General features: G+C 34.3%; 1 non-coding gene across 1 annotated transcript; it reads left to right on the top strand.

The window, feature by feature from the left end:
- The first annotated feature begins 25881 nt into the window (after positions 1 to 25881).
- Positions 25882 to 50704, top strand: LOC110008215 (hypothetical protein). The gene is made up of 9 exons (XR_016046212.1): positions 25882 to 26501; positions 29531 to 29814; positions 30647 to 30957; positions 43342 to 43408; positions 48536 to 48793; positions 49310 to 49507; positions 49660 to 49755; positions 49914 to 50009; positions 50291 to 50704. It is a non-coding gene; the product is annotated as a hypothetical protein (transcript).
- The last annotated feature ends 21385 nt before the right edge of the window (positions 50705 to 72089 follow it).

Here is a 72089-nt window from a genome sequence, read left to right as displayed (position 1 = left end):
GAAAAACCTTAAAGAAACCCTAGACCTAAATTTTACTATAAATAGGGGTGCTCTTCTCCCCATCTAAACACAACTCTCTCTCTCTCCCATAAACTCTCTATATCTCCTCCCTAGGGGCCACACCCCTCTCTCTCCTCTCTAATTTTCACTCTCTAACTATTTCTCCTAGAAACCTTAGGAGGCCACACCCCAACCCTAGAGACTCTCCCTCTCTCTCATGGCCTAACCTAAGGGTTGGGAAAATTAGGGTTTGAGCCAAATTATTTTGGAGTTAGGGTTTGTAGAGATTTACTAGTGGCTATCTAGTTTGGCCGAAATTAGCTTTCCTGGTTCGAGATTGAAGCTAGACGGCTGATCGCGCGTCATTGGATGTGATGACTCGATGTGTGGTATAATAAGCCGGTTGAGATAATCTCCGGCATCATCTCTTTTACTTACTTACACATAGTATTTGGTTGTATAAATGGCATCAAGTAGTTGGGTTTTATTTTATTGTTATGTTGTTTTATTTTGAAATATTTATTGATTGTAATAAGACCATCTGTAAGTGATCTTTTTGCCAAAATAAAAAGGGGTGATTACTATCATTAAAAAAAAAAAGTGTATTCCCTAGCAAAATATCTCATAGGTCTTTCTTTCAGATCAGCTCATGGTCAAATGCAATGGCTTGAACTAAAGCTTGGATCTCTAAAACCTAAGTAGAAATGGACACCAAGAACTCAGGGATACTGATTGCATTAAGATTGAACATCTAACTACTCTAGTGTTTCGAATCTTTGACTTGAATTGGATTTAGATTGTCGTGTGTTTGAAAGAAGATCCTTTGAATGTTTCTGTTTATTGTACCAGATCATAGGATCCTTTTATGGTCATTTTGTTGAATTGCATATGGTCATTATTAAACCATAGTTAAGGGATTGTACCCAATCATAGGATTCTTTTATGGCCATTTCTGTTGAATTGCATATGGTCATTATTAAACCATAGTACACATGTCGTAAAAATAAAAAGCACCTCCAATTTTATAGAGTTTATAGGACACACTTCCATCTTTAGGGGCAGAGAGAGAAAGAGAGGGAAAATAATCACTTTCAATATCCTAATTATGTTAGTGAAAATTGATGGAGCATGGATGAGAACAAACCCGAGATCAAAGAAGAGTGTCGTGAGGCTAGTGATCGTAGAACCCGGATTTTATATCTTTTTACTGGACAATCCTTCCTAGAATACTTTACTCCCTTTTCAACAGGAGTAGACAATGATTTATAATTTTCCATTTGAAATCTTTTGAGGACAGAGTCAAGATATATCTCTTAACTCAGGCATAACATTTTTTATTTTCTGTCTCTAGTTATTTTTATGCCTAGAACATAAGATGTTTCTCCCATATCTTTCATCTCAAACCGAGAATAAGGTCATGACTTAGTCTTATTAACTATTTCTAAGTCATTTTTAACTATTAGAATATCATCTATATATAATGATAGTATTGTAAATTTAATATAATGATAGTATTGTAAATTTATTCCTACTCTTCAAGACATACACATAATGGTCCAATCTATTTACTTTATACCCCATCTGTAGGATGGCATCATGAAATGTTAAGTACCATTGTCTTGAAGATTGTTTTAAACCATATAACGACTTATTGAATTTGTATACTTTATTTTCTTGACATTTAATTATGAAGCCCTCAGGTTGTTTCATATAGATGGTTATTTTTAGTTCACCATTCAATAATACAGTTTTTACATCCATTTGGTAAAGTTCTAGGTCATAATATGCAACGATTGCCAAAATTATTTTAATGAAAATAAACGTTGCGACTGAAGAATAAGTGTCGACATAGTGAACTCCCTTTCTTTGGGTAAAGCCATTTGCTACTAACCTAGCTTTAAATTTATCAATTGATCCATCAGATTTTAACTTCTTTTTAAGTACCCATTTAAAACCTATAGGTTTCCTATCTGATGGCAAATCACATAGATCCCAAACTTTATTTTTCTCTATAGAATCTAATTCTTCTCTCATGGTATTAAGCCATTGTTGATTTTCTTGTGACTTCATAGCATCATTGAAGTCAAAAGGTCATGGATTTCCTATAGGTCAATAAGGTTGTCAGTCTCCTCACTCATATAGACATAGAAATCATCAAGGTATGAGGGAAGAGCTTTAGACCCCTTTCGACCACTTAACATTGGATGTTTGGGTACTTTAACATCATCATGTTGATCAAGGCTATCTATACCCACTGTAGGTAGTGGTTTTAAGTCATTTATGATATTAAGTGGATTATCATTATCCACTACATATAGGTTTTTTTCAATAAAATCTTCTCGGAACTCAGCATCTCTGCCTTCAATGAATCTCTTATATTTATGATAAAACTGATATCCCTTTGATCCTTCGGGGTATCCTATAAAACTACAAATTAGAGTTTTGTTTTCTAACTTATTTCTATACCGATACGGAATTAGGACCCCCCACTTCTTTAAATTGGATAGATCAGGTTTTCTACCTGTCCACAGTTCATAAGGGGTAGAATCTATTGCCTTAGTTGGAACCCTATTAAGAATATACATGGATGCGCTTATTGCTGCTCCCCAAAGGTCTTGGGTAGATTATCATGAGTCATCATGAATCTAGTCATTTATAAGAGGGTTCTATTATGCCTTTCAGCTATTCCATTTTGTTGTGGCGTATAAGGCATAGTGCTATGTCTTTTAATACCATATTCTTGGCAATAAGTATTAAAAGCTTTGGATGTGTATTCACCCCCCCCCCCCCCCGCCCCCCCATCAGTTCTAAGAACTTTGATGTTCCTACCCAATTAGTTTTTTATGTCCTTTTTATATATATTAAATTTTTCTAAAGCTTCTGACTTCTAATGGATTAAATAAATATATCCCAATCTAGAAAAAGCATCAATAAATGTGATGAAGTATAATATCCCTCTATGAGTTTTAACATTGAAGGGCCACAAATGTCAGAGTGGATCACGTTCAATAGCTCATTAGTTCTCTCCCTTTTATTGAATGATTTCCTAGTCATTTTTTCTGACAAGCAATGCCTACTGTTTGGAAATTTCCCATTATTTAGATTTGGAATAAGGTATTTCTTTATTAACCTATTTTTTTTGTCTTTTCCTATGTAGCCAAGCCTAAGATGCCAAGTATATGCATCAACAACCATTACACAATCAATATAACCAGAATAAGATGAAATTTAATTATCAGCTTGCTCATTTACATGAAGAAGGAACAAGTTGTAGGTATCAACTAAGTGTCCCCAAGCATAAATTTGTCCATGCTTTCCGATTGGTACTTTCAATAATCGAAAGCGGACTTCAAAACCTTTCTGATGAATAAGGGGATAGATACAATATTTCGTCTTATACAAGGGACAAAATATACATTAGTTAATACAAAGTCGATTGTCCCTCCATACAATCTACAAATTCCTACACTTAATACATCAAAATAAGTGTTGTTTATCATGTAGATGTGTTTCACCCCAGCTTTTATTTCTTTGAAGTCCTCGAAGAGGCATTTTGAGACTTGAGTCTACCCACCATCCTTTAATGTCTTGGTCTGCCAACAGACACTCAGAAACCACACAAACAACTTCACGCCTCTTGCTTCCATTCCTGCTATTCTTTGGATTTTGCAGGTTTCTATTACGTAGACAACGGTTCTTGAAGTGACCTCGTTGACCACATAAGAAGCATTTTGGTGGTCCTTGTTTAATTTCTTAGTTGCAGGGTTTAGTTCCTCTGCTTTTGAACATATTGTTCCTTTTATTAAACTTCTCTTGAAATTTCTGGTTGTTAGGCTTGGGTTGACTAGATTTGGGAGGTCATTGAGCAAACATGAGCTCACTCCTTTTATCTTTGTTCATGTGTTCTTGCTCTAATGTTAGTTGCATAGGTAGGTCTCTTAATATTAGAGATTTTACATTCAACCTAATTGCAATTGTTACCATTCTCCATGAAGGTGAAAGACTATTTAAGATTGTGGAAATTTGCATGCGCTCAAAAACTTCATTCCCAACAATGGCTAAATGCTTAGACATAAGAAACACTTTGTGTACGTGTTCCACAACATTATTACCCTTATTCATTTTAAATGAGTTATATTGCTTTAATAGCAATTAGAGATGTGTTTCAGAGGTTAAGTCATATTTAGTTTCTATTCCCTTCAGCATTTTTAGATGTTTCATAATGTTCGAAAACCTTAATAAGGTCACCTTGCATAAAGGTTAACATAGATGTTTTTGCTATGAGATCATCTTCTAAAAATTTTCTAACTTTTTTCTTTCTTCTTCAGTTGGTTTGTCACCAACTATTGGTGGATCTTCTCTTAGTACATATATTATTCTATCTTGGATGGGGAGGTATTCCATCTTCCTCTTCCAAATGCTAAAATAGCTTCCATTCAATTTTTCAATTCTAGAAAGTTTAGCCATTACATTTCTACTAGCCATTTGCTAAGTTATGTGTGAGCAACCTAGTACTTTCAAAGTTCTAAAGAAGCTAAATAAGCCACCAAAATGTTTACTATGTGGTCAATGCATGTACAGAGAGAGCTGCAATTATTTCATTTCAAAAGTAATATCAGTTGTAAAAATTATGAAATAAGCAATCTCCCAATCTATAAGTAAGTACTATAATTATCAAAGATAATATAAAATTTCTCCTTTATATTATTTATTTATTTATTTGGGGTGCATGAGCAATATCAAGTATGTGTGACCAAAATCAGTAGCATTGCCAAATAAATGTATTCCTATGGCAAAAGGAGTGTGATGAGCCTTAATATTTAGAAAGGAAGAGTAATCCAACTGAAATTGGGCTTCCAAGTAAATTTAACAAAGTAATAGCAAGTTAAAGTGACTACTCTCAAAATTTTCGTAGTAAAAAAAATAATAGTAGGTTAAATAATAAACCAGTATAACATCGCTAAAGACGCTGAACATAGGAAAAATAAAAAAATTTACCCCAAAACAAAAAATTTTTGGTAACTTCCTGTTTGTGGGTTCCAGTGAAAAAGACTAGTGAGAGAGAGAGAGAGAACGACTTTGATCACCCTTTTCTCTTATTCGTAATCAGCAAACTTGTTAGATTTCTTCTGAAGTCAAGAATATATATATATATATATATATATATATATATATATATATATATATATATATATATATATTAGTTTAGAGAGAGAAAAGATCTAAAAAAAACCCTCAATAAAAGTGCCAATTAAACTGAGAGAGACAAAAGCTTTGACGTATCTGTAATGTGATAAACCTTACGGACAGGATTATACCTATTATTTGGCCTAATCTTTTGGTGCTCACGTGAAAACAGGATGAAGGATCAATATCACTTGTGATATGTACTACTTTTAAGGATATAGATAAAAGTGAGGGAATTAAAGAGACTTGCTTTGTGGCTTTAATAAGATAAACATTAACTTTAAATAGAGTGAATAATACGGTGGCTGTTGACTTCGTTGGGGAGGCCGACAGCAACGACTGTTGAGGTATGCAGAGGCGGGAGTCCTCACAGGGAAGGGTTACCTGTGTAGAGGGAGAAGGTATATGTTGTCACAGGGAGGGCGAGACGTGTGTACAGGAAGAGGGTAAAAAGCCAATGGAAATCAAAAGTTAAGAAAAGTAGTGGTCCTCTGTGATCCTTCCCAGCCAAGAAGAATGGCGAACAGGTACGGCCAATTGCATGTCGAACGCAAAAAGGGCAAAAAATAAAATAACCCCTTACTTGCTAAAAAGAAAATCTTATTTTCTTTAAATGGCCTTTGACCTATATTAGGGCTTCAAAAGATTTTTATAGGAGAGTGTAGACCACGTATACACAAAAAAAATGAAAAATAATCACTATAATGGATGGTAGCCAACAATATATGTATATTGGAGAAGAAAGTATCATGCATAGATCATGACAAACTCCATAGAGAGATGAAAAAAAAAATTTCTTAGAAGCTCCACTATTAAAAGAAAATAATTTAAAACAAAAGGAAAGATGGAACCTGGATCGCTCTGATATCAGTGATAGTGAAAATTAATGGAGCGTGGATGAGAACAAACCCGAGATCAGATCGCTGAAAATTAATGGAGCGTGGATGAGAATAAACCCGAGATCAGATAAGAGTGTCGTGAAAATTAATGGAGCGTGGATGAGAACAAACCCGAGATCAAATAAGAGTGTCGTGAGGCTGGTGATCATAGAACCGGGATTTTAGATCTCTTTACTTTTTAAGATAAAGAAGAATTCTACACATTTTTCTTGTTGTGTCTTCATCTCTCTGGCTTCCGGAGAAGAAGGGCTAACGTTATTGCTCTCTGAAAAAAAAAGTCATTCCCTGATATTAGGGATATTCATCAAAGGTTCATATGAACGTTGGACCAAATGAACGTTTGATATAATTTTTTTGGATAATTATAATAAACATTGGATTCCCACAATTGTAGGCTAAGATACGTAACTCCTCATAGCCATACATTATAGAGAGTCATAACCATACATTATAGAGAGGGAGAAAGAGAGAATCAGTCTTCATCGTTTGTAGTATAATTAGTACATGTATTTTTTTATTACTTCTACCTTGTAATAAGAAAGTATGTAAGGAAATTGGGAATCAATATCATACGCATTTCCAATAGGGTCTTTAAACCAAACCAATATAAACATAATTGTTAAATGGTGATAAAAAATCATTTAACATGTATTTTTTTTTTACTATTTGTTTGGGGGCTTTTTTGTCACTAAATTAAATGATATAAAAAATTTAAGAAGGAAATATGAGACATATTATTCACTCTTTTTTGTTTAACTCTTCTCTTTTTAGAAAAAGGGGTTAAAGCTTCTTTTGAATATGTGCGACATGGAAAGAGGTGAAGAAGAATTTATTGTTCATTTTTAGAGGAGAAATTGTATGAGCTCGTATTGCTCATGTCCTTGGATCATCTGAAGTGAAACATGGGATAAATCGTGGCTTTTAGGTGATTTCAAGAATGTATTATGATGATGGATTTCACTGTTTTTTTTCATTAAAGTAACATTGTATCCCGTTGTAAATTTTTGGGTGATTTCAAGAATGTATTATGATGATGGATTTCACTGTTTTTTTCCATTGAAGTAACATTGTATCCCATTGTAATTTTTTTTTTTTACAGTAGAATTACATGCCGCCATGGACGTAGCCCTACCGGGTGAACAATGTTAAATTCATGATGTCCATTTTATTTCCTCTTATGATGTCCATTTTATTTCCTCTTATGATATGTTTCCATCTCTAATTTATTTTTTCTAAATTATTACACAGATTCCATTGAGTTTATTATTGTATTTTTACCTATTCGGTTTTGAGTGTGATATTCCATGATCGGATAAGTTGGGGTTTCTGGTATTCAAACTTCTATAGGAACCGAATTTCAGAGAAATGTCTAAACCGATATAAAATTTCAGAGAGATCTCTAAACCGATATATGGGGGAACCAAATTTGAGAGAGAGGAACCAAATTTAAGAGAGTGATCTCTAAACCGATATAAGGGGAACCAAACCGATATAAAGGGGAACCAAATTTGAGAGAGAGAGAACGCACTTCCATATCCAATCACATAATTTTAGAAATATCTTTCTCAAATTTGAATTTAGATGAAGATATTGTAGAAAGCAGCTAATGAGACTAGATAGATTGAGAAACTTTTAAGAAGAGGATCTAGATGGGTGATATGTACATCTTTTTTTTTACAGAATATCTTATCAAGAAAATAAATCTACAACTTTAATTGCTTAATAACTATCTCTTCATTTTTCCTCAGTAACGTTGAAAAACTTGAGGGAAGAGATGGATCCACTCCTAAGATTAGGGGCAGTGTCTTGAGACTATCGATCACAAAAATCAGGCTTTTACCAGATCTATGAGAACTTTAAATTTCTGTGTACCTCTCCATGTCCATGAAACCCCCTTGTTAAAGAGGGATGGAGGAGGCTGTTCTCCGGCTCCTCCTGAAATGTCTGAGAAAACGTGGCTCTGTAATCCTAAGAAGTTGGTGGTTACTTTCTAGCCGTTAGATGACGACACTTTCTCTAAGAAGCCTCCATTTTTTAGTGATAAGCATTAAATTATAAGAGAGATAAATATTATATGTTTAAGGGCCCCATGGCCACACACACGTACCAACATCTTCCACTTGGCCATGAGGGCCGGATATATTGAAATATCATAAAGTCTTTACCACTTAATAAATTTAACATTTATGTGCATAGTTTTGTCATGAAACTGTCACGCAAGTGTGGTTATACATCTCATAACAAAAAATATCCAAAGTTATGTCATGGTTTTCACGCTAATGCGGTTTTTCCTCTCATGACTAAGACATAAAAAAAAACTCTCATTTAGGAGTTCTTGACTTAAATATGTCTAAGTCTCATTAAGCTACGTGCTTTGATAATATTTCTGCACTTAATCCCTTTGTTAAAGGGTCTGCAATCATATCTGAAGATGGCAAATAACTAATAGTTATTTCATTCTTTTCAATAATATCATAAATATAATAATAATCAATTTCAATGTGGTTACCCTTGAAACTATAAGCTCCATTTCTAATTGATGAAATAGCAACCTGATTATCATAAAAAATTTTAACAGGTCCGTCAGCTATATTCAGCTTCAAATCATTAATGAAGCGTTTAATCCAGACGGCATAAGTTGTAGCAATGCTACCAGCAATATACTCGGTTTCCATAGTATACCGAGCTACACAACCTTGCTTCTTACTAGACCAAAAAAGGCATCCACCTCCAAAGAGGAATACAATTTCTGAGGTTGATTTTCTATCATCACCTGGGTCTCCTGTAAAATCTGCATCAGAGTACCCAATAACATCAACATCTGAGTACCCAGTAACCTCTAAGTTGTCAACTTGGAAGCACAATTTGTAATTTTTAGTTTTTAAAATATATGTGAGTATCCTTTTTACCGCTTACCAGTAAGTCATCCCATGATTACTCTGAAATCTACTTACATGACAATATGCATGACTCAAATCAGGTTTTGTACACAACATGATATAATTTATGCATCCTATAGCTTGAGCATCTGAAATTCTTTCCATTTCATCTTTATCACTATCATTTAATGGATATATTTTTTTTGATAATTTCAAGCCTTTACAAACAGGTGTATCTATGGGCTTGCAATTTTCCATCTTAAATCGCTTTAAAACACTTTCTAAATAATTTTCTTGAGATAAACATAGAAGTCTTGAACTTCTATCTCTTGTTATCTTGATGCCCAATACATATGAGGCTTCTCCTATATCTTTCATCTCAAAATGAGATCTTAGCCATGATTTGGTATGGTTAATCATGCCAATATCATTACCGACTATCAAAATATCATCCACATATAGTGACAATATAATAAAATTGCTCTCACTATTCCAGACATATACACAATGGTCTAACTTATTGGCTATATAACCAATTTCAATGATTGCATTATGAAAAATAAAGTACCATTGCCTGGAAGACTGTTTAGACCATATAAAGATTTCTTAAGTTTATATTCTTTGTCTTCTTGGCTTTTAATTACATATTATTCTAGTTGTTTCATGTATACATCTTCTTTTAATTCTCCATTTAACAAAGCTGTTTTGACAGCCATCTGAAATAATTCTAGATCATAATATGCAACTAATGCTAGGATGATCCTAATAGATGAAAATTTTGCTATTGGAGAATAAGTCTCTACATAATCTATACCCTCCCTTTGGGTGAATCCTTTAAAGCTTAACTAGGTGCCCACCAATATGAGTCCATAATGTGGTGCCCAAACTCCATGAATAGTAGCATTGTGTGCAAGATATGTCCCTCCTATACCAAAAAAAAAATAATCTTATAGGTATACAATATTAGAGTGATAGTTCACTACTACAAGCTTTTTTAAGTGCTCTATCACAACAATGTAAAGGTATTCTTGAGAAGGTAATTCTAGTCAATGTTTGACAAGAAAACAAAGATAGTCACGCACATGTATTCAAACTTTTCTTCTCTCAATTATAAATGCAAACAAGCCCCTTAAAAGTCACTTGATGCAAATCAAGCAATACTTGATATGAATTCACAGCATCAGTGAATATGTTTACTTCACACTACTATCACCATATTCCATTTCAAAAGATTTGGTTATGTCAGGTAACATGATTGTTGGGCTTAAGTCACAATATATAAAATGTGAGTAGCAATGGCACTTACTAGAGCTCTAAGGCTCATTTACATGAACAGATTTACAAATGTTGCCATGCGGCTCTCATAAAACACAAATGTGTCTCACAACATCATCAAATAGGTACTCTAGGAGAGAAGAAATTGTATATCTCTAAGCAGCAATTTGATCTCAAATCAAAAACTAGAAAAAGAAAGCTGAGCTCAATAGCGTGGGCTAGTAACTCAAGCGAGGACACACAATAAATCATAATCGAAGCATATAAAAAACATATATATATATATATATATATATATATATATAGCAGCAAAAAATTAATTATTGGCTGCAACTATATGTCTCTTTGTCTCTCTCTCTTTCTAAAATTCCAGCAACAATTCTGTGTCTCTCTCTAAAAATGTCAAGAGTTTTGACTCTTTAAAATTCCAGCAATTGCTCTTTCTTTATGTAATTCTTGCATTAGACTAATTTTCATAAATATATGTTTTAGCTCTAGAGAGAGAGAGTCGAGACTGATATTTAATATTTTTCAACAAAAAATAATATGGCATTGCATAGTCATAAAAAAAATAAAAAAATAAAAAAATTTCACAAAATCAAGATCATGAAATTTTCTAACTTAAAGAGACCAAAGCATAGGATAATTATGCAATGCAGTGACAATTATTATACATGCAATTGATATGTAGGCCTTCACTCCAATAGAATCGGCACGTGCATAATAAGATTTTTTCAGCAACAAAAAGATGGAAGAAAGAAGATGCCAGCCACTTGATTTTCAAGCGTTCATGGTCAGTAAAAGTATATAACAATACGCAAATTTAGATGCTCAGCTACCAAATTACTGTTATTATTATTATTAATTTTATTAGAAAATAGAGAGAAGAATTATCTGCCTTATTTTTTGTTACTTGATCGTATAGTAACTTGATCTTATACGAAAGACAAAATAACTACATAACTTGTTCCTAAAGAGAGAGCCTAATATTGAAGCAAAGAAAGAGAAAATAACTACACAACTTGTTCCTAAAGAGAGAGCCTAATATTGAGGCGGAGAGAGAACTTAATATTGAGGCGTTGAGGCGGAGAGAGCCTAATATTGAGCCGGAGAGAGAACTTAATATTGAGGCGTATGCTAAGTCTAGATAACTCTCCTGCAACAAACTTAAACTTATTTTCTCTCTCTTCCTAACTTTTTTGCAAGGACTTTAAACTTATTTTCTCTCTCTTCCTATCTTTTGATGATTCTTCTAGCGTATCTATCTCTTTAACTTTTCTCTACAATAGATTAAACAGAGGACTTATCCGGGTACGTTATGATCACATAAGCCAAATGCAATCTAGTGAGAAAAAATAGGGCAAAAGAATTTATAGAGAGAAAATATTTCAAAACCAATAATACCAATAAAAACAAACACTGAATTGCAAATGAGGAGCAGTAGATTAAAAGAGAGAAATTCATAAAAAAAAAAAAATTCAAACTATTAAATTTAAAGTTATAAAAAATTTACAACAAGATATATGTGAATGACAAAGCACAATATCAAAGTTACTGTAAATTAAACTCAGGAAAAAATAAGATATAAAATACCAAAAAAAATTGGAACCTGTAGATTATGAGCCCACCACGCTTCCACCTGCTCTAATACCAATGTTGATTCTAGTGGCAGTGTCTTGAGACTATGGATCGCAAAGATAGGCTTTTACCAAAATTGTGTACCTCTCCATGTCCATCAAACCCTTCTTAAAGAGGGATAGAGGAGGTCGTTCTCCAACGTTCGGTTTCCTCCTGAAATCTCCGAGAAAATGTGGCCCTGTAATCGTGGGAAGTGGGTGGTTACTTCCTAGCCGTTAGATAACGAGCCTCCCTTTTTTAGTGATAAGCATTACACATGTACCAACAAGTAAACGCACGATATATTTGATACTTTCTAAATATATTAACGGTAAATAGAGATGAAGTGGTTTGGCAGAGAAAGCGGTAAATTTTTTCTCTTTGAAATAAATATATGATATGAAAATATAAATATTTTAAATAAATATATGATATGAAAATATAAATAGAAATGAAAACTCCAATTGCCTAATAACTATTTCTTCATTTTCTCTAAGTAAAAGATTCACGAGATATTTGATACCTTCTAAATATATTAGCTGTAAATAGAGATGAAGACGTTAGGTAGAGAAACCGGTAAGTTTTTTCCGTTTCCAATAAATATATGATATGAAAATATAAATAGAAATAAAAACATTAGAGAAAAACCAGCTCCATCACCCAACCTGCCTTGCTTAAAAAAAAATTTATTATCTAAATTTTTTATTATTTGTTAGATATGCATATAATTTTTTTTCTGTCCCTCTCTCTCCATAATTAAAACCGTATTAGATATGTATGCAAGTTTTTATGGCCTCTCTCCCTATTTATATACATGCAAATTTTTACGGCCTCTCTCTCCATATTATGCAAATTTTGTGCCGATGATACCTCACTAGATATGCGTGCTAACATCTTTTTTTTTTTGGATTCTCTCTCTTCATATTTAAGTCGTACTTTTTCTCTCTTTTTAGTAAACTCTCCTTTTTTTTTTCTATCTCAATGTGGTCTTTCTTTCCACTTGAAACATAAAATCATATTAGATATGCACTCAATTTTTTTAAAAAAATGATCATGCATTCGGTATACGTGTAAGTCTCTCTTTTTACATTTAAACCAGTTTTTTAAAAATCGACAACCCGATCCGAAATGGTGTATCACCCAGCCCACCCCAAATTATGAAAAAAAACAGGATTCGGACTATTCTCTACCTAGAATCGATTTGATGACGCACCAAGTGATTTCACTTGCAGTAACATTTTTTTATTAAATTTTCAACTACATGGGCCCTGACTGGCCCATGAATTAAAGCCCCAAACTGCTCCCATCAGTTAAAATCGTATTAGATATGCACTCAAAGTTCTTTAAAAAATAATCCTTCGTTAGATACGTATGTAAGCCTCTCTGTTTACATTTAAACCGACCAGTGTTTTAAAAATCGTCATTATCTCTTTTTACATTTAAACCAACCAGTGTTTTAAAAATCGTCATTGACTCACATTAGCGTTATTTGCCCCAAATTGCTCACATCAGCATGCACAAAACACTTTTACATCAATTTCTTACGTCAGCGTGCACAAACCCACTTACATTAGAGAAAAATAATACTAACTCATAATACATTAGAATATATTTCAAGTTGCTTTATCAATTATCCCACATTGCAAGTATGAATTTTTTTAATCTATTAATAACCAAATCTTGTATTTTATTTATTAAATTATTTAAATTATAAATTTTGTAATATATTATTTTTTTCTTACAATTATAAATAAGATTTTTTAAATTAAATGATATTATAAGCCATTTTATATTTTTATTTGTATAGTAAAATAATTAAAAAAATATAAAATTATAAACCAACAACTTCAATTTCAATATATATCATTATAGTTAGTTAAGTAGTAATAATTTTGGATGAGTAAAACGAGTTAATAAATGTTTGATGCTTTGGTGTGATACTAATTCATGTAGGAAATTAATTTTTATAATCTTATAGTATGAAAATGTTTTCTAATATTTTTAAATTGTTTTGATATAATATTATAATATTATATTGCAATTAATAATTATACAAACATCTAGATAGGAAAACAACATCTCAGTATGCACCTATTTTTTTAAAATAATGAAAATACATAATGCATCACTCCTAATTTCTTTTAGAAACTAAAATAACACTAGTTTTAGAGATTTATAGTGATTTTTAAAAAAAAGATTAAAAAAAATAAAAATAAAAATATTATTAAAAATAATAATTTGTTGATAAGGCCCATCACCTCTATCCTTCTCTCAACGTGGTCTCTATCTTCCTCTCTCTCTCTCAAGGTGCTCTCTCTCTCCACATTGGCTACACTCATCAAATACAACTAAAGGAATGTCTCTCTCTCCACCACATTGGCTAAGCTCATCACTGCAACAAAGGAAATCGTAACCATTTATATTTATTTTAGTGGAACAGTTTTGTGTTGATCTCTTTTTTATTTTTATTTAAGTTTTTGTTGGTTTAGTCTTTTTCTTTTTCTTTTTTCCTATTTTTTTCCTTTTAAATGTTTTTTTTTAACTATAACCTCAAACGTTGTGAAGTTAATAGCTTTTATTATTATTATAACCTCAAACATTATGAAGTCAAGTTTTGTTATGATTTTTTATCTTCAAGGTCTGATGTCATTTCAACAAGTAACTTCATACCTTGAAAATCCTTATAAGTGTTGAATGGCTCTGAGGTTAGTCCTGATGCATATATCTTATCCAAAAAAAGAGAGTTGCCTAAGGCTAAATATTGAGAGCATTAAAATGAAGTAATTTTTTAGTGGTGTTAGAGTTTTTATCTCTTTTTTTCCTATTTTTTCTTTTAAATATATATAAAGTTTTTGAAGTGAAAAAAATTGGAATCTTTTATGTTAATGGCATATATGATTTGAGCACTATTATTGTATGAATGATATATATTGTAGTATTTTTAAATGTTTATAGTCATCTTCATATAGTACGACTATCATACTAGTGCACCGCGCATGTTGTCCAACTAATAATAGTATGTTCTATACTACAAAGAGATTTATGTGTTTTTATATTTCATTCGCACATCATCCATAATTTTATTTAGAAGTTTTGAGGCATCTTAAAAACGAGTATTAAAATTTTTACATTTTAAATTAACGAATTTTAATTTAATATAATTTTAACTCTTGAAAATTTGGATATCATTATTTTAAAATGTTAAAACGTAATCTTATTAATTATTTTGTAACAATAACCATTCACAACTCAGTTTTACTATTATTATAAATTTTAGAAAGTTAGAAAATATATTTTTTTCTTCACCACAAAGTAGAAATTCAACTTTGTATCTTTTAATAATTTTTTAATGTATTATATTTTATACTAGATGTTCGAAATTTATCAAGATTCTTGATTAATATTTTTATTTTCACAAGGGACTTTTAAATATCAAAAACATTCTATGTATTTACATCTTACATGTAATGCGCATAATCCGAATATGAACTCAAAAAAAAAACTATCGAAAACGGTTATTCAGATATTGAAGTCTATCTAATAGATCATCTCGACCTTGATAAGCGTGGATGTTGAAAAAAAGAAAAAGATTTTAAACCTCCAAACATGCAAATCAAGAGAGATAGGGGTCACGCAATCCCACAAGTTTTCCATAAGATTGCACCCTATCAAACTATTTTCCTAAAATTAAACTTAAACGCACCCTTTAAGTTTTGACATAAGTTGATATGAGATTGCAACCTTAAAACGTAGAACTACGGATGCACCTCAAAAACCATCGGAAAAAGTTGTTTTAATGTTGAAAAACTCTCTAATTGATTATCTCAATATCGAGATATATAACTATGGGAAAAAAAGATTTTGAATTTCCGAAATAGTGTATTTTACAACATATTATCTAAATCGTCCATTTTCAAGATTTTTATATGTTTATAGATCTACTTAATTTTAATCATTTTTGGAGTCTAAAATTCTAAAATAAAATATAAAAATATATTTTAAAATAATTTTAAAATTATTTTATAAAAAAATTATATGTTAGGATAAAATTTAAAGATATGTTTTAATTAAATTGTTTAAAGTTACAATTTTATGAAAACCACTCTTTTCAGTTTTTGTCACATCATATGCAGGGCGTGTTTGATAAGACGAAGCAAAAACATGGACTCTTAAATTAGTGTAGGAAGTTACGCGCAACGTGTCACAGTGATAGAGATGTCAAATTTGTAGAAATGGAAGAAGGTGGGAAGTTTGAGATATGGTGTGACCTTGAGATACTACACTACATATGTACTCTCTCATGGGGAATACTTATTGAACACTTATTTCATGCGTGGCTGGAGCGCATTTGTTTGTACATCTAAAGGTATAAAGAATCTATCTTAAAGATGGATGTAAATAGGTGATTTATTTAAAAACAATTGTAATTAACGGTCTAATTATTTTTTTAATATAATTATTATTTTTAATTTTTAAATTTTATTTATTTATCATGTTCACGATCTCCATGTTAAAGATTATATAGTATCTAAAAATTAGGATCAAATATATATTTAAAATATATATTTATTGCTAAGCCGGCATTGCTACATGTGCAGGGCAGCAAGCTAACTGCGTCCCTACTTATTATATGAATAATTTTTTGTATATAAAATTTGCGTTCCATTTTTAAAACGTGTACATAAACCTCTGACCTGACATGTGAAGTTTTAAAAGTATGTCACATATTCACGAACCCAAGTGTTTTTAGGTATAATAGATTTGGGAGACACTCTCTCCTCTCTTTCTCTTCTCTATAAAATTAATGGGCAATGATTTCATGCAAAAGTTGTATAAGAATATGATGCAACAATCTTAAAAAACCATATTACGACAATTTGTTTGATCCAAAATTTGAAATATACACTCTTTTTATTCTAATGATCAATCACAAAAAAGAAAAATTTAAAACCACCACCTAAAAAGTATTTTTTAGCCCAATTAACATAGGCCGTTCATTTTAGTGAGATGCTTACATTTAGGCTTTAAAATGATTTTTTCATTTCCAATTTTTTTGGATGACTTTATTATCATTAAATAAACAATGTTAAAAAAGGAAAAAGTGAGTTTATAAAGGCTGAGATCATGAAATTCATAAAATGAATGGTCTAGATTCGTTTTTTGAGGGAGACTCATTTTGACCATATCTAAGGTTCCAATTGAACTTTTTCTTTTTAAGGGGGGGGGGGAGGGTCATATAAATATGACAAACATCGTTTTCTAGAAGTGATGTTGCACTATATTATGATACAACCGTTGCATTAGATGATTGCTCTATAATTTTACAGACACATTGTTTTTAGGGGTCTATTATGCTTACTTTGAAAAGCATGTACCTCACAATCTTTCTATATATAGGGTCCTTTCTTATTCTTCTGACATGTGTCCACCTTTTAACTTTTAGTTAATAATGTAGTATAGATATAAAATAGTTGGACTACATGGAATGACATATGAAAATACATAAAAAAAATTGATAATTTAAAAGTCTTTAATAAAATATAAAATTTAATCATGAATAATGATAAATTTATATAATCTAGATTTATAATAATAGTAAAAATTCATTATGGTTACTTATAGATATATAACAATTCATAAAATTATATTTAAGGGCCAGTTTGGATGTCAAAGAAAAAAATATTCACAGCAAATAAAATACAATTTTTTTCACCTCAATTGAAAAACATTCTCATCTTATTTTATTATGTTGGTAAACCGTTTGGATGTCTAATTTTATTGATTTGTCAAAAAAAAAGACCCTCTACCCCATCTTGGTTCCCATTCTGAACATCTTCCATGCCGATCTTTTGAAATCCTAATCTGAGAATGCTTTCTTCGAGGAATTCCCTTCTCAAGCTATTAAAAGCATGGCAACACTCGTTCCGATAGCCGGAAGAGACCATCCTATTTGCAATTTCATGGAGCTTTGAGACCACTGGACCCAAAATCAATGATAAAATTATAACCAGTCAAGCTCATATTGAGCTCATTCTCAATCTCTCTCTAACCCGTGGAAACCATCTCTCTCTAACCCATTCAGACACAATCTCTCTCTAACAGGCACACCATGATATAACCTATTGAAGTCACGTCTCTCTCTCAACTTGCAGAGGTGACAATGGTGGTCATGACTGTTTCCATATGACGATGCCCAAAAGATGCAGAGCTATGGGTCATCATAGACTCAGCAGTTGTTTCTCACTCCGCTTCTAAATTGAGCTAGAGCAAAACCCTGGCTCTGATGGGCAATCCCACCAATTACCATAATCTTACTCCCAAAACCCGTACTATACCTTCAATACCATATCAATACCAAACGCCTGAGGCCAAAGGCTCAAGGAAATCTAAATTCAACTACACAGTGGAAGAAGATCGGAGAGAATGTGAGGTGCTGCAGAAGCAGTCGATTCAGTCGATTCCTCATCAGCCTCACAAGATGATGAGATCTGATGCCTATGGAGGGTTTCAGATCCCTGGGTCATTCAATGAAGGAATCCAAGCGATTTCACGGCGGCAAAGGCTCTGTGATCTGCGTTTCTAGAGACCTTAGGGTTACAGGGGGGAGGAGAGAGAAAGGGCGGGAAAAAGGCTCGCGTTTTGAACTAGTGAGAGAAGGCCGCACTTTAATCCAAAAAAATTCGAGTAAAAAAAAATTCAAGTCTAACTTCGAATTTTTTTTTTTATATTGAATTTTGTTTTGATATTGGAGAATTTTTTATTTCAATCTAAAAATATTACAATTTGAGGTGGTTGTCCAAACGGGTCAAATCTCTTTATAAGATTTTTGGATTTTTGGATTGCAATCTAAAAATATTGCAATTTTGGGTACATTCAAACTGGCCCTTAAGTTTTTTAAATGATGATATGTAAATATTAAAAAAAAAAAGGTCAAAATATTTTTAAACTAAAGTTTATTAATTTAAAACGCATAATTTTAATAAAAAATTTTAAGATGCATCAAAACTCCTAAATAAAATTATAGGTTACATGTGGTGCACCTAAGAATGAAATGGAAAAATACGTAAAATAGATCTCTTCATAATATAGAGGATAATATCATTTTGCTGGACAACAGGTGCAAGGCATTGGTATGATGATCATACTATATCAAGATGACTACAAGCATTTAAAATTGCCACGATATTTATTATTCATGCAATAAGATTGTTCAAATCATATTTGCCATAAATATAGAAAATCATGATTTTGTCACTCCAAAAAGTTTATTCATATTTAAAAAAAAAAAAATAGAAAAGCTCTAACTCAGTAAGAAATTACTTTGTTTTAATGCTCTCAATGATTTCCCTTGACAAATGTTGCTGTTTTGATAATATTTAATACAGCTTTCTAATGAAGGATCACCTTTCAAAAAATTTACATGTAATATGGTTTTCATCATTTCTCAAAAAATTTACATGCATATCTAATAGTATTTTAAATGTGGAAAGAGACACCAAGTTGAGAGAGAAAAACCAAGTTGAAAAATAAGGGAGAGACGACATAGAAAGAGAGAGAAAAGTTAGGGTAACTAAAAAAGAGGAAGAGAGCCTTTGTAAATATGAATACAGAGAGAAGCTATAGAAAGAGGAATTTACACGTATATCTAAGGTGGGGTCATCCCAAAAAAAATTTGCATGTTTATCTAATACAGTTTTAAATATCGAGAAAGAGTTAGGTAACTTTAACCTCATGAATATTATTATTATGTAATTTGTTGATATTGAATCTCAAAGAAGTTCTTATTTTTTACATTAACTTCTCATGCTTTTAATTTTTCCTCATAACTCATCATCTTGCTTTGTATCTACTTTTATTGTTATTTTATTATTATCATGTATATTGGGTGTATGAACTTACCACTCACTCACCACTTTTAGGAATGACATGCTTTAAATATGAGAACATTTTAGAATAACATACTTTTATTGAGATAATTTTATATTTTTCCATTTTTTGTGCTTCATCTCTCTACATAACTTAGCTAATTTGTGAAGTTAAATGCTAAAGCTAGAAAAAATCTTTATTTATTATTATTATTTTATTATCACGTGTACAAGGTATATGAACTTACCACTTTTGATTAGGAATGACATGCTTGAAGAGTTTAGAATAACATACCACTATTGCGAAAAAAAAAAAAATTTCCATTTTTTGTGCTATAAAAGCATCTCTTTACATAATTTCTAGCTAATTTATGAAGCTAAATGCTAAAACTAGATAAAAGGTGGAGAAATATGTTAGGACATCGGAAGAAAACAAAGAGGTAGCTAATTTGTGAGGTTAAATGCTAAAACTAGAGAAAATCTATATTTATTATTATTATTATTTTACTATCACGTCGGTGCATGAACTTACCACTTTTGATTATAAATGATATGCTTTTAATATGAGAAGACTTTAGAATAACATACCGTTATTGCAATTTTTTTTTTTTTCCATTTTTTGTACTATAAAAGCATCTCTTTACATAATTTCTAACACATTGGAGGAGACAAAAGAGATATGTTAGTATTTAAGTGTTTTTTTCTTCGTACCTAAACCTAGAGAAAAGTTGAGAGAAATCTTGCTTTGTAATTATTATAATATTTATTTCAATCATATTTTTAGTATATTTAATTGAATATAATTAATTCTAATTATTTATATAATTAATATAACATGTCATACACCATTACAATTATACTCTTAATATTCTTAAGAATAATTATATCAGTAGGAATAATAAGAACTAATAGAATCAAAATGATTACCTGTAATCACACTAATTATTATTGACAAATAATATTTATTAATATTAAATTATAAAAATTACAAATTTTCTGTTATTTATGTAATTATGTAATTGTCAATATGTAATTAGAATAAGTATACTATATTTAATTACAATATTTAATAATTAATTAATACCACTACATAATTATCACAATTTCTCTTAATTAAAACAAATATAAATAATGCCATAATAATTAATTGTTACAAAAAATTTACTATAAAAAAAGGGAAAATCTCCTTATCCCATATTTTTAACTTCTATATCTCATGAGACCCAAAAATTGAAAATATTACTTGTATTCAAAAAGTCACCATCGTTTCTATCTTACACTCCCTAGACCCTTTTGACCATACATTTTTTACCCGAACAAATACTAAAATGACACCATATTCAAACTCCATCTCTCTTTTTGCTTCTCGGTGAGTTTACCAACCAAGGGGTTTAGCTTAAGCTCGAACACGAGCACACCTTCTTATGTGTGAGAGAGAGATGGAGTTTTAGAGAGAGAGAGATGGGAGTTTGGGTTTTAGAGAGAGATGAAGTTTTAAAGAGAGAGAGATAAAGTATGAGTTTTAGGGAAAGATGGATTTCGAGAGAGAGAGACGATGATGTGAGAGAGTGAGATAGAATTTGGGTTTTAGAGAGAGATAGAGTTTTGAGAGAGAGAGAGGATGATGTGTGAGAGAGATGGAGTTTTGAGAGAGAGAGAGAGGATGATGTGTGAGAGAGATGGAGTTTTAGAGAGAGAGAGATAGAGTCATGTCATAAGTTGTTGAGGTCAATAATATATAGTCTTTTTTGGGGTACGATCTCTTCAACCCATGTGATACCGTCAAAAAAGAAAATTTCGAATTTGCGTTCTTTGTGAGCTTGCAAAGAGAGTCCCAATGGAGAGTAGAAACCATCGAAAGGTGAGGTCTAAGAGTTAAAAAACTCAAAATTCAATTTATTTTTTTTTTCTTTTCAATTAATCATCTAGTGATTTTTAAGTAATTTCTAAAATTTTGAATAAAAAATCTTTCCAAATTAATCTTCTACTTGAAGGATTATGCATACAACATGCCCATGCGGGAGCATAGTAAACACATTCTTCCAAAATGCATGCGGCGAGTTTTATCCACTACGAATGCACCTCAAAACTCCATCGGACCTCAAAACTCCATCGGAAAAGGTAGTTTTAAGTTGAAAAGCCCTTTGATTCATCGAGATGTATGATAATAAAAAATAAAAAGATTTTAAATATCAGAAATAGTATATTTTACAACATATTATCTACACGATCCATTTTCAAGATTTTCATATGTTTATAGATCTACTTGATTTTAACCACTTTTTGAAATTTAAAATTTTATAATTAGATATAAAATTAAATTTTGAGATAATCCTAAGAACATTTTACATCAAAATTATATACCATGATAAAATTTGAAGGCGCACTTTACCTCTAGGGCACCTTACCTCTACAGCTGCGAATGCATCCGTATGCCAACTGCACCCTTAATGTGGCCATGAGTTTTGTCACCAGGAAAAGTGTTCTGTGAGTGTGCTGGTCAAGAGCCCGTGGACTCTTCAATGTCCATCTTAGTGTTTGCAAAATCGCACCGGAACGGTTAACCGGACATTAGGCTGAGAGCGGTTAGAACCGGAACCGGACTAAGACGGTTAACTGGACTAATTGGTCCGGTGGATTTTTTTTTTTTTAAAAAAGGACAAAAACATTAAAAAAAAAAAACTTAGATTAAGTGTTTATTACCTTATTACCTACATTTATCTTACCAAAAAAATTGAAACAACTTTTTACAAAAATTAATACATGAATACTAGGGAGATATGCAAGACAATTTATAATTTCACATTAATTTAATTGATAGATTTACAAAGTCCAACTAACAATGGCTAACAGTAATGAGAGTGGTAAGGGAGGTCAGGGTACTCTTGTGTTTTTCTAATGTATTTTCTTTGTTTCTCTATTACAACAAAAGTTTTGAAGTAGTCATATTAACCGTTCATTATTACATTCAACAATTGAGCAGCAAAGTAAACTGCTATATCAACCGTCCTTACGACAAAATAAAAAAATGGTAAGAAGGAATTGAGCATTATTGATCTTAAGTAAATATGATTACATTCATCTATTGAGCAGAAAAGTAAACTACTATATCAGCAGTCCTTATGACACAATAAAAAAATCGTAAGAGGCAATTGAGCATTATTGATCTTAAGTAAATATCAGAATCCAAGACAATTATTTAAAAGCAAGATCAAATTTTTTTTATAATAAAAAAATTTGAAATTGTAAATGTTTCTGCCAACACAATTATAATCCCATTTCCATTACACAATTATAATCGCAAATCCATTATTACAACGATTACAATTACAATCCCATTTCCATTATTACCAACATAACTATATCATGCACTTAAAAAAAAAGAAAAAAAAAAAAAAAAAAAAAAAAGGAGCAAAAGTAAGACGGACATTGAGTAAAATAAATTTGTAAAAAATAATATTCAGAAAATAATTTTATTAACTTAATAATATTGAGTAAAATTAATTTTTTTTTGAAAAATTGGTTTCTCAAAAATCCCTAAAATTGAGCAACATTTCAAGCAAAAACGACCTTCAATCTTTAGAAAATCGAACAAATCAATACAAAATCTTTGTAAAGGCTTTTTATTTAATTTTAACAAAAAAACATTTAGTATTTTTATTTAATTTTAAAAATCACAGAAATTTTAGACCTATGAAATTTTCATGACATCAAGCAAGAAATAAATTCATATAAATTTTTTGACTCAATTATAAATTAACATACCTATTTTATATGACAGATGAAGCCTTGATTATCAAAATCCATAAATCAATTTGATAAAAAAAGACCAGTAAATTGATCCAAAATCTATTTTTTGGATCGAACATGAGTTCTTCGAGCATCAAATTTTGAGGCCAAAATCAACCCCAAATATATTGTTTTTTTAACAAATTGAAACATGGATATGTAACTAATTCGATTATGACTCAAAACCCTCAACTTTAATCAATAATAGTTACCTATTAAAGATGAAATTAACGAAATGGCAGATCACATTAGTGTTCTTCGAGCAGCTCGAATACAGGTTCTTCGAGCAGCTCGAATACAGGTTCTTCGAGCAAATTTTAATGCCAAAATCAACTCCCTATATCTTGTTTGTTGAACAAATTGAAACAGAGATATGGGAACCAATTCTATTATGATTCAAAACTCTCAAATTTCATCAATAGTTGTTACCTATTGAAGAAGAAAATGGTGAAATTGTATAAATTTCAAAAGGTTAAAAAATCCACCACTTCAATCCACAAGAACTATTGTTGTTTTTATCTGTGATGGCAATTATGTTATTTTATAGACAATCAATAATGGTTTACAACACTAAACCACCAATAATGGTTTACAACACTAAACCACCAAAGAGGCCAAAAATGGCAAAAAAATCGAATAAAAAAAAGCAAGAAAATTTGATTCACAAGTCATGCTACAAATAACGCGCTCCATTTCAAAAACGGCAATTATTTCATTTTGCCGGTTTTTTTTGCCAAAAAACACCGTTTTAACAGAAAACCGGTTTGTTTATATCAAAACCAGTAGGTTAGAGATAAATATGGCCTGTTCGACCCCTAACCGGCTGGTTTTGGTCCGGACATTTTATGGGGTGATACCCTGGGTCCTTAGAACCCCAAAATCACCCCTAACCGGACTCGGAACCCTAGCGGTTTCGAGCTAGCCGGCTGGTTCCGGTTCCAGCGGGTTTTTCTAACAGTGGTCCATCTTTAAGATGGATGTTGTGAAATGCGCATGGTGTTAAATTAGATATGGATGGTGCCAAAAATATCTTTAAAAAAAGCACATTCTAAAATTCAATTTTGGTAAATGGTTTGATAGGGCTGCTACCTTATCAAAATAAATAAAGCCTCACATCATAACTCATCAAAAATTACAATTCAAACATTGCAAAACCTTTACATTGATCGTCTCGGCTTGAACATTATGATTGTTAAAAGAATTAGGATTTTAAGACCTAAAAATTGTGTATATTATAACAAATTATCTAGGCCATTCATGTCACTCTAAATATAAGAGTTTATAGATCTATGAGATCTATACAATTTTTTGAGTTTCAAATTTTATTTTTTATATTGAAAATTGATTTTAAATCCATCATGAAGATTCCGTTACCGAAAGTGCTTTCCATATGGGGATTTGAGGTCAGGCTTTATTTTGTTTTCATAAAGCCTAGTCCTCAAATAAGCTTCATCCTTCAATTTTTTTTTTTTTTTTGATTTTTATGATAAGCTTGGCTATCCTTAAAATATGGGCGCGGTTTGTATAGAGCCTAAGCTCTACGCAATCAAATTACAACCAACCTTCAAATATGTTGAGAAATGTGATTTCAATACTAAAAATCTTTGTGATATCTTTAAAATATATTTCATCTTTATGTATAAAGTTTAAAGCTTCAAAAATAGTGTAGATCGACAAATCTATGAAAACCTTGAAAATTTTGAAAATTGACGGTCCAAAAATGCATTACAAAATACACTATTTCCAAAACTTGAAATCAAAATTTTTCTCATGTCCATGTATCTTGATGTCGAGATGATCAATTTGAGGATATTTGGGCGTCAAAACAACCTCTTCTAATGAAAATTTTGATGTAGGCTTTAATTTAATTGTTTAGAACCTCGGCTCTATATAAAATTGTCCTTTAAAATATTGGATTAAAAATCCCTTCTTACCTTATGGTGAGTTCTAGACGGGGGCCGCACGTGTACACATGAGTCCTCTTACTCATAAAAACCCATTCTTAACTAAATGGATGGCACATTATGTAGAAATTGGGACCTACCAAAAGAATAGACACAAGTGCTATACTCCACTTTTTCCATCTCCATCCATCCATTGAATGGACAAAGATAGACATACATCTCCGATGGTCAATGATCCATGTTACTTATATCCGGATGAATCATAAGAACAATGGACGGCGATAAACATACATCTCCAATGGTCAATGTTCCATGTTACTTATCTCCCGGTGAATCATTAAGAAGGTGATGTCATGAATCGATGTCATCTGACCGACCTTTTCCCAAAAGCAAAAACCAAGGGATCGAACTCCCTCCCAATCGTGTGGTTGTTAAAGTCTGACGTCTACTATTCTCCAGTGAAGGGGCACGGTAGGCCAAATTGACGAATTTGGCCTCCGTCTGTCAGGTCCTCCTAGTTAACATATGGGGGGTATTTTAGTACTTTTGTTTGTCTTCGCAAATTGCATGGGGTACGCGCGCACCGCACCTCTGCTTCCTCTCTCTCTCTAGCCGAACCGATATTGGAGCATTGTACCTCCACTCTCTCTCATTGTTTTGTCCATCTCTTCCCCTGTATTTCTTCCCTTTCTCTCTCTAATATCTTGCTCAATTCGTCTGTATTTCTTCCCTTTCCCTCTCTAAGATCACTGTCATAGTTTTGTCCCCCACTCTCTCATTGTTTTGTCCATCTCTTCCTCTGTATTTCTTCCCTTTCTCTCTCTTCCTCTGTATTTCTTCCCTTTCTCTCTCTTCCTCTGTATTTCTTTCTCTCTTAGAACATATTGCTGGCTACGCATCCTTGTCTCCTCTATCACACCCCATTCCACTTCTCTAACCACTCCTCTCTGTCTATATTTACCCCAAACCTGCCATTCTTCTTGGATATCAATAAAAATTTTCTGAACAAATTGAGAAAAATCGATCGGTTTCATACGAGAACCGGCGTTAAAAGAAATTCTACTCAGAATTGATGAGAATAGTTCGGTTGGTTTCCTTCTCCTCTTTCTTTATGAGAGTGGTTTTGTTTTGATTTTTTTTATCTAGTTTTTTTGGCACTGCATTGTTTCATTAAATCAATAGTTAGAGGAGATGAAATGTAAAACAGATGGATAGTTTTTCATGAAATGAAAAACAGATGGATAATTTTTCATGAAATGTAAAACAGATGGATAGGTTTTCATTTGTTGCATTGAATGGTCCTTGGTTCATTTTCTTCTTTTTTTCTAGCTTTTCTGCTCTCTCTCTGGTTTCCCTTGAAATGTGATTTTTTTCATGATTTATATCTGTAGTGTCATTTTATTATTGGTGATATTTCACTTGCTTTTATTTTTGTTAGGCCAGCAAATCGTTTTTTCATTGATGTTTTTTTTGTTTTTTTTCTTTTTTTAATCCTCCCTATTTCTTCTCTTTCATTTTGTCTTCCATTATTTCCTTTTTATTTGTTTTAACTTTTAAATGTGTTTTGGTCGTGCTTATTTGAGGGAAGTTGTTTTTGGGGAATCCTCTGTTTCATTCGTTCTTAAATAAAACTAATAGTCAATTTCATTCTATTTGATACTGCTTTGTCTAAAATCAACTGAAACACCATTTTCCTTTCTAAATTTCATGTGTTCTTATTTCCTTATCGATTAGAAAAAGAAAACGTATTGACAGCAAACGGGACTGTTGGAAAAAGGGAATGAGTTAATTTCCAAGTATACAAAGTTCTTGAAAAGAAAGAGAATTGGATTACGATGTTTGTAATCTACGATGGTACAAATAAGAACATACACAAATTTGTATGCTTTGAAATCTTTATCTCCATTAATTTTCGTATAGTCTGTATATATTATTAGGACATAAAAACTTGTTTGTTGTGAATTTCATCTAATAGATTGAGTTTGCCTCTATTTTGTTGTTGGTTATTATTTTCAAAATTTTGTTGCTTCTAAATTCCTATGCTTTTTTAACTTTAATGCGTAATTTCTTTTCTTATAAGTATTCACTTCTTCAGAGTTCAGAGAACTGTTTATTATCTTTTCTTTTACCCTTTTTATGAAAACTTTCTTATTTATTTTGTTGTTCTTTTTTATGTTCCCATTGTTTATGTTTTACAGGCTTTAGTCTTTCTTATTATTTTGCTTATATCAATTTTCATTTTGTTGCTTGTTTAATGTTTCTTACTTCCATTTCTAGTTATGTTTAGCTTACTTTTCTTATTAATCCTACTTTTATGAATTTTGTATTGTAACTATTTTATTTTTATATTCTTTCTACTTAAAAAAATGAGCGCATAATTTAAGTTATTTGATGAGTTCATTAGTTTGCTTAAATGTCTTTCTCATTTTCTGTCTGATGATGTTCTGTTCCTTGCGGAGGAATTGGTGTTTTCATTTACTGAGTTTACTAGTGTTACTTAACTTATTAAGCTTGTAAAACTGGTCTTTGATTACTACACTAGCAGCACATTAAAAGAAAAAAAAGAAAAAATCCAGCTTGGATTTGTCAATGGATTACTGCTGAATTAATTTTGAAACATGTTTTGATCTGCGTTGATTCTTGCAAGCCTTATGCCATCAATCTAAAATACCTTAGATGCACAACATGCTTGTATTCACAGTCTCCATTGAAATCCACTCTAATATGATTTTTACATATTAATTTGATGTCCCCTTTATAGCTTCTATACTTGCTTCCCTATTCATTGAATTTTACTGACATTTTCTTGTATCAATAAATATATCTATATTTGCTGGTTTATTTGCTCTAACATGAACCAGAAGCTGCCAAGCTGCCTTTATTTATACTTATCCTATGTGACTTTTGAGCTTCAAATGCAGGAAGTTATCCTTACACAATCTAGTAGGAATGACTTAGATCATTGAAATATTCTGGGCTCTAAAACCAAATGACATGCATGGACTGTAGTTTCTTGGTTGGTATTGGTAAACAAATTGTGAATTGAGCTGGTGTAGGACGCTGTTGTCCCTGAAAGAATTTTCGTATTGAGTATTGGTATTCTTAGACTTCCTGTTTCTGGTAGCTATTGTCTCCCATGTAACCAGTGAAAACTTAACTGATGTGCAATATTGTGGTACTTGGTTTGGCCTATTATAAGATCTCCTATAATTGGTTGGTGCTGATTATATTTGAAAGAGCCTTCCCCTTGAGACGGACTATAAAGGAATTTTTCTTCGACATCATTTCAGTCATCTACATTATGCACTCTTTTTTTGATAGGGTCCTCTCTCCCCACCCCAAAAAAAAAAAAAAAAAAAAATCCAAAAGGCATTTGTTTGATCCCAAATTTTGTGGTGGCCTTAAAACATCAAATAACCACTTTCACCAGAAATAAAAGGGTTTTGAGGACATCTAACCCTACATTTAACAGTATAACAAAATGGATAGCTAGCGTCCATCCATTTTTCTCTCTCCTCATCAATTGTTTAGAGTATTTTTTTTTTCAGACTTTTTTAATGGCAAATGTTCAAGGTCAAGAGGAAGTGTGTGCGAAAAATGGTGTTAAACAAATACTCCGAACATCATTTCTTTAGTGAGGGGGAGTTGAACTTCTACAGAATTAGCCTAGGGGCATATGCAATCTTTTTCTCTTGTTCTTGTGTGTGCATGCATGCGTGTGTGCATAAAACCTTGCAACATGAGATATGTATTGTTTGTGCCCTGACCTGGTTGGAAAATTTAACTCTTATCAAAGATTGCTGGTTGAATTTGCATAGAATCTTCCATATCTGATTCCCTATCCATCACTATATGTTGCTTTATAGGCATAGGCATTCATAGTCACTAATATGATCAAGTTGTGCTTCACCATTTTAATATTGTGGAATGCTTATTTCCATTATACCATTAGCTAGTTTGTTCTTGTCGAGTATATTGTATGAGTTCAATGCTGGTCTATTGCATGATGTGGGTTACGCCAGATTGGCTAGGTTTCTTAATTATCCTAGTTAATGGGTTCACTTTCACCATTTTGATATTTTCTATGCATAACTATATTATTGCTTCCACTGTAGGAAGCAAATACTCTTTCATGGGGCATTGCATAATGAAATATTCACTTGGAAGCATGGATGGGCAAGACAAAATTAATGGACAAGCACCAGGCACTGAGAAAAGTACAATAGAAAGTTGCCTTTCATTAAGTGAATACATGAAGAGTTATTTTGAGTTCATAGCGATACCCATACCCGATGATGCTTTGAATGCACCTTTGGCATCAGAGATAATGTCTCCTCTTTCAACTGATGCCATGTTAGATACAAGACTAAAGGGGCAAGCATCCGGTGAGCCATTGGAGGTAAATTATTTTTATTTATTATTTAAGAGTAACGATCCTATAAGACCCTCCCCCACCCATGTGTATAGGACCCCAAAGGATCACCATTAAAGTTGGCACGAATCTCTAGAAAAGTTATCACATGGGTGTGGGACTTGACTTTTCTATAGATTTGTGCCAAATTTAATGGTGATCCTTTGGGGTCCTACACACATGGGTGGGGGAGGGTCCTATAGGATCATTTCTCATTATTTAATTTCCAAAATAGTTTTGAGTGAATATTCTTATTGAATAACTAGTTTAAGCTGGTTTTCTTGTGCATCATGTTTCTGTTTTTTATACATGTATGAGATCAGGAACTTTAGATTCTTGAGCAGTCAAAACCATAATGGAAAAGTTCCATTTCTTTACAAATTGACTTAGGTTGTTGGAGCAGATAAAATGTTTTGTCATGTTTGATGGATGTAAGAATTTGATATCCTTAATAAATAATAAAAGTCAATGACCTTTGCACTGTACTGTACCTCTACTATGATGAAACTGTCGATCTCTTGTTAGGATTATCTAACAAGTAAAAAGGGAAAAAAAGCAAGAATCTTTTTTCGATCATTTACTTTAGCTTAGTCATCTAACAACACATTCTTCAGTTTAATCTTTAGGAAACCAATTTATGTTTAGATGGAATTCAATATAGCCAATATATTTTAATTTTTTCACAAACTTTCTTAAGGATCATAGACTTCACTTTAATCATTGAAACATCTCATTACCTTTTAAGATTTGGAAATCTTTATTAGGGAAATGTTTATCCATTTTACCAATCTCATAATGGATTTTCTTGGTTGCTTGCAAGGGTGGCAATTGGGTTGGATCGACTTGCCGGCTCGACGGTATGATTGACATGGGTCTTGGTTTGGATCCAAATATTGGACACCCGATGACTTCCAAATATTGGACACCCGATGACTTGTATCCAACTCGGGCTGGATCTGGGTTGAGGTCCTTTTTTGAACCTGATCGGGTCGGGTCTAGGTCAAGATTGACCCAGTTAGTAGAAAACAAGAAGAAGAACGAGGGAAGAGAAGATCTAAAGAGAGGGAGAATTTTAGAGATAAAGAGAGTCACTTTGGGTTCTAACATCACCCATGTGCCCTGTCTTCTAATGTATGTGTGTATATTAAGTATACATATTATTGCTTTTTTTCTATTATAGAATGATGTCCTTTAAGTGGGGAAAAGACACATAAGGCCTTAGAGACTTGAATGCAATAGAAAGAAATGTAAACACTCCCCATTAAGCTGGAGCATACGATATCCCTCATGCCCAAATTTCTTGGTAGTAACTCTTTCTCAATTGAAATATTTGTCTATATCTATAGGCTTAGTTCTATCATGCTGACCCGGTTGTGAGGTATACTAGTGGCTGCCTTGTTTTCATAGTACATGGACATTGACCCCTTCACAAGAAAACCGAGTTCTTGTACTAACATTTTCAACCAAAGCAATCGCACACACCACTTCAAATTAGCAAAACTGAAAGGGAGAAATTGTAGGGATCTGAACCATATTAAATGCATTAAGAGTGAGGATTACATGGTCTTGGTGAAGGATGGAGAGGTCAATGAAAGGTGGAGAGTTTATTTTAAAAAATTATTAAATGACAAACACAATAGAAACATAACGGTACAAGGAACTGTTGTCATAAATAAGGGAGGAGGTCATAGATATATTCGTAGGATTAAGTTATGGATATCAGAAGTGAAAGAGGCTTTAGAAAGGATGAAGATAGGAAATGCTATAAGATCAGATGGTATCTTGATAGAGGTTTGGAGGTGCATGGGGGAGATTGGCATTGACTAGTTGACCAAGCCGTTCAACAAGATGTTGAGAACAAAGAAAATACCAGACGAATGGAAGAAAAGTAATGTGGTACCTATTAACAAGAATAAAAGAGAATACAGAATTGTACGAACTATTGAGGTACCAAACTTATGAGCGACACTATGAAGCTCTGGGAGAGAGTGATTGAGTAATGACTAAGGCATAAAACGAGTGTATTAGAAAACTAATCCGGTTTTATGCCATAGAGGTCAACAATTGAGCCTATTTTCCTACTTAGGCAGCTGATTGACAAGTTTAGAGCATAGGGAAAAGACCTCCACATGGTTTTTATTGATTTAGAGAAAGTTTATGATAGAGTACCTCAAGATTTAATTTGGTGGGTGTTAGGACAGGAGTCTCCAGATACTACATCGGCTTAGTGAGAGATATTTACGATAGAGCACTAACTAGTGTACGGACTAGTGGAGAGACGAGTGAATTTTCAGTGATAATAGGTCTACATTAGGGGTCAGCATTGAGCCCATACCTCTTTGTCTTAGTTATGGATGGCTTGCCTAAGCACCTACCAGATGAGGTACCACAGTGCATGTTATTCACAGATGACATAGTTTTGATCGATAAGACTCGAAACGATGTAAACACCAAGAACTTTGAAGGGATGCTCTAGAATATAAAAAGTTTTAAAATTAGCCGGATGAAGGCAAAATATATGGAATGCAACTTAGTAATAATAGAAGTTGAGATGAGGAAGTAATTGATAGTGACGACCAGGAAATACCAAAAAAAGCGTACTTTTGATATCTTGGGTTGATAATCTATGAAAATGGAGAGATTGGGGAAGATGTCGCACATAGAATTAGGGTTGGGTGCTCGAAGTGGAGATGTGCAATCTGAAGTTTATGTGATCACCGCATACTACTGAAGTTGAAGGGCAAGTTCTATAGGACAGTTGTGAGACCAGCTATGCTCTATGGGGTAGAATGTTGGGCGGTCAAAAAACAATATACCTATAGAATGAGTGTAGCAGAGATGAAGATGTTGAGATGGATGACTAGCAAGACAAGAAGGGATAAAATTCGAAATGAATACATTCAGAATAATTAAGGTGTGGCACCAATATGTGATAAGATGAGAGAGACTAGACTTAGGTGGGCTGGCCATATGTGGCATACACCCAGTATAACATATGTTAGGAGGTGCGAGTTAGTTCAAGCGGAAGGCTCAAAAAGACCAAGGGGTAGGCCCAAAAGGACATGGTTGGAAGTAATGAGAAAAGATATGAGGGTTTATAGCCTCACTGAGGGTATGGCTCTTAATAAAGTAAAATGGTGGACGATGATTCGTGTAGCTGATCCCAATTAGTGGGGAAAAGGTTTGATGATGATGATGAATCGTGCACACCATGATCGATGAATTGCTACTCTGCTTTTGAACTTGAATGAACTACAACTGATTACTTTTTTCTCCCCCAGGTCACAAGGTTATCTCAACAAGAGTACAATAACCTGATGTAGATCTCCAGTACACAATGTAACCAACATAATTTGCACTTGTATAGGCATCAACTTGTAAGCTTCCATGATTAGCATGCAAACAACAGTTCTCTACTATGTGATGATTTTAAATATTGAATGACTCTCTAAGCAGCTTCAAGATGAGTTGTTCGTGGAGCATGTGTGAACTGTCTAATCACACTCATAGCATATGAAATGTCTACATGTGTAAGTGAAAAATATATCAACTTGCGCACTAATCTTTGAAACATACGCACATTTTTGAGAACTTTATCCCTTTGGTTATCCAATTTGTACTTTGTTCCACAGGAGTATCAGTAGACCTAAGCTTTCTCATTTCTAAGAAGGTCTATCACATACTTCCTTTGAAAGATAAACATTCCCCCTTAGACCTCGCCTCTTCTAATCCCAAAAAAGTACTTCAATGGACCTAGATCTTTAATTTCAATCTCCCTTGCCAGAACAGTCTTGAGTTGCTGAATTTCTTTGTGCAATTATCTATTACAACATTGTCTTCCACACATACAATCAGGGTACTGTTATTGATTATTAAGCCTCTCAAATCAAGCATGGGGAGATTGCTTTGGTCGATAAATGGTCGAGTCATAAGACATGGGGGTTCTTGATAGTTAATGGGGGCATTTCAGGGCGATGCAGTGTCCCTATTCACAAGTGGTTGGAGTTGGACAAGCTTATACTTGAATAATAGTTGTGGGGTCTCGCCCATTGGTTCCTCTGTTCGTGTAAACTTCAAATGGAGGGTCCCTAATCACTAGTAATTGGACTAATCTTTGATTGCAAATGGAGGGCCCCTAGTTGCAGGTAGTTAGAGAACCTTATACTTGATGTTATTTGTAGGATATCACCTAGTGGCTCCTCTAAAGGTGTAAATTTGTTGGGCGAGCTGTCTCCATGCGCCTTGAATACGAAGATTCATTTACCATGTTCTAAGGTCATTTTGTGCAAGACTCTGACTTGGATTGTAAACTTGACTTGTTGATCCTTATTTCATTGATTTAGCCACTAGGCAAAGGTTTATCCTAGTGTTTTTGTGTGGGTTAGCTTGCGCTTGACTTTCCAAGGGCCGATCACTAGCCGAATGCCTTTCATAGAGTAAGACTCTTTCCATCATCAAGATAATGGTGAGGGGCACGCCACTATGATTGAAAGAAAAGTTCAGATCTAGGGTGGCATTCTCTAATATTAAGGCAATCTTCACTTGATCGATGAGTTGGCACTCAACGACTTGGAAAGCAGCATTCTTAAATCTTTTGACAAAGTCAAGGAATGACTTACTGATATTCTGCTGTTTGGCAGTGAACTCCCCTAGTGAGATAGGTCATGGCTTACTCCTGTGATACTGGGTAACAAACTTGTGGAACATTTAATCACATGATGCTTGAGGTTTATCCCTCATGAACTCATGGTGCCAAGCCAGGTTTCTCCCTGATGCGCGAAAAAGCCTCGGGGCTGTTCCGTTTCTTGTGCAAAGTGGACACAGTTAGTGGGTAGCTTGTGACATGGAGGCTGGAGCGACCCTTCACCGAGAACTTTTTTCCATAGTCTGGCATAAAAATCCTACTGCGAGGTCCTCAAAATTCTTGTGGACATTTTGTATGTAGTATTTAGGGGGTTCGAAGTTGTGAATCCCCATCCTTGTTACTATTGTTTGGAATTCCTTAAGGGTTCCTCCATGCTTGCTAAAATTTGGCTGGATGAACTAGGGTCTCTATTGTTGGTTCTTGGAATGAATGGTAGGAGTGTGATGTTTGAAGTGGAATATGGTACACTGGAGATATGGTAGTGGGCTGAAATGATAAATGGTTAAGCCTCTTGTGGGTAGAGCTCAGGAGGTTGGAGGCTCATGGATCATTTTTGGTGATTGGTACAGTAGTGCAACCTCACAGGGAGGTTGGTTAGGGCTGATTGCGCCCTGCGGGTTAACTTGGTTCACCATTGGGTGACAGTGAGTGCTGGATGTGGATGGGCTAGATGCCAAACCTAGATCCAACTATCTACCTAGGTCCTTGAGGAGGGAATTGACTAATGCCTTCGTGAGGTGGCCTCCTTCTATGGGGTTATTTATTGGAGTCATTAAAGCCCTATGAGTCGAAGGTTGACTAGGCCTACAACTAGAGGCTCTACTGGAGGCCTTATTCCTAATCGGTGGTTCTATGCTTGGATGGTTAGTTGTGTTTGGTTTTCAACGTCAACCTAATTTGAGTTGACTAGCTCATGGTCATCAAGGGCTTGAATCTCTACCTTGCCTTACCACGTCGGCAAGGTTAGGGTGCAATTCCCAAGTCTTGGAAAATTGGCTGTTGTCTACTACTCTTATTATCATCCAGGGTGGCCTTAGCTGAAGGTAGTAGTTGAAGAGGTTGGGCCACTAGGGTGCCTAACTATTATTTTAACTTGGCCAGGATTTAACTTACTGGCTATGGTCTCATAGCTCAAAAGGGAATTGCTGTAGTGCCTTTTGGATCAGTGGTTAGATGTCCTTGACCTAGGCCAAGACGAGGCTGTGGGTTTGGCATCAGACCGAAAATGCCCTAGCTTGGTTGGAAGACATTAGGTGCCATTTAGGAATAAACCACACAAAAATGATTGAAAATTGACCTAAGTCTCTAGGGGTAGGGTCAAAGGTGGGGGTATCCTTACATGGAAAACAATTGAAAGGTCATTGACGTTTTTGGTATGCCGCCCATGTTGTGTTTGGATTGAGCTAACCCCTATGAGCCAACTATGTGGTCATACTAGCAGTGGTGTGCTCCTAGAGACCTGAAACATGCAGAGGGGTGCCCCCTTTAATGGGACGCACTCCCAATTGTCCGTTCTCTAGGTGCCCTCTCCAACTTCAACACTGGTTTAGGGGTTTCTAAAAAAGGTTTGGAAACACTTTGATTGTGTTGTATGTCTGTGATGTAGTGTTTTGTATGTCTGTGATGTAGTGTGTAAGAGAGCACTCATGCATGTGAGATGAAGTGTTTCGGACCAAGCTGGTGTGCAATAACATGAAGCACAAAGCAAAAAGGGGCTTAAGTGAACACTAGGCTTGATTCGTTCGTGGTGCAATGTGTCTTGAACCTGCTAAGACTCAAGCAAAGGTGCAATTAGAGTGGGGATTTGGTGACCATGGAGAGTTCTAGAAAGCAGGAGCCTTTCTTTTGTGTGTGTGTGTGTGGGGGGGGGGGGGGGCAAGAGGAGCAATGTGACACATCTTGAGTCGTACCCAACTTGATGTGATTGGGGGAAAAAAAGGTTCCTGAGGAGTATTCCAGGTAGAGGAGAAACTGAGACACTCTTGCATCACACATGACTAGACCAGGTCTCTTCTTTCCGACTTCATGTGAGACTAAGTACTGAAATATAACAGTGATGCAAGTGATGCAACTCATGTTGCAAACTTGCAATATGTCTTTGGGCCCCTCCTTGGCAAGGACTTTCTTGGGACCTCTGGTTTTGGGTTTATGAGGATGAAATTTGCCCTTTGAGTATGCGATTACAAGGGTTGTGTTTAGATCTTTTGGTAGTTGAGTAACTTGATGGGCCACATGGTGGCGCTAGACTATTTACATTCCAAGGCAAGAAGATGAAATTTCCTTTTCCTTGGTTTCTACCTAAACTAAATCAAACTAAAGAAATGTTAAAAAATGGGTTTGCTCAAATCAAGGTCTGAGAGAAGTTGACCAACAAGGGCCCTTTCCTATGGGCCACTGACCATCTTGGCTAGCCAAAACCATAGCGAAGGTAAAATACACTTAGAAAGCTAAATGAAAGTTTGAAAACACCTTAGAAATAGAGAAGAGATACCCTCAACATGCAAATAAAAACAATGCCAAAGAAAATGGGGAAAAAGTCACCTACTTGGTGATAGCTGGGCCCACATGCCCAGAAACCTGGGGTTAGAGCTTGGATCAAACAATTTCAGTGCGTGGAGACCATTCCCTTAGTCCTTTTGTTTGAGCCAAAGACACTCATTTTAGTGTCTTCCCAATCATTTGGGGGGGTCTTAGAAGCGGAAGTGCCTATGGTTCATGGTCCATCTAAGGGTGCACCATGGTTTAGGCTAAACGCTAGGGTAGTTTGTGGTCTTGAAATGTTAGGTTAGAGCTTGCTGGAGTTTCAGGGAGGTCTCTGGATTTCAGAGATTTAGAGTTAGAATTCTGAGTCTTAGAGTCACTAGGGTTTGAGGGTAAAATTGCAAAATTTGTAGAACTAGTGGTAGGGCTCAAAATGTAGAATCTGGACCCTACAATGACCAGGAAAGGCAATTTACAAGTGGTGTCTTAGTCGGAGTCGCTCGTCGTCCTGTGACACGAGATGCATTGTTTGCTGCTCAGTTTGAGTTGTAGGACGTGGGGCTCTAGACAGTTAGTAGGGGTTTTTCAGGGCATTTCAAGGGGTTTCTAAGCTTGCAATGCTACTCTTTACATAGATGTAGAGAAGCATTGTTTAGCACTTATGTTGGGCCACATGGAAATTGAGGTATGCTATGGAATTTGTGTCTGTAATTCTAAGTTCACTCAAAAACAAAAAAACTTGATATAAAAATTGCTCTATGACATATCATGCATCGCACGCGATGCATCATCTGTCGTGTAGAGTATTTAGATACAATTTTTGGTGAAGATTATTGTTTTGGTCATAACTTTTTATACTATATATCAGATTTTAGTGATTTTTGGACCGTTGTAATGCTTATGACATCTTCAATAATTTGAATCAAATTTTACCTGATTTGGATGAAGTTTTAGACGGGGTATATTGTGTTTGGAGTCTAAATTGTTAGTTTCAGGGCTTTTGGCCATCAAGTTGGTGTACAGGGTAGTTTCTGTGTTTGTTAGGGGGTGACGAGTTTTGGGATAGCTAGGGTATGATGGGGGTTCAGAGTGGGGGGTCTACCCAATGCCATTTCATGTGTTCTTTCCCCTCTACCCAACCTTCTTTGTCTACAACCCTCTCTTTGTGTTCTTGATAACAATGCCTGCCATACTGCCTCAACCACCCTGGCCCCCGCACTTTATGAACGTTACCAAGGAAACATTGTCCATAGTTGCAGTCATAGCCCCCTTATTCCAACTGCATTTGCACTTCTCTACCAAATGCCTCTCATTCCTCCCTACTCTTCAAGTCCCCTTCCCCACCCTGCAACCTCACTTCGCCACCATACCATCTGACTCCAACCTGAGTTTGAGGCATTGGGATTACAACATACTGGGCATGTCGGCAATGTAGTCTATGAAAGAGGATCGAACTCAGAAGAAATAAGGTCAATCGATCGAAGTCCTGAGGTGACATCGAACTACTGTCATGAGCCAATTGACTACAATTCGATCGTTCTATAAATGATTTAGGTTATATTTTTAGAAAAAATGCTGTTAGAAAGAGTGAGGGCTGTAGGAAGCTCAAGAACTGACCCTCCTAGGCCTTCTGATCTCTGCTTCTCAATGGCGCTTGGGTGCTAATCCCTCACGCAATCCCCCTCTTCATGCCAAATGATGGTTTTACTATGGTAAAGAGTTCTTGGGTCCCCACCCAAATGAGGTCCACCCAAATGAGGGTTTTAATATGGAAAATTAGGTTCTTTGTGACCCCCAAAAGGAGGCTGCTTGCCTTATACTTACACCGTGCTGACATCCTGGACATCATAGAGACAACACTAGGCTCCCCATTCCTCCTTGAGGTCCTAAGTATCACGTGTAGAAGACCTATCCAATGGGAAATCTGGCTGGCCCAGGGAGCCTCAGGAGGCATTTCAGATGGAAGGGAGTGTGAATTTTCCAGAGTTTACTGCCCAAATAGGCCTGCCCTTAGACCAAAATTCTTTGCTCAGTTGCACTACATCTTGGGTTCTCAGCCCCTGGTGCATTAGAGGTGACTTCAATGTCACTGGTGGAGTTTCAAAAAGAGCTCTGGAGGTCGTGTGACAGCTGGTATGATGGTTTTCTCAGATTTTAGTTTTGAACACAAACTCATGGACCTCCCCCTAACAGAACTCTATTGACATGGTTGAACTACGCCCAAGTCCCTAGTCTTCTCAAGATTGACAGATTTCTTATCTCCCAATATTGAGATCCTCTGCTCTCTGGGGTACTCTAGAAACCTACCTAAGATCACTTCAGATCATATGCCAAACTTTCTGGATACTGAGCCCTTGTTTAGGGGGCCAAATTCTTTTACTTCAAACTCATTGCTTGAAGAAGCAGAGCTGCATACTTTGATCCCATGGTGGTGGTCAGTATCACCAAAAAACTACAGTTACTGAAGTGAAAGCTTAAGGAATGGAGTTACCACCTGTTTGTTAGTCCCCTGGCAAAGAAAGAGGCCCTTCATAGGATATATCTGACCTGGACTTCCTGCAGTGAGTCTTTCCCCCCTGGAAAAGGCCGGAAGGATGGAAGCAAAATTTGAACTCAATAAAGTGGCAAAGTAGGAAGAGCTCTATTGTTATCAATTGTTGACAATTAAATTGTGAAAGGAGGGAGACTGTGCCACGTCCTTCTTTTATAAAATTCCTAATTGTAGACAAAGATCCAATTCAACATCCAGATAACTGAAGGGCAAGAACTACTTGGCCCCCAAACGAGTGAATAACATCATCATTTGCTTCATTAAGAGGCTATTCACTGCCAGATCCCGCCAAGACCTAGCCTCACAGGCATGCACCTCAGAACTCTCTCTCAAGCCCAGGCTAACTCACTGTAAAGCTTGTTCACGGAGCGAAAAATTAGAAGAGCTGTAAAAGAGCTGGTGCATGATACGGTCCCTATACCTGATGGTTTCCTGTTGGCAATTTTCAATCAATGCTAGGATGTCTTTGCCGCCGATTAATTATCATGCGTCTTTGGGTTTTGTCATCAAGGAATCATCCACAAGGGGATGAATTCCACATTTATCGGTCTAGTCCCTAAAATTGGAGGAGCTGCCAAAATCAAAGATTACCAGCCAATTTGCCCGTTGAATGGCACCTATAAAATTCTAAGCAAAGTCTTGGTAACCCGCCCTCTGGAAGTTCTCGATGATATCATCTCAACCCACTAGGATGCTTCTGTCAAAGCTTGACAAATCCTTGATAGGCCCTTAATCGCCCACAAATGCCTTAATTACATGATCTAGTTTAAGCCTTTTGGCTTAATCTTCAAACTTGATAGAAGAGGCCTACGACCTCGTTCATTTGCTAGTTATTGACAAACGGTTGATGGGTTCTGGGGATAGATGATGATCATGGAACTCAGGGTGTCTCTCCTCATCCATGTTCTTGGTCTAAATTAATGGTGATACCAGAGGCTACTTTCAAGCCTCTAGAGGGCTGCACCAAGGTGACTCCCCCCCCCCGCCCCCCATTCTCTAGCTATAGTTGCCAAAAGTTTGGCAGATCAATCTCAAATCTTGTGGATCAAAACTTGTTCCGAGGTTTCAAATGGTAAAGTAGAGCCCCATTAATCTCCCACTTACAGTTTGCAGATGATACTTTGGTCTTTTGTGAAGCCTCTCCTAAGGGTGTTTCTCAGGTGCTTTGAATTTGCAATTGGCCTCAAAATCAACATGCAAAAAAACCCAACTCGTGGGTATTGGGGTGGAAAATAATACTTTAAGGTGTTGTTGGCAAGATTGGTTTCGGTGTAGAGTGGCTGCCATGCAAATACCTGGGGTTACCTTTGTGCACAGGAAAACCTAGAATACACCATTGCTATGGCATAATTGAGAGGTTTGAGAGGACACTAGCCTCCTTTAAAGGGTGCTTGTTATCTTTGTTGGGGAGAGTTACATTTGTCAAAGCCAGCCTTTCTAGCATCTTAATCTGTCCCTCTTTCAAATGCTGCTGTTGATAGTCCATTGGTAAATGCAAATGATGAGGGATTCCCCTGGTCAGAGGCTCATGGTAGCCAAAAATGCTCCTACTTAACTGGTCCATGGTGTGCAGGTCAAAGAAAGCTGTAGGTTTGGGTATTAGATCGACTAATGACATGAGCACTACCTGCTAGGCAAATGTCTTTGGCTTCATGACCCAAGAGACTCATCTTTGGAGGATGGTCGCCTAGCAAAAGTATGGATGAAATGAGTCTGGTTGGTGGTCGAAGTCCAATGTCAGGCCCCAGATGTCTGCAGCATGGAAAGAGATGCTCTTGGCATACTCTTCCTTCTCTATCAAAACTCACCTGTTACCATAAACTGGTGATAGATTTTGTTTCTGGCTAGATAACTGGAGATGCAATGTTGATCAGTTCCCATAATTATTCTCGCTATCCTCTAATCAAGCATGCTCCATTGCTGAGGTAATAGAATTATTGGTTGGCACCAATGTGGACCCTAAGATTCAGACGCGATCTCAATGACATGAAACTGCTTAAACTAGGGAGTTTGTTCTCTACTCTTCAAAGCTTTATCCTGCCTTGGTTTGGTTGGGACATTTTCATTGGTAGTCCCTGGTCTTTTCCAGTTTATCATTCTTCTACCACATCCTCAGAAATAAAGGCCTCCACCAACTCAGAGGTCACACTTTCTTGATTGCCTCCTGACCCCAATAGGATCCAGCTGTTTGGGTGGCTGGATGTACAAAAAGGATCCTAAAAACTGAACCAGTGACAAATGCCTAGCTTTACGATGCCCAATCTACTCCTTTGCAAAGATAGTAAAGAGACAGTGGCCTACCGTTTCCTTTATTCCCCTTCTGTAGGGAACCGTTGGAGCCAATGTTTACAAATGTTTGGGACAGAATGGGTAGCACCTGAAGCTATCGAACAACTATTTTCAACCCATTTCAGGCCCCCACTACCAAAGGCAGGACTAATATGTTGAAGGGCCTCAACCTTTGCATGTTATGGAATGTGTGGAGAGAATGTAACAGGACCATCCTATATGTTAAGTTGAAAATCAAAACAATGGCGATTGAATGCATGAGAGAGCTTAAAGGTTTCAAATCTTACATGACTTTGTATTTCCTACTAACAGGGACATAATAGCTTGATGTGGTCGAACTCTCAACATTGAACCTTGTGCTGGTGGCCACCGAAACTGGGCACCATCAAATTAAACTTTGACGGGCGTTTATTTGGAAACCAGGCAGCGTAGGTGTGGGAGCAATGTTCAGTGATAGTAAGGGAACCACGATCTTATTCATTTGGGGGCCCATCAACATTACAACGTCATCAATGGCAAAGCCATGTGCCCTCTTACGAGGCCTCAAGCTCTTCAATAGAAGTTTGGGCACCTCGTTAGTCTTCCAAGGGAATTCAAAAAATGCCATCAATTGGGCCAATATGGTCATGGAGACGGATTGAGATCTTGAAGATATTTTATCGGTATGTGCCTCACTTAACTTCACCTTTTCATTATATTGGGCAAGAGGCCAATAGCATAGCCAATGTTCCAAAAAATGCCGGTTGGTGCCATGCACTTGTGGGGGGGATGGCCGTCAGATAGGAGTGGGCGGCCCAGATTTCTCGATCTTCAATCTGCAACATTTGAGATGTTTCCCGATCTCAAATGCTTCCTAAAAGCCCTCTAATAAGCTTCAAAAATCTATAAAATCAAATTCAAACCAAAAGGATGATGTTTGGATCAATTTTTCAAAACTCTGAATTAACCCATCAATCTAATAGGAAAGCAAATATGTATCTTCTTGTTGTTTTTTTGCACTTATGTAAAAAGAAAGGGTTTAGGACATATGAAAATCTACCCCCCCCCAATCTCTTCCCCCTTATTTTGGGGGAAAAGTACAAAAATGCCTCTCTATTGGGGGCATTTTTGCCCCTGGGCAGGCATAGTCCTAGGCCGCCTCCTAGGCACCAGATAGGCTATTTCTTGGAACATTGGGCATAGCAGATGGCTTGGCTAAACAGGGGGCTCCTAGCACATCTCTAGTGCTCAATCCACCCTTAAGTGTAACACCACCGGCATTTTTTTGTTTTCCATTTTGGCTGTTTAGTGATTTTGCGAGACTGAGCGCTTCTTCTTTCATGAATGTCGTCTCCAATTTCATTCATGGTATGCCGTATACTGCAGTTTGTATATGTATCAGTTCAAATACCTATTTAATATAGGTAACACTACTCAATTTGTGTATGTATCATTTTAAATATCTACTTCGTTTGACATGCGTTGGTATGAAAAACCTACTTCCAATTTGATTTCTATTTTTTGAATCAGAAAATATTCAACTGCAATTAATACAAGTATTATGTGGCAGGCACAACAGGAACATGTTCCTCGAATATATAAGCTTGCCAGTATTGGCTCTTTTTGGAATATTTGGGGTTATGGCACTTTCTTTTCACATAGATGGAGTTCTTGTATAACTCCATTTTCATTTTTATTGAAATGCTATATTTTCATAGTACCTTTGGTTATTATTTTGAGGCAGCAAAAAGTTTACAAGTTCTTGAGGTTTTTAGTCCGTTTATCTCGTATTAATCGTCATTTATTATTTGTACAAATACATGCCTTCACTGTGTGTGCTAGCTATGTGCTGGAATCCATCTATACAAAGGAGAATTGCATTGAGGCAATTGTTTTCAAAATATTCTCAACTTTAGAGTCATGAAGAGCTAACCAAATCTTTTCTTTCTATTCAATGAAAATCCAATACCAATTAATGAATTAGTACGTCATATTAGACAGCTTTCAATAAACATTCTCATCTAAATGTTACTTTTTTTGTTTGTGGTATACTAAGAGATCCATAAACTCCGTGTAGAATACCAGTGTCAACATTGATACAAAGGCGCCATACTCCTGGGATACTTTTAATATAATAATATTAAAAGAACAGATTATGAATAGTATATATTTAATAAATGTATGCATGGTATATGAAGTTATTCACGATAATATGATTTACTTAAAATTAATAAAATCTAAAGTAATTACATGTTATTGTATATCTTAAAGATATCATATATCTTAAACATAATGTGTTTAAAATCTAAAGTAATTACATGTTATCTTATATCTTAAAGATATCATATATCTTAAACATAATGTGAATAATTTAAGATAAATCTTGAACATTGGTCGAACTATATGATGGAATACTAATATAATAAAGTTATCTTGAACATGTAATATGATATGGTCGAACTATATGATCGAATACTAATATAATAAAGTTAAAGGCATATCTGTTACTATATCTTGTGTGTAATAGTCTGTGTTTTGTGCGTGTTTGTTTGTCGAGGATATTCATATCTGCATCTATGTGCTAGATATTGGAAAATGCTAAGTCATGTGCCCCTCCCCATATCAACATTTACTTTTTATAACTTGAGATTATTAATTACCTTTCTGTCACTGTGCTAGCGAGGGTTTACTAGGTCCCTCCATGTTCTATTAATAAGAAAAAGAAATGGATAGAGCAGAGCACATGACTAGCATCAAACTAAAGAGATATATGCTCTCCCTCGTGATTACAAGGATACTAAATATAAATCAAGCACTCCCATCGCCATTTCATAACCCCTAGGGAGAGAAACTACATTCCTTTTGGTGCTATAGATACCAGTGATCAAAATCACCAAGTGGACTCAGAATCACTTGAGTTGACTCGGAACCGGAGGAGTACCAGGCTGGTTCTTGCCAGACTTGGGCAAATCTCTTGGTATTTTCTTATGATGTGAAAATGCTGGTAAAAAAAAAAGGTTTATTTTTCAGAATTGTTTTCCATCTAATAATCCACATCTAACCCCCATTTTGATAGATGAGCACAATCAATCCCTCTTATACTTAAAAAAATCAAATTTTTAATCAAATTTTACATTTGGGTAAAATTTCCTCATAAAAAATTCTTACAATATCTCTCATTTCTCAACCAAATAATCTATACAATTGATTCAAAATGTTGGTATTGGAGCCTTCTATCATATCCTTATAACAATTTGTTGGACTAAAAAGTAAAAGAGAAGACATTGTCTAAATTTCAAGGGTTTGTGACCGGAAATTGGAAATATCTGATTTCTCTCTCATTTTTTTTATCAAATTTATTCTAAATTTTCCCAAATATCTTGGAGATTATTTTTGGTTATTTATTCAGCCATATATCTTTGCCATTTTCTTCCCAAAGTGTTTTTTTTTTCTTAATTTTAATTTTTGAATGGATTTTAATTTGAACTTCTTATTATATGTAATCAAATATTTGGGTTTCAATCCTTGATTTTGTATATTTCTCGTTTTTCCTTTTTTTTTCTCAATTTTCTCGAATCCGTTGATCCAACTCAGTGACTCATCCTATTTTGCTTGGATTGGTGGGTGACCGGTTCAAACGACCTGTCCGATACTTTAAACACTGGTAGGTACACTCTTGTAATGCTACAAGTTGTGTAGTATACTCCACCTCGGCTTCTTATGTGGGTGTGTAGCTTCTTGCGTTGTTGATGCATGTTTTGTAAGTGTCACGTGTCCGTCATTGAACCGTTTGACCGAATAGGCATCTGAAATTTAATTTTATTATGTTTTTTGTTTCTCATCTCACTCGCTTTTGCAAATTCAGTCAATGGGATAGTGTTATTTTTTTCTTTTTATGTTTTAGATTTTCCCCGATTTTTTCTGTATTTTTTAGGGAAACTCTTTTAGCTTGTGAAAAACTCAATGAGTCCACTCAAGACTTGTTACGAGCCCATGAAAAGTTTATGAGGAAGTCCAAGTTTGCTAACTCTGCTGCTGCTAATTAGGCAAAGAAGCCCATATCCTTGTATGTCTTTCAAATCTATTCGTCATTCTCTATGTATAGAACAAATGACCATCTACCCAGAAGCGTGATCACTGTGGTCAATACTACTAGTGAAGTTAAAACATTCTTTGAAAGTAAACCTAGATCTTCCTCTCAAAGCAAAGGTGGAATGTAAAATGGTCGGTCATCTCTTTCATATTTGGACAAGGTTTTAAAAATGGATCGGAAATCATTGAAGCTGGTCCGCTTCTCGTCATATATTGGGAACTGACCGAGTCCCCCCCTGAACCGGCCGGCTCTCACCGGTTCTGTAAGGAACCGGCTGAATATGTCAAAACCGAACCAGCCGATTCTATCCTGAACCGGTTTTGGTGGGAGGAATTTTTGTATACACATTAAATAGGGTTTGAAAGGGAGGATTTTTGCATGTGCATCTTTGATATTTTTTTTAAAAGAGGGTTGCTGGTTCACCCCATATTTTTTATTTGTAAAGTGGGCCCCAACCATTAGTTGGCTACAACATCTCATGCACGCCTTAGCAAGCGTGTTGTGCAAGTGGGAAAGCTAAGAGCTTGTGTGAGCTTAAAGCTCTTTATGAAGAGTCTACACCGCTTCGATGTGGAACAATTGCTCCCGCTTTTTTACTCCACGCCACGCCTCTTTTCTTTCGCCCCTTATTAAACCACATTCTTTAACCCTTGTATTTCTCGATTTAGCAAAAAAAAAAAAAAGGCCTATGTGAACCACATGTAACGTGTTAAAATCGAAATCTCATATGATCCTTAAAAACCTAACAAGTCATTGTTCAAAGAATGTTTTGAAAAGGATTACCTTAATACTCTTTCCTAATACTTACAATAAATATTTTGGCTTAGTGCACTTACTTTTTACTTGTTGGGACTACTTGTTGGGACTACCTTAATGCTAGATTATTTTATGTATTTGATTTTGTTGGAAATACCTTCATGTTAGATTCTTTTTACTTATTTTATTTTTATTTATTGACTCAGTTATTTTTGGGGTGGGATTTATTAACTGGAACAATCACTCTTAAATTAAAAAAAAATATAAAAAAAAATATAAAAAAAAAGAAGAAGAAAAACTTTAGAATAGTGACAGCATGTGGGTGAGAAAGAAGAATGGAGGGCTATAGCTGTTTCCCTGATAGCTATTTTGGTTTAATAAAAGCACAATATCTCATTGTGAGGGTTATAGTTTTTGGTCATAGTTTTTTTTCTCACTGTCAAATAAAAAAGGTTCAAAACTATTGTACAATTCCTTTTTTTTTGTTTGCTAAATATTTGAGTTAGAGATATTTATTTTATTGCAATGAGTTGTATTTAAATGTTATTTTGACCACAAAATTAATCTAATGGATAACAAACACTTAGATATGAGGCATGCTCTGAGTATTTATGTATTTTTAGTAAAGGGTTATGTTAGGGTGCTCACATTATGGAGTAATTTATTATTGTACTCAACAAAATTTGGACATTTATATACTCTTGTTTGTGCATGGAGTTTTTTTTATTTATTAAGGGTATTTTTGATCATTAGGAGGGGTGTAACATCATCTACATGGGTGTGACATCATCCACATGGAGCATTAAATGTCACTAGTGTGGTCCATTGGGGTGATGTCACACCCTATATGGATGACATCACACCCCTCTTAATGACCAAAAATACCCTTATAGAAAAAAAACTCCATGTACAAACTAAAGGTATATAAGTGTCCAAAATTTGTTGAGTACAATGATAAATTATTTTATAGTGTGAGCACCCTAACATAACCCTTTAGTAAAATAATGAAAAGTTATAATGCAATACCATTTGCTTTTGGAAACCTAAAAAACTAGATTTTTAAGCAATTCTAGTAATTTTTTGAAATTTTTTCAGTGCTGCCGATCCGGCCGATTCTCCGATCCAGATTGCCAATCCACTAATTCAACATGGTTTTTGGGGTGGCCGATCCGGGTCATAGATCCGTTTTTTTGAACCTTCTGTTTGGATACATTTAAAGTTAATATCGAAACATAATGTTGAGTATTGTCGTCCTGTATGTAGCATATATTTGTACAGCTTGTAAACCATAATGGGCATGGTTTCTATGGGTCCCCGGACTCATATGTAGAAATACACCCAATCTTAGTAAAATCTATTTTTGAAATGGATTTTGGCCCTGATTTTAAAGGGGTATATAATCTCTAAAATGGAGACCATTAATATGTAAAAATAAATAAAAATTGAAAATTGGAAATATTAATTTTTAACACAAATATTTGGCACATTGGTTTTAAACCTTTTTTTTCGATGGACCACTGTTTACATCCATCTTTGAGATGGATGATTTATGCCTTGGGGGATGCAAATGTATGAATGCGTCCCTTGACATGTATAGCACTTTACAGAACCTGTAAAACAAATGTTTGTTTTCTCTTTAATGATCATTGCTATCACTAATAGTTAGAAAGTGCTATATTTATCAGATCTCAGGAGATTCCATTAGTTATGAAATTATATTTCAGCATATGTTTGACTTTATTCGAGGCATGCATTTAGCACTCAATAATTTTGAATTAATATGATGTGCCTTCCTGCACTTAGAAGTATGAAGCATGTATTCAAGGAATTTCATGTTCTGCTATCCTGAAGTTCTATTCAATTGTGTCCCTCTAAGGAACCATGATACAGTTTATCCATGCTTTTCAATTTTCAGATATTCTTGAGGTATGGTTTGCAAGTGTTATTTGGGGATGTTGTAGTGTTTACAAGTGATCGTTATCCTCTATATAATGACTTGCCAGCTAATATACTTGGATCTTTCATCATGGGATGGTTCGCGTTTGGGTTTAAACCCAGCATCTTGGAATTTTCGGAGTTGTTAGCCCTCGGGCTTACTACAGGGTTCTCGGGAAGCCTCACCACATTTAGCGGTTGGACACCTTTAGCTGTTGGATCCAGAGAATGCTCAATTTAACAACCCATGGACAATGGGTGGTTGGTATTTTAGGCCTTCCATTAGGTAACCAGTTGAAGATGAGAAAGAAATTCATATTTATTTTCTGTAACTGATGCTCAGTTAAAAGACATCCACTTGAAACCATCTAGACATGCCTTTTCGTTTTATAATATTTTGGTGATTGTATGGAGCGTGCTTTTATCTGCAGTATATGGGGAGGTATCATATTTTATAGTCTATTTAGGTTAAGATTGGAAAGTACCATCACATTCTTTGCCGATCAAGGATGAAACTTAGAACAAAGTAGAATTATTTCGCCTTGCAGTGAATTTTGATGATGAAACTTATTGTGATATTTGTTTTATGATTGACTAAGAGGCATGTTACTCATGATTTGTGCACTAATGTTTGGCATAGCGACTGCAAAGAAATGAAGGCAATTCATGGACTCTTGCTTTGAAGGCAAATGTCAGGTTAAGATCCGTAGGCTGGAAAGAAATGAAGGCCTTGTCCTGGTCATGTTGGCCTTGATATGGGGGGCTAAGCATTTTCCTTACGTACCAAAACTTTAAGAAACATAATGGCGAAAAGCTATGGCTGGCTTGTTTGGTTGGCCCACCTGGTGTATGGACTAGATGGTTTCTGAATGGTAGAGCTTTGAAGGGAAATGTCAGGTTAAGATTCGTAGGCTGGAAAGAATTGAAGGCATTGTCGTGGTCATGTTGGCCTTGATATGGGGGGCTAAGCATTTTCCTTACGTACCAAAGCTTCAAGAAACATAATGGCAAAAAGCTATGGCTGGCTTGTTTGGTTGGCCCACCTGGTGTATGGACTCGATGGTTTCTGAATGGTATTCTTTGGGCCGAATCAGCGCTTAAAAGTTAGTTGCTGCGGGTATTATGGCGTCTTTATACACATTGAACAAAAAGTTAGTTGCTGCGGGGATTGTGGCGGCTTTATCCACATTGAACCTAGCGGTAAGTTCCTTATCGTTCATTGGTCATTCTTTGCCTATATTATGAAGTTACCAGAATAATTGGGATTGTTAGAAAAAATCCTACAAAAAAATGGTGTTTGCGTTTTGAAAGTCATTGATATTTTTGATACTGAGACCTGTTTTCTTATGGCCAAGCAGTTGCCATTTTCTGCTCCAGGGGAAGTATGCTATAACTCAATGGATGGTGAGAAAAAAGACAGAAAGCATCCTGTGTTATTACTGCCCATTGAAATGGTAAGTGAGAGAGTGGCACGCAGTAGATGGGGCATATCATATTCTAGGCGTCTCACTCTTTCTATCACCACCCATCATTGTGATTACCCAATGGGCTACATCTCTTCTTTCAGGGCCTGTTGATTAGTGGTATACTTTCTGTTTTATTCAACTGGGTTTTGCACGAGAAGTTTGGCTCCACCTTTCTTTCTTTGGCTGAAATGTGCTCTAGCTCGATGTTTTTGACTATTATAAATGTGCCTTTATTTTCAGGGTTGGTAAATTATGCATGTATTTTGCAGGAAAAAACTGAATCTTCTCAGACTGTTATAGAGGGGATACAGCTTGGGTTCTTGGGCTATATGATCACAGTCTCGGCATTTGTTGCAGAGGTTTATTGCTTGATTGAGAGCGGCCATATTTGGAGAGTGTTTGGGTATATGATTTTGAGTATAGGGTTGTCGTTTGGTTTGGGTACTTTGGTCTACTCCACCTGTTTGGACCAAGGGTTACTCTTTTACTGATGAAAGGTGACCCATAGGATTTTTACGGATGGAAGGTGACCCATAGGATAATTGCAAAACCAGTAAGAACTCTCTCTGCTATCTACAACCAGGTTTCATTGAAATATGTCCGGCCATTGAGACCTCAATGGGAATAATGTTTACCAGTTGCCTATCATCAATCCTACCATCTACAAGGGATGCCAGACCCAATATGCTCCTACCATTGGAGACTCTACTAAATAAATACAATATATTATCTAATATATAATGGAAAAAGTTTATATAGAGTCGAGGTTCTAAATAATCAAATTAGAGCCCACCTCAAAACTTTCACTAGAAGAGGTTGTTTTGATACTCAAATATCCTCAAATTGATCATCTCGAAGATAAGATGCATGGACATGAGAAAAAATTGGATTTCAAGTTTTGAAAATAGTGCTCTTGTAATGTATTTTTGGTCTGTCAATTTTCAAGATTTTCATAGATCTACACGATTTATACTAATTTTGAAGATTTAAAATTTGTAATTAAAGATAAAAATATATTTTAAGGCTATCACAAAGATTTCTAGTATTGAAACCACATTTCTCGACACTATTTGAAGGTAGGCCTCAGTTTGATTGTTTAGAGCCTCGGCTTTATACAAACTGCACCCATATATAATAAAATGTATAATATAAATATTTGATATATATAACTTAATATAATATAATGTATTTTATTTTTGTTTATTAATGTATGTTTGTATGATATATAATATATTATATATAATATAATTATATTATATTATATATATGTAAAATGATATATTATATTATAATAAATATATAATATATTTTATTATATATTTAATATATGAGAAATGATCTTATAGGACCTTCTCCCACCCATATATGTAGGACCTTCAAAAGATCACCATTAAAGTTGGTACGAATCTTTAGAAGCTTTGTAGTTATTGATCAAACTACATCCAAACCACACCCATATGTGTAAGACCCTCAAAAGATCACCATAAAAGTTGGTACGAATCTCTAGAAGCCTTGTAGTTATTGACCAAACCAAATGAAAGAAACTTCCATCTTCTCGATTAAAACAAGATACTAGTAATTGGTAATTGTTTTTGAATCAAGGGGTTTATTCATAGTTATTTTTGTTTGATTTGAATTCATAATTGTTTGAATTGTGTAATCTCCAACTATTGGTATTGGTAACCGACCCAAAGCAATTTGATTATAATTCAATTCGTGACGATCATAGGTGGAAAGTTCATATTCTTCAGTCATGGATAAACAGTTTGTGGGGCAATACTTGAAAAAGTTACCACAAAATATACAGATTTGAAAATCAGTACTATAATTAAGCAATCGTTTTTTTCTAATATCTGTTTCGAATCTCCAGTCAACAACGGGGAGATCTATCAGGTATACACGAATGCATACTTTCCACACCCATGTGATAACTTTTCTAGAGATCTGTGCCAACGTTAATGGTGATCATTTAGGGTCTTACACACATGGGTGGGAGAGGGTCCTATAGGATCATTACTCTTAATATATTCTAATATAGTATTATTTACATATATATAATATAATAAAAATGGGTAATGATCTTATGATACCCTTCCACACCCATGTGAGTAAGACTCCAAATGATCACTATCAAATTTGGCACAGATTTTTAAAAAAATCAAGTCTCACATCCATGTAATAACTTTTTTAGAGATATGTCAAATTTGATGGTGATCTTTTGGGGTCTTATTCACATGGAAGTGGTGGGGTCTCATAGTGACATTTATCTAAATATATACATATATTATATTATATATTTAATATATTCTAATATAATATATATGAATATTATATTATATCATCTATTTAATAAATAATACAATAAATAATATTATATGTAATACAAATTTATAATTAAAAATAAAAATATAATGTGTAATATAATATTATTTATATAAAATTTTGTTTATATGTTTTTACTATGGGATTTATTTGCATGTGCATTACGCACTAAACAAACATATGCAATGTAGGAAAAGAGCCGGGGCTTAATTGGTTAGCCCTTGATGATTTGCAACGCCATGTTCTTGGTACAATTCTTTGCAATTCTTACAAAGGGTGGGAACCCTGTCCCCACTGACTCACCCTAAAAAAGAAATATATATACGAAATTTTCACGTGAAAATATTTTTCGAAAAACATTTACGCACGAACCAAACATGCTCGCTATTTGGCAGAGTTACATGAGTACTTCAACATTCTTATTGCATCATGTTTTGACATGCGTCGATTTTTGAAGATTGACGATATTGTAGTAAGGGGAATGATCATGTGTATTTTAAGGGATTGTACACAATGAAACCATTTATCTTTTGTATAGGGAGGTCACAATTACATATAACCACCTGATGTGAAATTTGATAGCTTGGTGTGTCACAAAGTTCGAGAAAATATTTTTTGAACTTTGAGCTTGATCAATGAAGTAATGCAGCCACTTAATTTCAAATCCAATTGTCAAGATTAATTATGACCACCTTATAGCGAAGGTAAATGGACTCATTATATACTTTCCCATATTTTAATAGGGATTGTCTACAAAGAGACCATTTATATTTTATATATGGAGGTCAAAATCATTTCTACTTATTATATATCAAATTGGATGGTTTGAGATGAGTAACGTTTTTTTTTGGAGCTTTGTGTCTATTCAATAATATTCTTACAACCCACTCATTTTGAAATTTCAGGGATAAAAATGATTGTGATCTCTATGTACAAAAAATAAATGATCTTTTTGTTTTTCATGTTTTTTGAGAGACATTGACAATTTATTGCATCGTCAAAGAACAGTTACAAAGATTCAGTCGCCAAAAATGGTCATAAAACAAACCACAAAGCAAAAGAGTACAAAATAACATAAAAACAACTAAGACCAGCAAATAAAGCATTCAGCAGCAACTCTAGCTTTTGCCAAACGATCTGCCTCCATGTTGCATTCTCTATACGCATGTACCAAAGATACTACCATTTCCAAACATATTGTAGATGCCTCCCGAATCAATTCATGTGGATACTCTGCCTCCTTCATCCATTTAATGACGTACATCGAATTTCCTTCCACCACAACAGGCCTATTGAACCTTTTTGCTAGCTTAACATCTTGAAGCAAAGCTCTCAACTCTGTTTCGTTCTCTTCATTGTCTTATCCTTCATAAGTACATGAAGATTAGACCTAAGATCCTCCCTAGACACCACCTACCACTCCTCTTTCACTGCTAGCCACATATCTGTATTTTTTCATTTAATTCAATGCTCGATTCACCATTATTGAACTCATGTTGCATTCTTTCCACATCTCCCATACTACTGTAACAAATTTTCATATAAACTTTCCTTTCTTTCCAACACCTGCAATCTTCCTGTGACCAACTACATTTTCAGCTTGTGTGGGAAGACCTACTCGTATGTATGCCTTGCCAATCTAAACACCAATGCAAAACTGATTTAATGTAACAACAATTTAGAAATAGATGGTCAACATTTTCCTCATTACATTTACACAACATACAAACGTTTGACAATATTTTATCATGCTTCCTCAATATATCAACTGCTAATAGTTTTTTCCGATGCAATAACCACATCAAAGCTTTGACTTTAAGAGGAATATGCTATTTTCCAGATTTTCACCACATCTACATCTTTCCACCTATTTCAATCATAGTACAACAGTTTATGTGCTGAGCTAATAGAATATTCACCATTTTTACTTGGGTTCCCACACAATTCTGTCCTCCACCTCAGAAAATAAAAGTATTGCTTAACATAACTAGACATTGAAGATATTCATCCGTCACATTACTAACAACTCTTCTGTAAGAACATCTAACATCCCAATTTGCAATAAATCCCTTTCTACCCACCAGTTCGGTGATACTCTTACTCTTAGAAGCAATGGTTTAAAAAACGGATCGGTGACTCGGATCGGGCTTCCAAAAAACCGATCCGGATCGGCGAATCGGCGATCCGGATCGGGAATCGGGTGAATCGGTCAGAATAAAGCTTAAAAAAAATTCGAAAAAATTATTAAAATTCATTATAAATATTGTTTTTTAGGAATTCAATAAAAAATGAGGGTACTCCATTAAGAATTTTCATGTTTTTGAATGAATATGCGAATATTGATATGTTCTTTCCCTACATGAACCGCCATTCAGCATTTAATTTACAGTATTTCGTGCTCATCCCTATACTGTTGCTGTTGGGACTCGATATGTGAATAATATGGCTGGGATAGGGTGGCCTCAGAATCATCATCTCTCTCATTTTCTCTTTGAATAATATGGATTAAAAAAAAAAAAAAAACAAATTTTCAAAAAAATCGATCATGGATTAAAAAAAAAATCACAAATTTTCAAAAAATTCTATCATGGATTACAAAAAACAATTCGATCATGGATTAAAAAAAAAAAATCACAAATTTTCAAAAAATTCAATCATGGATTACATAAAATTCGATCATGCATTACATAAAATTCGATCATGGATTACATAAAATTCGATCATGGATTACATAAAATTCGATCATGGATTACAAAAAAAAACAAACAAAAAAAACAAAAAATTCAATCGTGGATTACAAAAAAAGAAAAAAACAGTTTGATCATGGATTACAAAAAATTCAATCATGGATTACAAAAAACTCTATCATGGGTTACAAAAAAAGCAAAAAACAAAAAATTCAATCATGGATTACAAAAAAAAAAACAAACATTTCGATCATGGATTACAAAAAAAAAACAAACATTTCGATCATGTATTACAAAACATTCGATCATGGATTACAAAAAATTCTATCATGGGTTACAAAAAAAAAAAAAAAAACAAAAAAAGCGATCATGGATTACAAGAAAAGAAAACAAACATTTCGATCATGGATTACGAAAAATTCTATTATGGGTTACAAAAACCCAAAAAATTCGATCATGGATTACAAAAAAACAAAAACAATTCGATCATGGATTACAAAAAAACAAAAACAATTCGATCATGGATTACAAAAAAATCGATCAAGTATTACAAAAAAATCTATCATGGATTACAAAAAAAAAAAAAAAAAAAAAAAAAAAAAAAAAAAAAAAAAAAAAAAAAAAAAAAAATCCCGTACGGACTCGCCGATTCACTGTTTGGACTCGCGGATTCCGTGCAGTGAATCGACGAGTCACTGTGCGGAATCGTCCGGTTCTCTCTAGAACCGGACGATTTCCGATTTTTCAACCGATCCGGTCCCTTTTCGCGAATTCCGAGTCGAACCGGGCGAGTCCGTTTCGACTCGGCGTTTTTTAAAACGCTGCTTAAAAGTAACTTTAGCAAATAAATGAGGAAATTGGACATTTAAAGGCCTATCTCCAATCCATTTTTGCTGTCAAAATCATACATTTTCACCATTCCCCACCACCATTGTCGAATATCTTATGAAAAAATCTCTCTACGCTACAATACCCTTCCATACTATTAAATCCCTTTTTTCTTAGTCCCTTTTGCCACAAGGCCATGTTTCTTATCCACCCCCATACTTTTCTGCCAAAAATACACCTCCAAAATTGGCCTTTTTCTTTCACACATCTCCACAACCACTTAGTCAATAAAGCACTATTCATCAATTTCAACCACTTAATTCCCATACCCCCATCACAAATAGAAGTGCACACCTCTTAAAGCATTTCTTATATTGCCTCATTTGAATCAAAAGATCCCATAACGTCGAAGGTCTAGTAATTGCAATTAGTGGCAGACTTCAACATTTGATTGGGAAATTGCCTATACCACAGTCTACCAACTCAGCAAACTCATTGACTTTATCCTCCTCAAAGGCCACCCTAATAACATGCGTCTTTAGTAAATTCACTTTTGGCCCTGTCCCAACTTCAAAACATTTAAGAAACCTCTTCAAAGTTCTAACTACCTGTTCACAAGCTCCACAGAAACTTAGCATGTCATTTGCATGTTTTAAATGTGACACTATTGTCCCATTATTTTTTTTTGTAAACCTTTCAAAACACTCATATTGACCACAAATTTGAGAATTCCACTAAAAATCTCAGCCATAATTGTGAATAAAAAAAAGGAGACAATGGATCCCCTTGACTTATTTCCTGTGATACCTCAAAAAAACCTTTAGGTTTGCCTTTAATAAGAATGGAAAAATGCATTATCTCCGGACATCATTTAATCCACATAAGCCATCTATCTCTAAACCCCATGGCTTTCATGGTTTGCAACAGAATTTTCCATTCCTTCTTATTATAAGGTTTTTCCAAATCAATTGCATAAATAATTTCAGCCTTCTTATCAGCAATCCTAGAGGTTATAACTTCGTGAGCCCATAATATACTATCCATGATTTAACGACCTTGGATAAAAGCTTTTTGAGAGCTCTTCACAACCATTGGCAAAACCCATGTTAGCCTTCCAGCAAGGCATTTAGCTAGAATTTTGTATAAGCTATACAACAATCCCTTTTAAAATAGGAAAAAGTTTATATAGAGACGAGGCTCTAAACAATCAAATTAGAGCCCACCTCAAAAATTTCACTAGAAGAGGTTGTTTTAATGCCCAAATATCCTCAAATTGATCTTCTTGACATCAAGATACATGGACATGAGAAAAAAAATAGATTTTAAGTTTTGAAAATAGTGCTTTTTAGACCGCCAATTTCAAGATTTTCAAGTTTTCATAGATCCGCTCTATCTACACTATTTTTGAAGCTTTAAATTTTATATTAAAGATAAAAATATATTTTAAGGCTACCACAAAGATTTTCAATATTAAAACCACATTTCTCTGCACTATTTGAAGGTGGGCTCTAATGTAATTGTTTAGAGCCTCGGCTCTATACAAACCGCACCCTTTAAATATTACAGACTTGCAGTGTATTGTATTCTTTTTGTCCCTTCATTTTGTAAAATGCCATTTACCCAATTCTCTCTTTCCTGGTCTTTTTGAAACGCACACCCAACAACACTCATCATCCTCCAGCTACAAGATCAAGCTTCATACCAACTCGAACATCAGTTGACGAGAGTGAAGGACGTCTCTTTTCCACCCTTCAGGTCTAGGACTAGTTCCAAGGCACTGATCCATTATCCGCTTTTGTCTTAGAATACTATCTAATTTACTACTAAAAATATTGCTCTGTAAATTTATGGAACTTAATTTACCAGACCCATTTAATTTAATTTTAATTTGATCCTTTCTCCATTTATGTTATGCCTTAAATCCCATTTTAATTCTTCCTCTATTAATGATCCATTCTATGTGAGCTAGAGTTACAGGGATCTCAAAACACCACAACAAGAGAGGGCTTCTTGGAGTCAGAGCTAGAAAGTGTCCGCAAAACCAATAATGGGCCTCGCAGCCCGCTGGACGTTGCTACCCTTAAAAGAAACATAATTGGTCAGAAGAGAAGCCTTAGTACCTGCGATCTCAAACACTATAATTTTATTGAAGGACCGGGATTCTAGGCGGCCAAGCCGGCATATATAGAAATGCGGGCTTATTAATAAATCTATATTTGAAATGGATTTTTGAACTTAATGTTTAAGGACATGTAATCTCTATTGTGGAGATCATGAATATTAAAAAATAAATAAATTTTAAAAACTAGAATTAATAATTCTAGTAATAAAACATTTGGACGGGTAGTTTCCATTGTTTTTAAATAGAACACCTACTTGCATCCATCTTTAAAATGCATGCTTTACACTTTTTGGACCAGCTCGCATGAAACGATTTTCCTTTATTGAATAGAAGGCTTAGAAACCAACAATGCCCGTTGATCTGCAGAAAAAGGCGCCGAAGTTCCTGAAAAGCTTAGACAGATGCAGAGGAAAAAATCGCTCAAATAATCACAAAAAGAGCCATCAAATATGGGCTAATACATTATCGCCCTAGCTTCTTCCTTCCATCATTGCTGGGAAGTGATTTGTATTTTGGTCCTATTATTTTATTGAAAATATTTGTTTTATGTTTTTTGTTAGTGCAAGTTTAAGAGAGGAGTAAACGTTTAAAATTTGGTGTGAAAATATTTTGTAGAAAAAAAAATAAAAATAAAAATAACATTGTAATTGGATTTATCTTAGACAGATTTGATGGCTAGATAAAAGGAAGTATATAAATACCACATACTCGGGGACATAGAGAAAGCTTGCCATTTTTTCTTTTACCATGTTTGTGCTACTTGTCTCTCTTTAGAGTCTTGAGAGAGTGTGTTATTCACATATTTATATGTGCGTTTTTAGAGCGAGATATTTTCTTAGTTTTTCTCTACAGTAAAGATTGGTCCGAAATTTATGGAAGAAGATGTTATGGACAGTCTTTGTTTAATCTTTAATTTGAATATCAAAATCCTTCTTGTTGTCCCTCCATCATCCAACTTATTAGAATCGATGGTCCACAAGCAAAATATAACTAACGGTGTATTAAAAATACACATGATCATTCACCTTTTACATGGTACAGTACCCGAGCTCTTATTGAAATAGAAGATGACATTTGGGTTTGAATCCTACCACAAGATCTTTTTAAACTTATGTATCAATTGTGTGGTTCACATGAAGTTGCAATATTAAACAGTTACGTAAGGCGCACTTCCAAACATCGTCATTTGGCGTCGAAAATCCTTAGAATCGTCCAGAGAAACTATTTTTATCTTTAATTATAGAATTTTAAATTTTAAAAATGGTTCAAATTGCGCAGATCAATAAAAGCACAAAAATCTTGAAAATAAACAATCCACATCATTGAAGGCAAAAAAAAAATCTCACCTTGAGTCCTTGTCTAGAAAGCACTTTGAGCATCGAAAACCTCAATGATGGCTTTAAAATCAATTTTCAATACAAATTATGAAAATTGAAGGTCAAAAAAAAGTATAGATTATATAAATCCATAAACACTTATTTTTAGGGTAAAAAGGACGGCCTAGATAATGTGTTACAATATACATAATTTTTTAGAGCTTGAAATCTTAATTTTCTTTTTCATTGCTATAATGTCAAGGCCGAAATGATTAATTTGAAGCTTTTCTGATGCTAAAACGGTTGTTTTCAATGAGTTTTGGATGAGGTCTTACTTATTTTGACTGCATACTAAACATTCTCTTGAGAGTTTTTCAACCTTTATTATTCGTTTGTTCTAAAAGCTAAAAATGAAGACATTGTGCTCTCTATAGCTTTAGAACTTCCGTCCTCTTGAGAGTTGAGGAGAGCTCCGACCCATGTAGTATGTGGATACAACCAATTTGCAAATAATTGATATAGAATAATATTGTTTAATAAGTATGCATCTCCCCAATCAACCACCGTACTTATGTGTACTAGTATAAGAAATTATATGATGAGTCTTGGAGTACGCACTGTAGATCGAGGTTTTAAAAAAGGTCGACCTGGAGTGGAACCAATCGATTTGGATTGAGAAATTATATGATGAGTCTTGGAGTACGCACTCTAGACCGAGGTTTTAAAAAAGGTCGACCTGAAGTGGAACCAATCGATTTGGATTGAGGATTCTAGCTAAATATCTCGCTAAATATCGGGAATTAGATTGTTTCCCCCATGGGACGAACAATTCTAGCCAGTTCTTTGACAGAACCATCCTCTGGTAGACCAGGTCACCTATCCATATCACTGATCTGCTGAACCAGATCCTAAATCCAGATAGGCAATCCGTGCCACCGAATATTTTTTATTCCTGTATGTGATACCTATGTAACCATACAACACGGCTATTTGCCCATTTGGTTGCAGGGACAAAATTGCATCATGATGGTCCACAGATTTCAAATGTGAGATGACACCTTTTATTTTTCTATTGTTTGATTATGTTTCCCATTGTGGCAACCAGGACATGTTGTTAAATCTGGATGAACTAGTGTTCCCTATTAGGGATGTAACCAGGACATATTGTTAAATCTGGATGAACTAGGGTTGACATATTGTTAATGTTCCCCCTAAAAGGGATGTAATCATGACATATTGATAAATCTGGATGGTCGCTAGTTCCCTATTGGTATATTTCATTTTTGCAATTGAGAGACTGTACAATTGAATTTGTTTGCCGACAGAAATTTGATTGTGCACCTCAGGGACTGTACTGTAGCAATGCTCCCCCTGGTATGATTTTGGAGGAAGCAAGGAACTTGTGGTGATTTTCATATGCTCCCATTAATTTATTAATAAAGAAAAAAGTTTATATAAGGTTGCAACATTAAAATGTAGAAGGTGCACCTCATAAATCCATCATTATAGGCTCTTTTGATGTTGGAAAATCCACTCATTGATGATCTTGACATCGAGATGTATGAATATGAAAAGAAAAAATATTTCCAGTCCTAAAAATAGTATGTCTTGCAACACATTGTCTAGACCGTCATTGTTCATGATTTTCAAGTGTTTATAGATCTATTTGATTTCAACCATTTTGGAGTTTAAGATTTTATAATTAGAGATGAGAATAGATTCTTAACCTATCTTAAGAATTTTTGACACTAAAATTATATTTATAATAAAATTTAGAGGTGCGCTTTAATTTTATTGTTTAAAGTTGCAACCATATACAGACCACACCCTATTATAAATTCTGTTTATTTTGTAAATTATTTCTTCCAAGTATCACAGTGAAGGTTAGTAAGAGCGTTGGTTCATGAACAATCAACTACGTACAAAGACAATAATGAAACTGGGTAAGTTGCAAGTCTTCTATTAAAAAGAGGGGAAAACTTTGTCTGTGGCACCACCCATATATTAAACTATATGACTGCTATTCACAGTCATTCGGTCTAAATGGATAGCTATGATAGCTTCAATGCAATATCATATATGATATTATTCACAGTCATTCGGTATAAATGGATAGTGTCATGCCTGATACTGATTACTTTTAACCAATGGTTTAAAAAGCGGATCAGTGATCCGGATCGAGCACCTCAAAAACCGATTCGAATAGGCGAATCGGCGATCCGAATCGAAAATCGGCTGAATCGGTCAGATTAAAGCTTAAAAAAAATTCCGAAAAATTTATTAAAATTCATTATAAATATTGTTTTTTAGGAATTCAATGAGAAATGAGGGTACTCCATTAAAAATTTTCATTTCTTTGCATGAATATGCGAATATTGATATGTTCTTTCCCTGCATGAACTACTATTTACCATTTAATTTATATCACACAGAAGGATAAACATAGAATTAAAATGGAATAAGTATATCAACTTACATGGACTACAATAAAACATACAATTAGTAACATACGATCTAAAAATAAAATGACAAACGACGTCGTTCTTCTTCTTGGTCACGCCGGTGCCATTGATTGAATTCGTTTGATAATTCATTGATTCGATCTAAAAACGAATCATCGATATTAACAGGCATCTGACTATACCCAAATCCCTGAGTATTAGTGTTCAGTTATGTTCCCAATCTAAAATCCCCGAAGCTTGTCCATCCTTCATGCTCACCTACACTGTCGTGCTCATCCCTACCCTGTTGTTGTTGGGATTCGATATGTGAATAATATGGTTGGGATAGGGTGGTCTCAGAATCATCATCTCTCTTATTTTCCCTTAGACCCCCTTCCCACTTTCCCTCATTAGGTGCAATATCACCAACATCTCCAACGAATTGTGGATACGTTGGCTGGCTGCTTCATCTTTCATGCTGCTCATCACCTTCTTCAAGATCTTCCTCACCGATAGCCTCAACGAATGCTCTCTTGTGCAACACTGGCTCCTCCTCTTCTACTACCCATTGTTCTGCTGTGTCTGTGACAAATATTGTGTCTAAGTCTATCAGCCCATAGTCTTCAAGTTTCCTTCTTATTTGTCGCTCTCGGAGGTTTAAATTGTGATAAACGTAGACTAGTTTATGAAGCTTCTCTGAAGCGAGTCGATTCCTTCTAGTAATGTGCAACCATTGGAACGTACTCCAGTTGCGTTCACAGCTAGTAGCAAAACATGTCTGGGAGAGCACCTTGTTTGCTATTCTCTTTAGGTGAAGTGTATCAGTACCATATATCTCTTACCATTCAGTTGGATTAAAATGCAAAAAGCATTGTAAGGGCAAGAACAATTCATAAGATTAAATATATGAATGAAGGATCCTATAACATCCATACACATAGCAAGTTAAAACAAATATGATTCGTTTTAGTGTATTATTCCTTACAAATATAACAACTCAATGAAGTTTTTACCCAAACATTAAATAATACCTCTTGTATTGCTACTACTTGATTTCGATGGCTTCTCTCCAACCTTGCAATAATGTATCTGACCCCTTCTATAATCTTGTAGGGATGTTCAGGTGTCAAATAGAAAAATTTTGGGTTGAAGTAGTAACCGAGAAAATATATAGATATAAAAATGTCATTTACAATTTCATAAAAAAATGATTTAAAATGAAACATTCTAATGATATAAATATATATTTACCAGCATAATGAATTGGACGTCCAAATTTGGTGTTCTACCTCTTTTCTATAATCTCGATCACTTTGCTAGCAAAACTACACTTTTCCCCAATAGCTGATTTCACCCTCTCGATTCCTTCATAAAGGATGCCCATGGTAGCTTTCTTGTCGGCATCCACTATTCTTAACACCATGACCAAAGGGGCAGTGGCTCTACGACACTGGAACATCGAGACCAGAACCTCATATTTGAGACTATGCCGTCCACTTGTATATCGGTACTGGACTTCGAGAGGCAATCATTTAACCACTCTTCACAGGTAAACAATCTCTTTAATGCACCTTCAGATTCTCGAATGGAGTCCACAGTTAAGTAATCGGTCGCAAAGCGGGTTATGCCAGGCCTGATTATCTCTTTTTTCTTAAAGTGTTATCTAAACAGAAATAAAATTTTAGAGTGGTTGTATATAAAAGTCGACACCAACCTTGCTTCCTCTAGAGTCTCCTTCACAATTTTGATCTCACCGATCTCCTCTAACATAAGATCGATGCTGTGTGCAGTACACGGGGTCCATACTAAATGCTTCCTTTTATCCATCAACTTGCTGCCCGCAGAAACACATGCACGTGCATTGTCCGTAATAAACTGGACTACATGCTTATCTTCCACCTCCTCCACTATCTGATCATATAGTCGTACGTAGAAGTTTGCATCCTTTTTTGTCCCTGATACGTCTTTGCTTGACAAAAAAGCTGTACCTTATGGGGAATAGGCCAAGAAGTTTAAAAATTCCTTTTTGCTAACTTTATTAAACCAACTATCACTCATGAGAGTAATGCCTGTCCTTGGCCAACTCTGTTTATATTCTTCAATCCACTTTGTAACTTCCTCCACCTCTTCATCAAATATTGGCCCACTGAGCTCATATGCCGTCAGGGGTTTTACTTCGGGCCCGACTATCTGGATTGCACTGAACATAGGTAGAAATATGGGCTATTGACTGCATCAAAGCGAATCCCTTTATCGTAGAACGATTCACCAACATATCTCCCCAACATGTCTCTTGTACCTTTGACCATGCCTTTTAGGGTCATCTGTTGTGACTCAGGCTTTGAGAGAAATGGGTCTATACGACCATGACCTGCAATACTGGCACTCCTAGGTAACCTAGAAACAATTTCTACAATTTCTTCAACTTCTGATTCTTCTTGATATATATTGCCACCAACCCCTCCATACATATTTGAGCAGAGCCCGCCATACATGCTCGAGCTGGTCCGCCATGCATGTCTGAGCTAAGCCCACCATGCATGCCCATGTCATAACCACCGGGCATTCTAAACCCGCGTTCCCTCTGGTATGTTTCATGTAAACTCATTCTTGTGGCCATCTCCAAGTCATTATTATATTGCACTTCTAGATCATTCCCGCTTGATGGCGTATATAAATTAGCTATCTCCTCATCCATCATCTGCTTTGCAATTTTTTTTTCCTTTGGTAGCCTTGAGAAATGCGGCCATCTGCTTTCTTACATTATTAGGGACACTATTGCACGCAGAAACATCTCCCTTAACCCCTGCTAAGTGTTGCTTGAACCTATGTACCCCACTACTTATCACTCTTTGACAGTAATTACAAATAATTTTGTTTTTTTTGTTGGGATCAAGTCTGACCCCATGTTGCCATGCAGGATCTTCTGCAGATCTTGCTATGGTTCAACTTTAAAATGTAAATGGTTAAAAATTAATCTGACAGTTGAACATGAAAAATAATCACCATGTGTAGTGATAATATGTAGGGGTAGTTCATGAAGTTCTATTTGTTAGTTAATGTAAAATACTTCTCTTGACAAAAATATTTTAATTCTTACTGGGAAAAATAATTTATTTATGCAACATTATAGATAAAAATTGCCTATATCAGCCACCACATAAAGAACAATAAATTTACATTGATATAGTATCAATAAAAAATATATTTACAATGGTATAGTAATTCACAATGCCAATACATATGGACTTGTCACAAATCTTCATTTCGACAAATATGAATTAGTTCCTACTGAGAAAAAAAATATTTATGCAACATTATAGATAAAAAAAAGTCTGTATAAGTCACACATGCCAAATATTCATACATCTCAATTACAAATATGCAAGATAATATAATGAAAAAAGCAAGCTTCAAACATGCCTACAACTCAATTATCAAGAACATACATTTTTTGCATTAAAAATTTAATAATAAAATTGATAATTGCAAGCTAATATAATTATCATACATGATATTTTACAATGATATTCATTTTAATTCCTCATGATAATACAGTTTAACAATATGTATTTTTTGCATTAAAAATTTAAAAAATTTTAAAAACTTTTTTAATGCAAAACTGCATTAAAAATATAATACAGTTTAACATATATTTGTTAAAGTATTTTTTTGCATTAAACACAAATTAAAAAATACAATTTTGCATTAAAAATATAACAACATGCCACGATTTTTTTACAATGATATTCACTTTAATTCCTCATGATAATACAGTTTAACAACATGTATTTTTTGTATTAAAAATTTTAAAAATTAAAAAAGCTTTTTTAATGGAAAACTGCATTAAAAATATAATACAATTTAACAACATGTATTTGTTAATGTATTTTTTTGCACTAACAACAAATTAAAAAATACAGTTTTGCATTAAAAATATAATAACATGTATTTTTTTGCATAAATAATCTATCAACATGCAATTTTTTGAACTAGAAATTTAACAATAAAAATTTAAAATATTGTTTAATTCCTCATGATAATCAAAAACCAATTTTCCAAAAATCACGATTTCTCAAAAAAATTGTTCATGGAAAAAAAGAAAAAGAAAAACTCAGTTCTTCACAGACCAACCTAACATCAGTCAATCCAACTAAAAAATCCACTTCAAATCGAATAAATTACATCAAATTTAATACATGTTTTGATAAACAACATTATAAGGAATCAAAGCCCTATAATATTAACACATTATTATCAAAATATTAAATAAAATCGATTGAATTGAAGAAAAAAAAAAAAAACGCAGTTTTTCACAAACATCAGTCATTCAATCTCAAAAATCAATCTCAAATTTAATAAATCAGATAAAATTGAATACATTGGATGATAAACAACACTATAACGAATCAAAACCCTATAAATTTAACACATTCTTTGCAAAATATTTACTGAAATTGTTAAAATGGCGGAAAAAAAAAAAGAAACAGTCCACTTTTTTTTAACAGACATCACTCTTATTTTCTATAAAATCCAACTGAAAGTGAATAAATATAATCAAATTGAATATATCTAATGATAAACAACACTACAAAGAATCAAAACCTTAAAAATTTAATACATGATTTGTAAAATATTGACTGGATTTGATCGCATGGCGGAGAAAAAAAAAAAAAACAGAGTTTTTACATGTTCTTCGTGCGTCCGTGCCTTCAAACTCAAAATTGATATGTATTCCTCCAAGATAATCACAAATTATGAATACAAAATTCTGACCAACACTCTTACAATCACTCAGCCTGAAATTTTACAAAAAATGAAGCTTTATTTCGATTGAAATCACTGAAATGGAAGAAACCCTAAAACTCACTCTTCGATCCAAATTTGTTGATAAAAAACCAGTGGTTTTAATTCGTTTTATTGAGTGAAAATGATTCGAAATTTGAATTAAAGCCTGTAAGATTCGTTCATAAGGTTGAAAACGTTGAAAATCGATCATAAAATTACAAAAACAATTGAAATCCCGTGAAGAACACTGTGCAGCCCGTGTTCTTCCGGGTGACTTGGTATGACTTGGATGGAATCGCGAGTCTACTATTGGGAATCGCCCGGTTCTCTCTGGACACGGGCGATTCCTGTTTTATGTGCAGAACCGGCACGTCCTCGGGCGATTCCCGAGTCGACTCAGCGTTTTTTAAAACCCTGCTTTTAACCTTTTTCATAAATCATTTTGACATGAGATTTAGGGTGTGCCCCTTTACTTATCTAATAAAAACAGATCTAATAAAAACAAATAAAAAGTATTTCTAGTAAAATATTATAACGAAAAATAGGGGTATTTTGGTTAAATATTGTTTTAGAACCTTTTTTCTTATTTTTATTAGTTGAGCCTTTAGGAGAAGTGCACAGCTCAAAATGATTTCTTGAGTAAAAAATAAAATGAAACATGGCATATACTTAGAGTTAACAAATCAAGATAAAAAACGTGGAAAGACTAACTTGTGATATTACAACTAAGCTTACTTGTAATATTATGACCATAGTTATATTGGAGATCAATGTAATATAAATCACGAAAGACTAGGTTCCATTTGAGAGTTGAATTGTATTGGCCTCAATTAAGCATTTTTAGTCCTTATTGTTTCAGAATGGAGTTTCCATGATTCTCAGGCGAAAACAAACTAAAGGCCACCACTCGAATCCTCGCCTGATAATACCAAGGCTTTACGAAAACAAAGTAAAGCATTACCTCGAATCTTAATCTGGAAATCACTTTGGCATTAGAAATCTCTAAAATCAATTTTCCATTATGAATCTGGATGCTTAAAAAAATGTTATAAATCTTGTGTATCTCTTAACAATTATTTTTAAGCGAAATGGATGGTCTAGATAATGTGTTACAATATACATTAGTTTTAGAGCTTTAAATCCTAATTTTGTTTCTAACAAACATAATGGTAAAGGACGAGATGACCTGTTTGAAGGTTTTCTCATGCTAGACTATAATTTTCGGCGAGACTTTACTTATTTTGGTAGGGCTGCAGCCCTATCAAACCCTTTTCTCTTATTTTATTAAAATGCAAACGTTGTTTTGGGCTTGGTTTGTACAAGAGCGCTGCTACGAGTTTACATCATCATGCAGACTCGAACATTTTGATCCTTATTATCATTGCAACATTTTAGTCTTAAGAGTCATCATCGTCCAATATATGGTCGGTCGGTGTTGGAAGACTGGAATGAACAAAATTAATTGTTGGCAGGGTGGAACCCGCGTTGTCCAACCTATGCTTACTGACAGTGGTGATGACCCATGTGATCATACTGTTGCCTGGATCATATAGACATTATAATATATTTTCCTTCTTCTTAAATGATCCAAAGGACGTGTCTAAAGAATTCCTATATTCATCAAAATTTCTGACAGCGTATTATTAATCTTCTGTCATTTCTCAAAAAATATTAAAAAATCTAATTTCACGAAGAATATTAGAAACTAATTTTGTATAAAAATTGTCAGGACTAGTCAAATTCTTCTCATGAAAACTAGTCTTAGAAAATTATACCTTAAATCAAGTACACTTCATTACTGTTATTATTATTATTTTGTAGTAGTTCAGTTCTAAGAATGGAATTCTAAACATTACGTTGTCGCACGAATAAACAATGAGAAAGCCTCCAACCTTTAGTCCTTTTGATGGAAGGTGGAGATCAAACATTGCTCTTGATTATGGATATTCATATGACTACACCTAATCACCACCATTCTACATGCAGAATGGACCATGGATGTATCCATCGCGTACCATATATGATACATCCATTGTATATTCATTGGGCACTTGCCTCTAGTAATAATAATAAGGAAAATTACAAAAACCCTTCTCCCAGCCAAGTTTTTTTTTTTTTTCCACAATTTTTATACCAAAATGAATTTTTATTGTAAATACTCCCAAACCCCCCCCCCCCCCCCCCAAAAAAAAAAAAAAAAATTAAAACGTGATGTTTTTTTGACGAAAATATCCTCCACCGTATAGAAAGAATTATATTGGGCCATGGATTCAAGAATATAGTGCTAGACTGCCTTTAAAAGTGTCAGGCAAAGAGAAAAAGGTGCCATACTACCTTTAAAAAGTGTAGGATCGCCTTTAAAAGTGCGGAACACCTTTATAAGGTGCCAAACCACCTTTATAAAGTGTTTGACCACCTTTATAAAGTGACTTTTTGACTAAAGGGTATATTTGTCAAAAAATATGACTTTTTGACTTGTGATGTATTTGCTATAAAACTTTGTTTTGAGGTAAAAGTTATGAAAAAGGTTTGGTGGCGGACAGGTTGTCAAGAAAGTCTACTTTTGAGGGGAATATACAATTTTCCCAAAAATAAAAGCTTTCTTGTTATGCGCCATACTGAAACTGTTTTCTCAACCATTATGATCATCGTCCAAACCTTGTCTCAACTACTTAGGATCGGCTAACTGTTTTCTCAAACCCACTATCTAAATCATTATGAGTGTCATTGCATGCAAGCCTTCACCAATTGGGGTGCATGGTTTATGCAACTCCTAAAAGATTAGTGAAAGTATGCTTAGGTCCCTTTTTGTTTTTCTTTTGGCAAGAATAACAACTTGGAAAAATATACAATGAATTCATTTATCTTTGGTACAAGGTGGTCACAATTAACTTTAACTATTGGATGTAAAATTGTTTGGTTGCATTTATTGCATTGACCAAGCTTAATGTTCACAATTAACTTTAACTATTGGATGTAAAATTGTTTGGTTGCATTTATTGCATTGACCAAGCTTAATGTTCAAAGAAGTTTTCTCGTAATTTGTGAGCATCCAAGTTATCGGATTTCACATCAGATGGTTTTACGTAATTGTGATTCCCTTTTCAATAGCTTCAACTTAAAGTCACATGAGAGATAAGTTCAAACCTTTCTCGATCACCGTCCAGAGCATCGAATGGATCATATGATCACACGTTTGATGTGGTCAAGTTGTTTCTATAGTTATAGTGGTAAACTCAGTTTTAACTTTTTTCTCCACTTAAAACTGGTTTTTCACCATGGTTAAAAAATGTACTCAATTCTTAATTAAATGGAATATCTATTGTGGTGAACAATTACCAATTTGAAATTAAAAATTCATGTTATACCAAAGAAATTGATTTTATTTAGAATCATTAATTGAAGCGATAAAAAGATTTTGTTCATGTATTCGAATAATTGGATGTTTAACGCTTAGTGAACTGGATTTATTATCATAAAATAGATTTTCTAGAGGTTCATAACAAACTGATCCATTTGAGCCATGATTATGAGCAAGTGCATAGATAAACTTCTGTAATAGAAGCGGAATCAATGATTATGAGCAAGTTCATAGATGTACTCCTGGAATAGGAGAGGATATAGGAACTTTCATTAAGTGGAAAACTCTTTAATTTTAAGCTTTTGACGTTTAATTTCTTTGAATGATGGTTCTAAAGAACTTAAGACCTCACAACACATACAAATAAAAGCGAGAAGAGTTTACTAACTTGCACCTTTGGAACATTCTAGTCCTGCATTATTTTCATTTGACTGAAAACAACACTCTTACCTAATTACTCAACCTGCGACTAAGTATACTTTGATCACTTTCATCCATCGACAAGAGTAATGACGTTAGTGTGAACCACTTGGATGAGGGCTAGGCAATGGAGAGATGAATTTGTTATATAAAATTGCAATATATATATATATATATATATATATATATATATATATATATATATATATATATAGGTTCGGTTTGTATAGAGCATAGGCTCTAAACAATCCACTTAGAACCTACTTTCAAATAGTGTCGAGAAATGTGGTTTCAATATTGAAAATCATTTTGATAGTCTTAAAATATATTTTCATATTTATTTATAAAGTTTAAAGCTTTAAAAATAGTGTAGATCGAGATATTTATGAAAACTTGAAAATATTTAAAATTGACGTTCCACAAATGTATTACAAAATACACTACTTTTAAAACTTAAAATCCTTTTTTTTCCGATGTCCATGCATCTTGAGGTTGAGATGATCAATTTGAGGATATTTGGGCATCAAAACAACCTCTTCTAATGAAAGTTTTGAGGTAGGATCGAATTTAATTGTTTAGAACCTCGGCTCCGTATAAACTTTTCTGTATATATATAGGGAAAAGTTTATATAGAACCGAGGCTCTAAACATTCAAATTTGAGCCTACCTAAGAAGTTTCACTAGAATAAGTTGTTTTGATGCCCAAATATCTACAAATTGATCATCTCGACATCAAGATGCATGGACATATGAAAACAATGGATTTCAAGTTTTGGAAATAGTGTATTTTATAATGCATTTTTGGACTGTCAATATTCAAGATTTTCAAGTTTTCATAGATCTATCAATCTACACTATTTTTGATGCTTTAAACTTTATAAATAAAGATGAAAATATATTTTAAGGGCATCACAAATATTTTCAATATTGAAACTAATTTCTCGACACTATTTGAAGATAGGCTCTAATTTGATTGTTCAGAGCCTAGGCTCTATACAAACCGACCCATATATATATATATATATATATATATATATATATATATATATAGCGAGAGAGAGAGTATAATGAGATCATTTACTTTTGGTGTAAGGTAGTCACAATAAATCTTGACCATTGGATGTGAAATTTGACTAATCTCAAAGTTCAAAAGAAATTTTCTCGAACTTTGTGACATACCCAAGCTATCAGATTTCACATTGAATGATTATAAATAATTGTGACCTCCTTGTATCAAAGATAAACTGGCTCATTGTATACAATCTTATACACACATACACACACACACACATCACAATACTAATTGTGAACTTAAAATTTTCTACTATGAGATTTTTTACTACAAATGAAAAAATTATATAACAATAGTTTGTTTTAGTGATTTAAAAAATGCTCGGTCGGCACAAAATTGCCCAGGTTGACCTAGGAATCAGTCAACCTATGCCGATTCTTTCAAAATATAGGAAATCGTTTAGGTGTAGAAGAGAATTGACGATTTGCTACACTAAAACAATGTTTTGCTATAGTAACACCCGTGTTCCCTGTTTTCCCCCTATTTTCAACGAAAAGCTTTTACTACATTATATCTTGTGAACAAATCTTGCTTTCGGTCGATTTGTCAGTCTTTTGTATTATCACTAATTGAGGGAAAGCATCGTTGATGTCTATAAAACACTGATTGGGGTTAGATCAAAGCCAAAACAACTCGTTGTTGGGCAGTTTTTGAGTGAAATTTGGGTTTTTTTTGGCTATCTAGGCATCAAATTGTTGGCCATTTTGCACT

Source organism: Amborella trichopoda, chromosome 12 (genome assembly GCF_054954075.1).
Source record: "Amborella trichopoda isolate Santa Cruz 75 chromosome 12, AtrichopodaSantaCruz75HAP2 v2.0, whole genome shotgun sequence".
NCBI classification, from domain to species: domain Eukaryota; kingdom Viridiplantae; phylum Streptophyta; class Magnoliopsida; order Amborellales; family Amborellaceae; genus Amborella; species Amborella trichopoda.
Note: the sequence above shows the minus strand (reverse complement) of the source record. Positions and strands in the feature narration are given on the sequence as shown.